At 44.3% G+C, this 70,309-nt stretch overlaps 4 protein-coding genes across 5 annotated transcripts in view; all 4 read right to left on the bottom strand.

Annotated features, from left to right (window-relative positions):
* Positions 1 to 2,959: 2,959 nt before the first annotated feature.
* LOC121723806 (cholesteryl ester transfer protein, plasma) lies at positions 2,960 to 9,026 on the bottom strand. The gene is made up of 16 exons (XM_042109927.1): positions 8,709 to 9,026; positions 8,241 to 8,355; positions 7,947 to 8,078; positions 7,535 to 7,605; positions 6,983 to 7,070; positions 6,607 to 6,676; positions 6,219 to 6,279; positions 6,016 to 6,107; positions 5,597 to 5,776; positions 5,160 to 5,210; positions 4,616 to 4,771; positions 4,243 to 4,310; positions 3,567 to 3,609; positions 3,402 to 3,471; positions 3,231 to 3,316; positions 2,960 to 3,123 (listed from the first exon to the last, which is right to left on the bottom strand). The coding sequence occupies exons 1-16, from the start codon at positions 8,830 to 8,832 to the stop codon at positions 3,046 to 3,048; spliced, it is 1,485 nt and encodes a 494-aa protein (XP_041965861.1). The 5' UTR covers positions 8,833 to 9,026; the 3' UTR covers positions 2,960 to 3,045.
* Positions 9,027 to 10,578: 1,552 nt separating this feature from the next.
* On the bottom strand, positions 10,579 to 20,685 carry herpud1 (homocysteine-inducible, endoplasmic reticulum stress-inducible, ubiquitin-like domain member 1). Its single transcript, XM_042109933.1, has 8 exons — positions 20,237 to 20,685; positions 19,689 to 19,766; positions 18,967 to 19,044; positions 17,307 to 17,455; positions 16,649 to 16,759; positions 14,968 to 15,330; positions 12,528 to 12,648; positions 10,579 to 11,895 (listed from the first exon to the last, which is right to left on the bottom strand). The coding sequence occupies exons 1-8, from the start codon at positions 20,399 to 20,401 to the stop codon at positions 11,698 to 11,700; spliced, it is 1,263 nt and encodes a 420-aa protein (XP_041965867.1). The 5' UTR covers positions 20,402 to 20,685; the 3' UTR covers positions 10,579 to 11,697.
* A 189-nt stretch (positions 20,686 to 20,874) lies between these two features.
* Positions 20,875 to 34,584, bottom strand: slc12a3 (solute carrier family 12 member 3). Its single transcript, XM_042109920.1, has 26 exons — positions 34,274 to 34,584; positions 33,677 to 33,811; positions 32,097 to 32,172; positions 30,955 to 31,050; positions 30,169 to 30,308; positions 29,425 to 29,535; positions 29,180 to 29,291; positions 28,685 to 28,815; positions 28,178 to 28,262; positions 27,744 to 27,904; positions 27,248 to 27,355; positions 26,654 to 26,777; positions 26,202 to 26,303; positions 25,604 to 25,759; positions 25,250 to 25,349; positions 24,872 to 24,983; positions 24,194 to 24,331; positions 23,824 to 23,930; positions 23,618 to 23,700; positions 23,264 to 23,332; positions 23,030 to 23,134; positions 22,691 to 22,802; positions 22,147 to 22,233; positions 21,914 to 22,046; positions 21,594 to 21,661; positions 20,875 to 21,277 (listed from the first exon to the last, which is right to left on the bottom strand). The coding sequence occupies exons 1-26, from the start codon at positions 34,559 to 34,561 to the stop codon at positions 21,136 to 21,138; spliced, it is 3,081 nt and encodes a 1,026-aa protein (XP_041965854.1). The 5' UTR covers positions 34,562 to 34,584; the 3' UTR covers positions 20,875 to 21,135.
* A 4,072-nt stretch (positions 34,585 to 38,656) lies between these two features.
* nup93 (nucleoporin 93) overlaps positions 38,657 to 70,309 on the bottom strand; it is a 32,894-nt gene continuing 1,241 nt past the window's right edge. The window contains exons 3-22 of one of the 2 annotated variants that reach the window (XM_042109921.1): positions 68,454 to 68,571; positions 54,092 to 54,154; positions 51,151 to 51,279; positions 49,220 to 49,294; positions 48,144 to 48,236; positions 47,676 to 47,815; positions 47,013 to 47,145; positions 46,689 to 46,846; positions 46,099 to 46,264; positions 45,543 to 45,636; positions 43,632 to 43,823; positions 43,252 to 43,378; positions 42,366 to 42,438; positions 42,185 to 42,229; positions 41,757 to 41,873; positions 40,801 to 40,919; positions 40,251 to 40,368; positions 40,003 to 40,086; positions 39,590 to 39,718; positions 38,657 to 39,059 (exon numbers count right to left, since the gene is read on the bottom strand). In XM_042109921.1, coding sequence (XP_041965855.1) covers positions 38,949 to 39,059; positions 39,590 to 39,718; positions 40,003 to 40,086; positions 40,251 to 40,368; positions 40,801 to 40,919; positions 41,757 to 41,873; positions 42,185 to 42,229; positions 42,366 to 42,438; positions 43,252 to 43,378; positions 43,632 to 43,823; positions 45,543 to 45,636; positions 46,099 to 46,264; positions 46,689 to 46,846; positions 47,013 to 47,145; positions 47,676 to 47,815; positions 48,144 to 48,236; positions 49,220 to 49,294; positions 51,151 to 51,279; positions 54,092 to 54,154; positions 68,454 to 68,571 — 2,284 coding nt within the window. In that variant the 3' untranslated portion in view covers positions 38,657 to 38,948. Of the gene's footprint in view, positions 39,060 to 39,589; positions 39,719 to 40,002; positions 40,087 to 40,250; positions 40,369 to 40,800; positions 40,920 to 41,756; positions 41,874 to 42,184; positions 42,230 to 42,365; positions 42,439 to 43,251; positions 43,379 to 43,631; positions 43,824 to 45,542; positions 45,637 to 46,098; positions 46,265 to 46,688; positions 46,847 to 47,012; positions 47,146 to 47,675; positions 47,816 to 48,143; positions 48,237 to 49,219; positions 49,295 to 51,150; positions 51,280 to 54,091; positions 54,155 to 58,618; positions 58,883 to 68,453; positions 68,572 to 70,309 lie in introns of those variants that run through there. The other variant, XM_042109922.1, reaches the window with a different exon arrangement.

Genomic DNA, 70,309 nt, shown 5'->3' on the forward strand with positions numbered 1-70,309 from the left:
CCCCCACTTATTAAAAAATGTTTAAAATGTTTAATTTGTTTGATGTGATTTCCTGTATTCTGGTGCATTTTGGGGATGGCCAATACTAAATTCAATCAGATTCATAGCCTACATCCGTATTTGTTGATATTGAGGCAATAATTCCATGCAAAGGTTTGGGCTTCAGGGCCCCCTGACCCCTTGGGCCCCTGGGCCTGGGCCCGGTAGGCCCGTGCAGTAATCCATCCCTGACCATACATCCAGATTTAGGCCGGACAGTTCGGAATTTAAACGACCTGTCCGGCGTCTGGCGCAGCAACTGGAATTCATGGATTCCAGTTGCTGCTACTGGAAGAAACTGGAATCCATGCATTTCCACTGAATTATTTTTGGAATCTGATCCCTTATCATACCAGTTCATTCTTACTCGTTGCTCGACTTATCGTGACTAAATTCAAGATGGCTGCAAACGCTAAACTTCGTGAAGATACTGTCTGTATAAATCGTCTTGTAAGTAAACTACCAGTGCTTTTTCAAAGTTCTCAATGTCTCGTTTTAAATGTCAGGGCCCTCGGAAGTCTACCAATGAAGTGTGGAGATACATTGAGCCTCGTAAATGGGTGTAAAACAGTGATTTATTTGCATGGCTAGCCCAATGCCAAAGCACCACTATTGAAAAAGCTGTTGGTAGCATCGGCTAACTAGCGCCAGACTTTGGAGTGCAGGGGACAAGCCGAGATGGGCTATGAGACATACGTTCACACTCGGTATCATGTTTGAATACACTTTAGGTCAATATCACACCGGAATTCTCCTTTAAATGAGCGGTCAGGTGATGTGATGTGATGTAGAATATTGAACTATTCCGTTTTTTGAATGTCGGCGACTGGTAATGAAACCATGCAGTTTTCCCAGCAGAAACATGCGAGGATCTGTCTCTTAATTAATGAGACATGATGAGAGATTTCACTCTTCCCATAGGCTACATTTCTTTTTAAAACATTTACATTTCAGTCAAGCTTTTGTTGGTTTAGAACAACTGAATGTATGACAAATGTAAAGCCTAATGGATTAACTTTGCTATGCTGCATATGGGACAAAATGCACATAAGGCCACTAAATTAAAGTAGGCCTATCAATTTTTTTTGTCATGTCTGCACCTAGATACAAGAACAGTCAGCTTCAGCCAGTAGCACAACCAGATAGCCTACAGCCAGCAGCCCAGACCCTAAAATTGGGCATTTATAGCTAGATGATTCACACAATTATTTTTCTTTCCATAAAAAGATAAATTTGGTAACTCCTACAGACATTCAAAATGGGGTGGGATGATTGTATTGGAAGCACTGTGGGACTGTAAAAATGTTACATTTTGTCTCACAGAGTTCAGGTAGGAGGGCCCCTTATAGCAGAGTTTTGCTTAGGGCCCCATGGTGGTCTGAACAGGCACTGGTTGTAACAAAGCTCCGCTTTAACCTGCGAGCTGACCCTAGAGGTGTTGTCCTCTGAGCTGCTGCAGAGGGTGAAGGTGGAGTTTGCTGAGACTAAATTAAAGAAGAGATGAGGACAGGATTAAAAATGCTGCACACACACAGACACCAAGATGAAGACACTGCAGACAAGTCCCCAATAGACTGAATCATAAATCACCGTATATTTGAGCAGTTGAATGTTAATGCATGGTGTTTTTTCACACTCTCTTTTGTTGTTTACATAAAACAAGTTATTTATGCTTGTTAAGAACTGAAATGTGTATTTTTGTCATTTACTTGTTTATTTATTTTTATGTGAATTTACTTATGGGCAGCCGTGGCCCACTGGTTAGCACTCTGGACTTGTAACCGTCGGGTTGCCGGTTCAAGCCCCGACCAGTGGGCCGCGGCTGAAGTGCCCTTGAGCAAGGCACCTAATCCCTCACTGCTCCCCGAGCGCCGCTGTTGTAGCAGGCAGCTCACTGCGCTGGGATTAGTGTGTGCTTCACCTCACTGTGTACACTGTGTGCTGTTTGTGTTTCACTAATTCACAGATTGGGTTAAATGCAGGGACCAAATTTCCCTCACGGGATCAAAAAAGTATATATACTTATACTTTGCACATTTTCAGTCCAGAAATTTAAGGCAAGGCAGGTTCAATGCATGGTGTTTTTTCACACTCTCTTTTGTTGTTTACATAAAACAAGTTATTTATGCTTGTTAAGAACTGAAATGTGTATTTTTGGCAGTCATTTACTTGTTTATTTATTTTTATGTGAATTTACTTTGCACATTTTCAGTCCAGAAATTTAAGGCAAGGCAGGTTCATCTGGTCAGTTTTTTTAAACAGACACCCCAATGTATTGCATAAATATAAATACTGTGAACAAACACTTTTAGCCTCTCCAGGAATATTTTTCCTCTTCTGTTACACATACATCATGATATATCGTATCAAATTGTCTTACAATGAAGTATGTCAGAATCACTGTATCATGATTGGTCTGACGGCCAATTTTCAAAACCCAATGTGGCTCTTGAGCCAAAAGGTTTGCCTGCCCCTGTCCTAAGGAGACTTGCGCAAATAAAAACTTAAAGTTTAGTTTAGTTTCATTTGCTCACACGAAACTTTTATGTGCTCACGCGAAACTTTTATGTGCTCACGCGAAACGGTCATGTGCTCACGCGAAACGGTCATGTGCTCACACGAAACTTTTATGTGCTCACGCGAAACGGTCATGTGCTCACACGTGCGTACGATACTTTGCATACTTGTTGACTGCACTTTTAAGTCATGACGTTGGAAAAATGTCCAATATTGACCATATATAAATAGACAAGACACTAATATTTCTGTTAACAATATATACAACTTTAATTATAACTTAAGAATACATGATTTATAAATGGGATGGTACACATGCTTTGTGTGTGTGTGTGTGTGTGTGTGTGTGTGTGCTAAGTAAACAGCTTTGCAAAAGAAGATAATAAGCAACACTTCTCAGAGGTAAAACAAAGGTCAAATTATTTTAGTTAATTCAAAAATATGACAAAATACCTCCCAAAAAAGTCAATTCACAGTTACACAGTCATGTTACACTAGTGTTTTCTTTAGAAACTCAACAAGTAGATGATGAGGAAATCCAAATCCCATCCGGACGACCACATACCCCTGCAACAACAGAGTAAAAATATTAGGCCTACATATGATTAGTTTATTTACATTTCTTTGATTGAGGTCGAGCTAGCTAGAGAGAACGAGAAAGAGAGAGCTCTTACATTTTGTGTCACCACCTCAGGATTGATGATGTCAAACAAATTCAGTCCCTGCATGTCCATCAAAGCTGTCAAGCCTGGCTCTAGGTCTGAAATGAGATAGAATGGTAAAATGTACACCAGAGATACAACACACACACACACACACACACAAACACACACACAAAGACTTACATGATGTGACTTTGGGTATCCCAATCCTTTCTACAGCTTCAGTTAAGTAATTCACCAGGGCATCTTCCAGCTTGTAAATTTGCAGATAAAAAACTTTCAGATAAGACAGCACAATATCACTGCATGAATATGTTTGCAAGGTATACATTGTCCGGTTTTACCTACCGCAATGGTATCTTGGTTTTGAAGAATCTTATCTATGGAAATTCTTAAAGAGAAATGAAAGAATTAATCAGAGGCTGCTAAACCTATTTCAACATGTGTTACCCATGCCAATGCCAACAACAAAAGGCTTTAAATGTTTTACTGCTTTGACTTAAAGTGTAACCTGCTGTATCATCTGGTTTGGCAATGCCACAGAAAGACAGCCACCCCTGCCAGTAATCTACTTGGCATCACACTAACTACATAGAAATCATTTACAAAGATAGACTGATGAAAAAGGCAAAGAACATTGTATGTGACTACACACCCTCTTGCCTCACCATTTAAATTGTTGTCATCAGGCAATGTGTTTGACTCCCTCTTCTGGCCAAAGTTTCATTTGTTCTACAAGCTATAAAGACTAGTGAAAATAAGTCAATTGTCCAGCTGGCCTGGTCATGCCCATGGTGCATGGTGTGGGTATATGTGGGTGGAAAGAATGTCATCTGGTATGAGTATGACTCTGGTGTGATTACAGTACATGTTTGATGTCTGTGTCTCTGCGATGAAGTGCCTTGTGATGAAAACCCAATTTCCCCATGTGGACAATAAAGTCTATGTCATGATATTCAGTCATCAAGTCAGGTGCACTGACACAACACGCAACACATTCTAACACAAAACACACTTCACTTACTTAACAGGCGCAGCCTTCAGAATGAGTTTCTTGTCTGCGTAAGATGTCTGCACACTAACCTCCACCTCCTGAAACAAGAGTTCACATTATATTTGTTTCACATTGTGGTTAAAAGCAAAACCTTAAACAAGAATAAAAGCAGAGGTGATTAGCAGCATGTTAGCATTAGCATTCCATATACTGTTCCCTCATACTGCAGCTGTGCTGTGCTGTGCTGTGTTGTGTTGTGATGCACTGGGATGTGATGTGTGGTGCTGGTCATGCAGTGTGGTCATACAGCGTATCTAAGTAACCAATTAGGTCCATGCAGCTACAGGGAGCGTTGTTATAGGTAGGCTGATAAGATGAAGTGACAAAGCTTGGTTTTGCTGACCGTCTCAAAGTATAGTGAGGGGATGTCGGCGCTGGGGACGCCAGGGGACAGCTCTACAGCAGCGACCGCCTTCACGTGCGTTCCGTCGGGAACGTTCCACAGCTGAGGCACGCTTACACTCCAGGCGGTCAACACAGCAGCCTCCGAGGCAAGGATCTGACAAACAAAGACGCCATTTCAGGGCCACAGTGGGACAGCTAGCCTGAGCCTGACAGAAATTGTGTGTGTTTGGGGGGGAGGGGCAGAGACACACCCATTCATAAAAATCTGTTATTTTAGGGCCTCTGGGCCTTTTGTTGAAGAGTAAACCAAACTACAGTGTTTACTAGAGTTTACATATGAAGACACACAGACTAGGGTGTAAATATGCAGACACACAGACTAGGGTGTAAACATGCAGACACACAGACTAGGGTGTAAACATGCAGACACACAGACTAGGGTGTAAACATGAAGACACACAGACTAGGGTGTACATATGAAGACACTGAATAGGGAATGTGGAAACATAGACACGTGTTCAGTGCTGCAGATACTATCATACCTGCTTGATGGAGGCTGGCATTTCTGTAGATAGGTCTGTCTTGAAGAGGTTCTGCAATGAATCAGAGATGTTTTCCTCACTTGTAGTCACAAAGTACTGTGCATTGTACAGTCCTCATTTCCATCTCACTTCTTTATCTGTCCTACACTGCTCCCTACTAGCTAACAAAAATATGACAAGCAAGGCTATTAGTAGGCCTACAACCTGAGTTCATTTACAAAAAAACTTGAAGTTCCCCTTGCATGATCAATACTTTACAAAGCATACATTGGGAAGCACATTAAAAGAATAATGGATTGTTATTTATTTAGTCTTAAAAGGTGTGTTATGTACATTATGTAGGGCCACTACCACACCTTTCTCATAATGTAGTCGGCTTAGCCTTGATAAACAGTAAACTAATCTCTTGTTGATCCATCTAACCCGAAGGTGCGCACCATGAGTTCAGCTCCACTGATGTTCCTGATGAAGCGTCCGTCGTGGTGAGCAGCAGCTATTAGTGGGTTAAAGACGCCATCAGATAACCAGAAGTACAGCATGTGGTCCTCGGTCAGCTGAGACGGGTGGAAGACCGAGCCATTGATGACAGCTTTCGTGCCATTATAGATGGTCAGACCCTGATTGAAAATACAAGCACCAACAAATAAGCTCAAGTCTGAAAGGAAAGCACATATTTATTTATTCATTCATTCATGCATGCATTTAGTTGACATTTTTATCCAAAGCGATTTACAAAGACAAATTCCAGGGACAGTTCCCCAGACATTTATTCAGGCCTATATTATGTTCTTATAATCTTGAACTGAAATGCAAGCCTTCACAAAATAAAACTTAATTTCCATCTTGTGTCCACCACCTTGTGATAAGACTCCACGTAGTTGGAGGTGATGACTGGCGCTGAGGTCACTCCGATGTCGATTGTGATGTTGCCATCACTGAGAAACTGTTCTGTGGATAACCATATGCAAACATCATTAAAAAAACAATATAGATGAGACCAAGCAAAGCACCCTGTACACATTTTCATGCATGAGTCAGTTTAACTCATACAGCCAGTACCTGCTTGGTTCTGTATGAAGTCTGCCAGAATGTTTGCTACATTGTTGATCTCCTTGCAAATCTGTAGTTAAGCAAAGAAACTAAATTAATATTAATGATTTACTGTTTGAGTGAAGCACTTATAGATTTGGCTTCTTTGATGTGGCTATATTACTGACACTTCATAATTTATCATTTATTTCATGTTATTCTTTAGGATATTTACTGCCATAATGTATGATACATTTAATAACTAACAACTCGGTGAAAAATACATACTTCACACTGTTACAGGCATTTCTTACTACTCTCCACATGTTATTTTTAAGATAAACAACAGGGGGCAGAGATGAGCAATTAATGCTTCTGAGGAAGACATCTTTGAGTACAGGTCTGCCTCTGCACCTACCTGGCCTTTAATGACAAGTTTCACTGTGAAGGTGACGAAATCTGTGAAGACTCGTTTCAACCAGCCAGGTCTACAGTAACGACATCAATCAAGCACAAGCAAGCACAAGTCAAGGATAGTTACAATCAACTTCACTTTGTGGGCTTATATACAGTACATTTATTGTGTAAACATACCCAGCTGTTTGTATGTAATAACATATATTAACATATATGCATAAGAGATATTTAAGACTAAGATATTGATTTCACTATGCCACATTACAATACACTCTTCACTATACAGCATTGCCTCTGTATCACTGTCATGGCGTGGTGATATGTAAAACATGCACCCCACCCCGTGGTTTTCATGCTGCCAGCAAAGCAAAGCTTACTCTCTATCTCCCTGCAGAATCAGCTTGAGTTTGTGGAATGTGAGGAAGCAGTCAGAGGTGTCTGCAGCCACCTTCCCAGCTCCGCAGTCTGACAGGAGAGAGAGAGAGAGGAGAGGTGTTACAGCATTTACTGTCATTGCACACCAAGGAAATGCATTGCAATTGTAGAAAACAACTGAACATTTTAAACTATTCTCAGAAATACAAAACAATTCACAAGTCACACTGAGAATGTGTAAAACCTCACACAGGAACAAAGAAGCATTGTAGGATAGCAGAATATATCAAACCATACTCAGATAAACAAGGGTATTGTAGAATAATCAACTGTATAAAACCATACACAGACATAAAACAAAATGGTGGAATGGTAGAATGTATTTCTATAGATTCAGATGTTGATAATCTTTCTTATGTTTCAAAGGGATCTTATACACTAATCAAACCAATATCTTACGCCTGCAGAAAGTCACTTTCCACGAAAGCATCTGATGAGTAAACTGAGGAAATGCAAATGTCAGGAAGTGAAGAAACAAAAGGAAGGCTACTCACAAAGCTTTGGGTTGACACCAAGGTCAATTTGAGATTCAATCTCAAAGTCAACAGTCTGTGACACCCTAATCCTGTAAAACATGAGAAGGGAGAAAACTAAATGACACATAAAACCTCAGATTATGACAAGTTACACACTGGTCCTGCTTTGCTCACAGGTCCTAAAATACACATATTTAAAATAGAAATAGGATTTGTGAGGTAAAATATCACAATGACTATATGTTCATGTACAGCATATAGTCAATGAGGCCTTAAGTTTTTAAGAGTGTATTGCCTCCTCCTTTTATAGGAATAATGGCATGGCATTCAGAGTAGGTCCCTTCTAGTCCTGTCTGTGCCAGAGAATGTAATCTCTAAAGGCTGCTCCTCATTTAGTCTCTGTGACCCAAATGCACAGTAGGCTACTCACAGCCAGCTCCCGTAGGCATATTTGAGAGTCCCCTTGAACACTGCAGACACGTTCGAGATGAGGAAGCCAATCCCTTCCCCAGCATGCAGTTCCACCTCACTGTGACCGATAGACAGGTTGTGGATCTCCAGACTACAGTGAAGGGGAGAGATTTTAAAAACAAGAAGGTCATAGTAAGGAGGAGATGGCATCAGCAGACATCAAGACAAATGCTCCAAGAGCATATGGAACCAAATAAAAGACACATTAGCAGAGCTACTGTGAACCACCACTGAACCACAGCACCACACTCACTTGTGAAGTCCGTAGGACACTTTCCCAAACACCATCATGCTTTTCTGCCCCTCTATGCTGGGGTATTTTGCATGCTGGAAAGCAGCCTCGATCACACGCGTGGTTTTCTCATTCACTATGGCCATTAAAGAAGATTCCATCCACTGATTAGTAGGCCATACACATTACCAGAAGTCAGTATTCATTATCAGTGAGAATCATGCAGTAGAGTATCCTACACAAAGTCAATGAAGGCTATCAACAGTCTATTTGAGACAGCAACATAATTCTAAAGAATCACATGTTATATTCTCATATATGTCTGAAATATGACTCATTTTACGTTTATCAGTTATAATTCACAGCCACAAACAGTATCAATAACACACACACATCACAATGAATGATAGCAGCAGAGTGGAAAGAGTAGTTTGCTGTTATCCTGTAAAGTATGTGCCTGCCTGCATGAGGGGAGAGGGTTTCACTCACAGACCAGTGCGGCGGGATAGGTGAGCCTGCAAACGGCTCCTGTGAACCTATACGCCTCCTCAGGATCCAGACACGCCTGACCCAGAGCCACCAGAGAGAGCAGTGGGAGCAGCGGCAGTGACATCACACCCAACTTCAGCACGACACCACAACAACTGCTACACTACACTACACTACACTACACTACACTACACTACACCAGAGCCAGTCTCTGTCTGTCTCTGTCTCTCTTTCTCTCTCTTTCCACAAACGCTTGGATGAGACAGAGGTTTGCTTTGCCTCCTCTCAGACTTCTAGCACTGACCACTGCATGGAGAGGGTAGAGAGAACCAGAGAGCAGAGAGGAGATGAGGGGGAGGGGGCTAGTGGGTCCCAGAGGGTTCCTTGCAGAAGGGTTTGGATTGGGCTGGGGAGGCTGGACATACCAGGAACTTCTAAAGTTTGAATCCATGCTGGGGGATTGTTTGCTTTTCTGTTGTTTTGGACCAGCTTGCCTATGGTACAGTATGTGCAGAGGTGGTGGGGTTACTTTGGGGCAATAAACTCTAGGACAGACCAATGGCCGTGTGCCTATATGGTGCAGGAGGTACGTCCTTATCCTCCCTCTGCTCACAAACATCTGAGGAACACTGGTGCTTTTATTTTCTGTATATCTCTTCATATTCTCTTGAAGTTCAACAGACTACTTGTGTGCACTTCCCACCTATTTTGATGCCAGGTGCAGGACAAAAAATGTCCACACACACTGGAATAGCTTGAAACTTTAGCTTTTTTTTTAGTCCAATAAAGTGATGGGAGCTACTCCAGTGTGCAGCAATCCATTCTTCTTTTCTTCACATTTTTTTGTCCATAATGATTGCTTTGTCTGTGACCCATCTTAATTAGTCCGTCTAAGGCATTAGCATTTCAATGTTGATTATCAACAGTATCACCAGCATATATAAGCAATTTGTGTTGATCTATGAAATCAAATAAATATAAAAAAAAAAAAAAAAAATATATATATATATATATATATATATAAAAACAGTACCACCACCAACAGGCCTTTCATCTTCAGCTCATGCATGTCTTTACACCTCCACTAGCAATGGCGCCTTCCCCCAGACAGACCCCTGGTGTTTTTTATTCCTCCAATTCATGACAACTTGCGTTTCAAGCCCCTGTCACTGTGCCAGCAAACTGTGTGTGACAGATCGAGTGTATATAAAAGAACTGAACCTGAACAACTCCACAATAACCTAAATTATAACTCTGCCCGTCCTCTTCCAACACATTGGCAAGCCTTGAGTCTTGCACCATGAACCATCTCAGTGGAAAACAAAAACTCTAGAAAAAAAACCTTTTGCTTTAGAGATAGACAGCTAAGTTGATTGGATACTAACCAGACAGTCACCTTAAGCGTTAAACTGGTGCCATGTTTGCCAACCTTTCGGACAGTTGAGCTTGTGAGTCCTTTGTCTTTGCTTCTTGTTTTCCTAACTTTAGGGAGTTGGTTGCAGTGTGGAGTTGGATGGGTCCTGAGGGAGATGTTTTGGCCGGCACGGGATGACTTTTGCCCTGCTGTAACCCATGCATTTCTAGCAGAGGTCAATGAACTCTTGACGAGGAGACTAGACTGATCTTGTGGAAGAATGCAGAGCTCATCCCTAGACACAGCACAGGAAATGTGCAATTGAATAACATGTTGTCTTTCCCAACGTCACAGAAACACAGGACACAAAAACAATTGAGGTGAATAGAACTAACCTAGAGAATCCAATGGAGGCTCTTCAAAATTATGTGATATGGTATCAATTTCAGTTTTGTGTATCAAATCAGACACTGGAATTTAAAATGAGCTACAGAGAGAGGGAGACTGAAGAACAAGTGTTTGTTAATTACTTTAATCCTGTACAGAAATAGATACACTTCCATTACATTCACAGCAAAACAGTTATTTTTCATTAACATAAAAAGGTTTCCATTATAAATACAGTGGCTGATAAAGACCTCCACTGAATGTCTGGAGTAGAGATCATGTCAAACATAGTTTCAGTCAAGCTTGTGTCTTCTGCATTCTCCCATGTTTACTTAGAAAAGAAAACAAAGTGCCATTGTGCCCTAACAAGAGAACAACAGACTGCTACAGTCCAAGTCCCTCCTAGTACAGGTATTAAACCCTCCTAGTACAGGTGTTTTGTATTGTATTGTTTGTATGCCCTTTTAACATGGTTTAACATGGTTTGATGTTTCCATTTTACAACAACTAAAAAACAAACATATGTTAAAATGTAAGTAAGCTGAACATTTCAAGCAGGATGCAAATACTGAGCTGCATCCTTCGGCTTTCCGAGAACCCAATCAATACACTCGCTTTGGACATTCCTAGAGATAGACAGAAAACTGAAGGGGGAGATTGAATTGATAGTAGTCATTCTGTCAATGTCCTTACAAGTTGTGAGGAATCTGAAGCAGGCGAGATCTGATCTGCACTTCAGTACAACCTTGGATAGCTACAGCTTAGAGGCCTCCCACAAAATGAAACTCCGTTGACAAGAGGCTTGCATAAGACGACTTCTAAATTCAATACCAGCTTAGCTCCACACATCCAAACTTTGGAGAGGTTCTAAAGTGCTGTGGCTACTCTATACAGACGTATTTACATGTTTACAGTTTATGTACAGTTTGGCAAAATGAGTAGGAAGAACTTGGAATATCTTTGAACCTCAGGTTTGTGGTCACGAAACCGAAACGAAAAGTCTTCAAAGTGCACCATCAGGAAAATACATCATCATCATCAATGAGCACAGAGAGAATATGAGGTCTTGTCTCAATCCCCCCCAAAAAACGCCCTCATATTCAGGAATGTGGTGAGAACCTGACACAAGCATCATGCGACATATCAAGCACCACCGACACCCCGATAGCGCTTTCTTCTGTGGCCCATCTTGAGTTGTCCGGTCCGTATGTCCGACAGGAGGGGGTGAGGGGAAAGGGCCTATTGCCCTCAGTTTGCCACCCCTTGGGGCACTTCTGGGATGAGTGAGGCAAAGAAAGCCTTGAAGAAGAGCCAGGCAGTCCAGACGACAGACACACGGTGTGGGGGCACCAGGACAGGGGTGAGGGGGTGAGGAGCTTCCCCCTCTGGGCCTACTGCTGCTGCTGCTGCCACCTCCGGACCCTCTCCTGCAGGTGGGGCTTCCGCCTGTGGGTAACATACAATGACACACATCAACAAACATGACTTAGCAGGATTGTAATCCTTTTTCAGTGCCAGCTGTGCTGTTGCACGGTTCTTGCATGCCTTGTCAGTGGTTAGACTGCTAGTTTACAACCAAAACTCTTACTGCTGTTTTAATGACCTAAAGACACATAAGGTCAAATGGGGCCAGCAAAGGTAATAGCATTTCCCACACCATGCCTTGCATAGGCTACAGATAACACACAGTACAAGTCTTGGGATCCAGAGCTGGAGCACATATCTTTTTGAAGTTTAGTATCACCTCTACTTTAAAACAAGTTCTACCTCTCTACCTTATTTAGCTACATGCAATGAATGGTCATCTTTAACTCCTCACAAACAATTGTACAGTAGATGCCATAGGCACCATCTTATTAGAGCCACCGAGTTTACTTTGAAACTGCATTTCCTGTTCGAGAGACAGATGGCTGAAAAGGCCAAAAAAAACCCACTTCCTGTCTGGGGATGGGGATGGGGATGGGGGTGGGGGAGAAAACAGGCCAAACTGCTCCTGATGCAAATAAACAAAACCTCAGAGTTCTTTATTTTGTGTTGCTGTTGTTGTTGTTGTTGTTGTTGTTGCTGCTGCTGCTTACCGGCTCATCGCGCTGATTCTGGTTGTTCAGGTTTTGCTGGTTTTGGATGACCTCTGGAGCGGGCTCATTCGGAGCCCTGACCACGGGCCTCCGGCGAAAGGGGAACCAGCCAGCAGTGTGTCTGAAAGCAGAAATGAAAGAATGATAAACATCAGCCACTTGCAGAGCAGAAAAGAGCAAATGCCGGCCTAGGAAAGCAGACAGCCTCCATTCCAACCAAGCAATCAAAATCATTCGCTCCATTACAATCTGAACACTTGGCTGCACACATTTTTTACAAGGTGATAAAACTAATGACTAAAATAATCTGCCCCAGTGGATCCATAGACACAAACCTGAAATTGTGAACGTTTCATTATAATATTCATCCATTTGTTCATATGCACTGAAAGCTTTTGTTACAATAGCAGTGTCAAAGGCTTACTTGACCCATCATAGATGACGGAAATGGAAAAAATGGGGGTAAGCAGAGTCCTATGTCAAAGACCAGAGAGGTATTTCATGAAAGCAGAATTAACAGAACCACACCTTTTGATATCTACCAATGAAGTAAAGTTTTTCTTTTTTGAATAGGGAAACGCAGATGTTTCTGTAAAACAGCAAGAGTAGGCGTGGTTGACCAACTGAATGCAAATTTATGTGTGCATGACTGCTTCCTTATATAGGCACAGGACTGTAGAAACACAGAGTATGACTGCGTATGACTTTATATTGTCTTTATAACCAAATGAATTGATAACCTTTGAAACATTGCCCTCCATTCCATCAACTACTGCAGTAGGCTATTCATGAAATGTCTTTTCAACAGAAGCAAGCAAGCAACTGTGTTGATATTTATAAAATAGCTAGGCTATCACAATAAAATGATGCAGACTATCTGTGGTGCTTTGCGAGCAAGTAAATTTAGCAAATAGTATACATACATGGAATAAGGTTATTTAAAACACATCAAGGTCTGTTCGGAGTGACAGCTGGCGGAACCAATAAGACAACATAATTAACATTATGGGCGGGACCAGGCTAGCTGCACAGAATAAATCCACATGGTAACGTATGTACCATCTCTTCTGTCAAACCATTTTGAGGCTAAATTCAGCCAGGATAAGCAAACAAGGCAGGACAGAGCTGGGAAACATGGAGGCTGTGCTACATGCAGGGGGGATATGATAACCTCACCAGGTCAACTCCAAATACTATCAAAGACTGGCAATAATCATCAGAGTGTGGAACTTGAAGCAAAGCCAGTGTGTTGCCAACCACTGAGAGTGTAAGCATGTGGGTTTTTAGGTGTGTGTGTGTGTGTGTGTGCACTGCCACGTCAGCACGGATTCATTTATCGTTAAACACTGAAGTCCTTGAGCTGACATCCAGGCCTAATCTTTGCTGTGCAGCTGTGGAGTTTGGAGAAGAGTCCCAGGCCACTCGCTCTCATCCACCGGGAGACGCTAAAGCTCCCGCATTCAAAAGCAGCCTCTCTGTGTGTGTGTGTGTGTGTGTGCGCATGAGAGAGTCTATGTGTGTGTACACGAGTGAATCTGTGTGTATGTGTGGCTACAGACACATTGGTGTGTGTGTGTGTGTGTGTGTGTGTGTGTGTGTGTATTCAAGCAAGTCTGTGTGTGTGAGTGCGTACCACAGTGACCGCAGTTCATGTCACGCTGTTTCTCTTTCACTAACCCATGCCCCTCGCCTCCCCTCATTTCCCTCTCTCCTCTCATCCCTCCTTCCCTCCATCCCCCATCATTTCTCTTATCCCCCCCTCCCTCCACCTCGTTTCCCCCTTCAGAGCGCTGAGGGCCAGAGAGCTGAGTCTAACGAAGTTGCGTAACTGTGAGAAGTTTGTGACTGCGCCAGACTGGACAGAGGACATGACCTGCGTGAGCCTCCTCACCTGGTTACTGCACACGGTAACAGTAACGGCAGAGATAAGGGGCCTTTGCACTGGAACAGCGCTGCAAGTGTTAGAGATGGCTCCAAAGTGATTACTCTCGTCCAGCAATGCAGCCACAGTAGCATTAGTGACATTAGTGGGTTGCGAGCTGTTGTATAGTACAATGTTGTATAATTAGTATAGCAATGGCCATTAAAACATGGTCTGAAATAGTAGAATTTCTGCAATAGGAGTAACAGGATTGGTGATAATGCCCCACGAGAAGCAGGCAGAGTAATGTTACTTCTTAGTGATATAGACACTTACAGGTACATTAGCAGGTACATAAATTCAACTATTTCCATCCATGTTTCTATAGCCATTGCTGTTAATGTTATATTACAGCTACCAACCAATTCATGTTAACAACGCTATAGTGATTGCATTGCCAGACAAAAAGAATGTTGTGGAAACTGTTGTTGATACCATTTCTCACACCCTTGTAGTGCTGTTAAAAGTAGCGCAATTGGAATAAGAGAAAGGTGACTGCTCAGTGCTGAAGATACTCACAGGTACATGAGGAGCAGGCTGCTCATGACGAGAATGAAGCGACTGAGGCTGGAGTAGAAGTAGACAATGCTGAGGAACACGCCGAGACGGGCGGCCGTGTACACCCAGTCCAGCCAATCACGTTCCATCTCTTCCTCGTCCTCCATCACGGGTCCACCCTGCGCGTTCATGCGCAGGTTCTGATTGGCTCCCTCCGGGTTGATGAATGCGGGATCTGCGGCGTTCTGATTGGCTGGTAAGTTGTCGATGGGTGCTTGATTGGGCAGCCCAGCGGCGACTGCGGCTTGGTGGGGTGCGACGGGCAGAGAGGTGGCCACGGTGGGGGCCAGGGGCGTAGTGGAGGCAGCGGCCAGGGCAGCTTGGCTGGACGACAGAAAACACCAAGGATTAGCAGAGCACAGACAGCACATGAAGTCTCATTTCAGTTGAATTCCGAATACTATTAATAGAACATCTAAAGCAATCCATTGGGTACAAGGGCTACATACTACAGCAGATGAACTCATAGCACATCTACATGGTATGTTTAGGCCTAATAAATCCAGGCAAGCTATATAACAAGCATTTTTGTAGAAACTACTGTGACTGTGAAGCATAGAACAGAGACTAATTACAGCCTGTAGTACTATCAGACATTGTGCATGCCAATCCTGACATTTACTGCAGTGCATGTAGAATAGTAAGTCCCAATACCTCATACTAGGCTGATGTTTGCTAGAACATGTAGTACTGTCATTCATCAATGTGTTAGCCTTAGCGATGACTAATACTAAACTGGTACTTACCAGTATATGTCGTACTGCTGCTATTAACTAATAGTAATCTCATAATTACAAGTGCATGTAGTACTGCTGATCTTAATGCATACTAAACTGGTACTAACTTGTGCATAGTACTTACCAGTGCATGTAGTACTGTTTATGCAATATCAAATCGTACTCACTAGTGCATGTAGTGCTGTTTATGCAATATCATATGATACTCACTAGTGCATGTACTGTAGTGCTGTTTATGCAATATCATATGATACTCACTAGTGCATGTACTGTAGTGCTGTTTATGCAATATCATATGGTACTCACTAGTGCATGTAGCGCTGTTTATGCAATATCATATGTTACTCACTAGTGCATGTAGTACTGTTTATGCAATATCATATGATACTCACTAGTGCATGTACTGTAGTACTGTTTATGCAATATCATATGATACTCACTAGTGTATGTACTGTAGTGCTGTTTATGCAATATCATATGATACTCACTAGTGCATGTACTGTAGTGCTGTTTATGCAATATCATATGTTACTCACTAGTGCATGTAGCGCTGTTTATGCAATATCATATGTTACTCACTAGTGCATGTACTGTAGTACTGTTTATGCAATATCATATGATACTCACTAGTGCATGTACTGTAGTGCTGTTTATGCAATATCATATGTTACTCACTAGTGCATGTAGTACTGTTTATGCAATATCATATGATACTCACTAGTGCATGTACTGTAGTGCTGTTTATGCAATATCATATGATACTCACTAGTGCATGTACTGTAGTGCTGTTTATGAAATATCATATGTTACTCACTAGTGCATGTACTGTAGTGCTGTTTATGCAATATCATATGATACTCACTAGTGCATGTAGTGCTGTTTATGAAATATCATATGTTACTCACTAGTGCATGTAGTACTGTCGGGCATACATGTGCTGCAGCCAGAGCAGCTGTTGGGGGCTGTAGAGTGAGTAGGTGGGGAAAGCGGGGTGCGCCATCGCTGCCGCACCAGCCCTGAGGAGACAAGAGACAGAGAACCTCGGTCACCATGACAACCTCGCTCCAGACACCAGACTGCCAGCCAGCTATACGACCGTGCGACACCGCCGCCTGATAATATTCACAGGGCTGGCTGAGAAACATGACCAGACAGTGTATGTTTCTGAGTGGCATCTATCTAAACATCTCTTTCTCTCTCTCGGCTTGCAGAAACCAGAGAGATATCATTAGCAAGTGATCTGCCCACGTATGACAGTATCTGATACAAACAGATGGCGGCGTAGGCTCACGTCAGCAAATCACGCATCAAAACTTGAAGACTGCTGGCTTCTTTGTTTGCAAAGTTGCACGTATGACACAAAGCAGACATTTAGCAGCATAAAACAAAGTTTTATAATAGAGGGAGCTCCAGAAGGGGCTCTCGGGTTGTAAGAAATATAATAAGCGCAGAGCCATAAAAGACAGCATGGCTCTGGCTATATGGGGCAGATAAGAACCACACGGGAGAGACAGAGACCAGGAAGTGATGTGCAGCCTGCGCCGGTGAACCCTGATGACTCACGTGGCTGTGGGTGGCGTCCAGGATGGCGCGGGGTGCCCGCGGTGTCTCAGGGCGCCAGGCGAGGGCATCTGCGGAGCGTGTGCAGACAGAGGAGGGGTCGAGGCTTCGCCTGCTGCAGATGAGGGTGGGGTTGATTCCTCTGTTCTGACCTGAAAGAAAAGAGACAGAAAGAGAGAGAGAGAGAGAAGAGAAAGAGGGAGAGAGAGAGAGAGAGAGAGAGAGAGAGAGAGAGAGAGAGAGAGAGAGAGAGAGAGAGAGAGAGAGAGAGAGAGAGAGAGAGAGAGAGTTATAAGAAGAAAAGGATAGTGGATGCTCTTAGGAAAAACAGATCACTTTTCTGGGCCATCAGCGCTTTATGCATGAAGGTGGCTTTGAATGTGATATCTTATCCTACACTCTACAAAAAAAAAAAGAGGCTGTGCTGAAAATGGTTCCGCCCGAACCCAGCAATTTGTGCTCTCAGGGATGAGACCCGAGACATGTGTTCGTTGTTGCGGACAAAGACAGTGTGGCACAGACTCTGACTGGCGCGCACGTTACAGCTGTGGAGTCATGCAGGCCTGTGAGATGCTGGACTCCTGGGGGAGTATAATGAGGGAAGGCACACAGCTGTGTCTCTGCCACCCACTGAGTTACACCGAGTTAGCTCGGTGATCTCCAGGGATGTGCGCGCACACACACACACACAAACACAACTGTGCACAATTTCTCACACACACACACACACACACAATTTCACAGATGGAAACTGCAAAAATATTTCTCATCCCAGAACTTGGGCTGAGGGCTAATAGGAAAACACCCAGAAGAAGGGGAGAAACTATGATGTCATAAGTGTGACTAAGGCCCAATCCTAATACCTCGTGGAATCATTACATGATTACGTTACATTTATTTTCATCAAACATCACTTCATATCTCATGGCTTTACCACTAGTGAAGACGAAATCACATTTATTTTCATCAAACATCACTTCATATCTCATGACTTTACCACTAGTGAAGACGAGCATAGCAGAAACCTTAGCAAACACTGCTGCATGTTACTATTATGCCATTCTACCACACCTGACGAAGACCTGAGTGGTTGAAACGTTGTGTATGACCTACCATTAAACTGGGATGCGGATATCTTTTCTTTTGTTTTACTCGGTATTTCTAGTATCCAGCACCTGTAGAATCGTTATAGATGTGCGTACACCTCTACACTCTATGATATACTACCTTTACATAAGTACAGACTTGTCTGCCATACTTACACAGCAAGAACACCCGCTATGCCTCAGCAGTCATGCTAGAACACATCCTCTTACTGAAGGCTTACTGTTGCATGTCTCCTGCTTTTGTCTTTCCAATCAACTGTATTCTCTACATCTCTGAGCAGTATACATCATGTATTACTAGGGCACAGAGCATACTATAAACAGATAACATATAAAGTACTGCTGTCTCATTCTGCTATTTTACATTTTAGCATTATTTCAACTGACTTGTAGAAAGCCTTGGCACTTTCAAAATGTAAGAAAATACCATTTTTCTTGCTTCATAAAGTGACTTTGGTTCTGAATTTGTTATGTTCTCCAGAAAGGAGGACAGCTTGACTGGAAAACTACAGTTCCCAGAGACTAGAACTGGGAGAAAAGGTTTAGGTGTGCTGTACCTTGGGCCTGGCTCCTTGCTCAACGTTGACCTGGGGTTTGAAAGCACACACCAGGTGGAGGATGGGTATGAGGTCTCCCTGAGAGTTAGACAAACAACAGGGTTACAACAAACAGAAGTCCATACACTGCACTTAGTAAAGGCTGTTCACGAACATCAGTATCTGTATATATTCTGTCACTTCACTTTTAGTTTTTTTACACATAGTAGATTAATCTGACTATGCAAGCCTACTAGTATTAGTAGCCAAAAGGTTGAGCTGAGGGTTTTAACACTGACTCATGTTACTCTGCGCCATGTTTCCACATGCTGATAAGAGACAGGCATACCTGTACTCTGGGCACAACGTCACAGCTGCTACTGAACTGGCAGTCATTTAGAAACATGCAACCAACCTTCCCTAGAACACATCACAATGGCTGTGAGAGAATGAGTTTCTGTGTTCTCTGAACACTGTAACAGCCTGACCTTGGCTCTGCTTACAAGGGCTTTGTGCACGTTGGTAATTGGAGCCTACACTCTGTCCTATGTTGCTACACCAAATGTGGACTATCCACCGTTTGTAAACAATGCTTGTTCAATATTCTTTGCGTTCAGTAATTGTTCAAGTGTACAGGAGACTAGGTTGTCTCAAAGATATTTGGAATGAAACAGACGTTTGGAGAGCTCGTGTGGTAAATGGCATGTTTTATATCTCCTAGTAGCTAGTGCATATATATATACCTGTCTGAAAGCGTCTCTGACGGGCAGGTTGTCTGGAAGCAGCTTGCCAGAGTAAATAAGTCGCTGGTCTTTCTCCGCCTGGACAAACGAAAAATATGAGATTACAAATTACACAGCTTGCGATCACACGCCTTACTCAAACATCCATTACGTTATACTTTATCCAAAGGACGACTCGCACTCATCATTGAGACATATTGTTAGGCTAACGTTAAGGTTTCATTGAAATATTCGTCCACAATTTCACATCCTAGGTTTAGCATTCTAGTCATAACAACTGCCACACTTCCACATTTCTACCAACAGTGTTCGACAAAGGGCAAGGGTCGATTGTTTTACATGCTGTTAATTTAGCTATCGCTAAGCACACTTAACGACCATAGCTTTATTGTTTTGACTATTTCCCAAGACAAACATATCAAGTTGAATGTCACTGCTGACGTTTTAAGTCAGTTCTACAGTTTAAGAGCCAACATTATTTAGCTAGCTTTAGCATTTAGCTGGCTAGTTGCTAGGACGAGACAAAACATTCCATCAGTGTCACTTACTGGACAGGAGGGGTAAACCTGTGACAAATGCCTCTTCAAATCCAACACCTTCCAGTTTAAATCCACTCCTTCGATTATTTGGTCTCCACACTCTTGCCTAGGAGTTTTAACAACCAACTTCATGGTGTCTGGGTCAGGCGAAGAACTTCTTTCGTTATCGCTCATGTCGTCTCTCTATATCAACAACGCTAAGCAGTGCTTTTTTGAGTTAGCTAACTGGCTAAAAACAAGTAGCTAACGTTACAACAAAGAATACAAAATTAGAGCGTTCCGTTGTATGATTAACCTATCATACCTGTCAAAAACACCGCTACGCTACTAACTCTTACTAAATAGGTAATAAAGACAGCAGAGAGAAGTTGAAGTTTCGAGCAGCGGATGATTGAGGAAATATAACTAGCAGGGTGTGTTGTTTCCAAACACGCGGTGGCCGATTGCGATTGGCTAAACGAATCTGGAGTTCAGACGTGGAGTCTGTCAGAGAACCATTGTGTTGCACGCATGCTCAGCACACGCTTTCCAGGCAAATCACCTTTGGGTTGCATCAGTCTTTCTCTTACAGTTATGCAACTGTACAGTAAATACCCTAATTACTCGGATATTAGATGCCTTTTGCTTTCCAGTGCAACCCAAGACTGTTTATATTAACTCACAGTAATTTATTTAATTAGATACATTGTGAATTACAGCCTACATGTGACACAAACACAGAAAAGTGAGAAAAGAATATGTTCCAGAAAAGTTTACACCACATCTTGACATCAGTAATAACTTACAATACTAGACCTAACTAAACAACCACTAGCCAACTTGCAATTTACAGACATAAATTAAATTGAAATGGCTAGTTTAAGTTCTCATCAAATGACTGATTGTGGTACTGTTGGGTTGAGCTGGGATCACTGACAGTAGAAGGTGAGAACATTCTGTTGATTTCCCCTGATGAGCAGGACTGGAGGTCGAAGGTTACGTGACAGTGTCTCCAGCCAGGCCATGTAGAGTGCACTCGGACACATCCCTCTCCTGCCAACAGGCAGGGTCCTAAAGATCGCAGCAGAAAGAGGGTGAGGCGTCTGATTCTGATGGACACAGGTCTTTGAAAGTGTACAGATTTCAATTTCCCTCAGGATGAATAAAGTCGGTCTGCCTGCCTGAATGAATGTCTGTCAGTCTGTCTGTCTGTATGGTTAAAGTTAAAGACCACACAAAGTTTTAATCTTAAACTGTCTAAATCATGGCCAAAACTGCACAACATGTACTTCCTATATGAGGTCCATCTTTTGAAGCGTGTCCATTTATTTTTCTAATGAATACAGTTCTGTGTTGAAATCATTTGTATGTATGATGTTTTACTTACACAACAACGAGGGCAGCCTCTCGTGAGTAATCACACAAAATCTCATTAAGACGTATCTGTCGGTGAGACTGCAATACCACACAAATATAGACACAAAATAAATATGAAAGACATGAATGACATTATGCTAGAATACAGGAATCCATCTCAATTAGAGAAACAGACAAAGTTTATGCAAACATAGAAACATCATTATGCATAAGAATCAATTTAATCACAGAGACATTGAAATACATAGGAGAGTTTAGCGTGAAACCAGCTGATGAAGCCTACTGTATATCTCAGGTGGTTTATTTAAGTGAACTAAAGTCTAGGCTCACCTTGGCTTTATATCTCTCCATCTCCTCAGTGGACACCTCCCAGGGATAGTCCTTCAACCCTGCCTCTGAGTCTGCACTCTTAGTGACTGTGTCCACTCTGTAGGGTGCGATCAGGTCCTCAAACTTCTTGACACTGCCAGGACAGAAAGTGTTTGTTTTTTTACTGACTCCATTTGACTGTGATTACTGCATGGTCATCCAAGTGGAAGATAGGGTGTGTGTGTGAACCGTACTTTTCAGGCTGAGGCCTCTCGTTGATATCAGGCAGAACCAGGACCTCCTGGAACCCTAATCGGAATTTAGTGATGAGACTCATCACCCTGGAAGAGAACACAGAGTACCCTCTCATTAATCTGGGTAGCCAGAAGCTCGCATCATGCTGAATGAACCCTCTCATTGGTCAAGAGCTTTACTGCTTCACTGTAAATTGGTGAAAGATGAACTGGAATGGATCGCACTGGCAGAGATTTTTGTCTTAAGGCTGACATAACACTGTATATTTTGGCCCAAGACCTTTTTTCCCTTATCTATTTTCAACAAGGACTACAACTCATTCTACACCTTTCTTTTGGTAGGTACTTATTATTTGCCCCTCGTACATTATACAACACTAATCCAGGGTATTTAGAATATTTTATGGTTTTCATTTGGCTAGATTATGGAATACAGTAGCAGAATACAGAAACAGTAGTCTTCATCATCATCATCATCATCATCATCATCATCATCATCTGTTACTCCCACGCACGTAGTGTGAACTGTTAGTGGTTTACTCACTCTTTCTTGCGCTCCTCCATGCGCTGGATATCTCCCCCCACGAACACACGCACCTTACACTTTGCCCAGCGCTTCTTACGGGTGAGGAGGTAGGGGATGAGAAGTGTCAGGCCTACCGACAGCACAGAGAAAATCATATCTTACCAGAGGCTTGGGCTCATGTGGACATCACACAGCAGTGGCACAGTTTTCGCTGTGAGAACATCTTAACCAATCAAATCAACGAATCAACTAATATCATCACTGAATCTCTGAGTGCTCTTACACACAGTCTGTGTCTATGCTCTATACAAAACACTTTTACACATAACGGGTATTTTCTTTTTCATTGTTGTTCACCTCCATCATCAGAAAGCCAGTACACATCAATAGTCTTCTTCTCCTGCTTTTTCTGGAACACAGTTGAGGCCTGAGGGGGAATGACTGAAGCCTCAGGGCCTGAAACTAAACAACACCACAAGACAGCTCACTGGCCAGGCCTAAACCTATAGGGTGTTGCTATAACAACACAAACAACTATAACCAACCTCCCTAAAGCATCATTGACTCAACAGTGGATAATTCTGTACGTACATGAGATGCATGAGGGAGATTCGGGGGGAGATCCTGTTTGCTCTGGATGGGCCTCATATGCAGGGTTAGCTGATAAATAGAGCATGTGTTTGAGATTACTTAAATACCATATATAAAAATGAAACATACTATAGCATACTTTTAATCACATCAACATTTCAAATCCAAAGAAATGCTGCAGTCTGTGGCATTTGTGATGCATATTTATGATCAATTTGCTATGTTGATTAATTGCTCTTCTTGCATTTTGAAATATGGCATAATGCATTTCATTTTATGCAACGGATTAGAACCTAGTCATAGGGAGAAAGGGGAAAATGTAAAATAGTCCTCATTTCCTCTTGTTATGCTTACCGTGAGCTTGCATCTTCCAAGACATGTCCAGGCCTTCTTTCATTCGAAGCACACACACACCATAGTGAAGGTCAAAGGCATCACTGCAACACAGATATATTAGCATACCAAACCTCCTGGATGCACCATGGGCCTTGCATAACCCTAACTGACAATGTTTTGAAATTACCATGTTTTGTAAGTTTGACTGTGTCTTACGAACTTACTGTAAGATGCCTATGTAACTGTCCATGCTACTTGCTTTGTCTTTCCGCCAGTTCTTTTTATAACCCATCACCAACATGTTTGGGCGCATTCGTCCCAATCCCGCTCCCTAATAGACAACAGAAAGTGAGGGTCATTTCATTTCAGCTCCAAGTTTCATTTTGTAATAAAAAAAAAGATTATTTATTTATTGTTATTTTATCAGTTGTTTATTAACACATATTCCATCAAATATCCAATTCAATTCAAATAACTTTATTTGTTTCCATTAGGAACTTGTGAACACGTGTGAAAAGCATCAGTGTGTGTCTGATATCCTTGGATGAACATAATAGAAGTTGTAGCAAGAGGGGACATAAGGCAAGTATTGACCTGCAGCAGCATCTGGACGCCAGAGCGTAGGTTATCTGCTACCACTCCATGGTAAAAGGATTTAATCTGTCGTTGGTTCAGCCAGGCTACGTGAGAGCTGTGGCTGGCAGAATCTACAGCATCGGGAGAAGGACTTTCCTGAGGCAGGGCAAAGAAAAATGTTTTTCCAGGTGAAGATGAAAAAGACTTCAAGAACCTTGCCTAACCTTAGGGGCTGAACTTGGGTTACATCCAACATCATCAAAGCTTGCTCTGGATGAAACATTTACCTATGCCTCAAAGTATTTTTGCTTGTCATAAAGGCTTGTAGAGCAACTACAATGGTGATGTAATTCTTGGGGAGAAATGAAAAGATGTTTTCCAATATCCCTGCATATTACATGCACCTACGTTTTCAGTTTGAGGAAATAAAGAGTAAGAAACATGACCAAAAATCATAGACTGCACCATAAATATTACGCATGACATCTTTTTGTCACATCTGTAGAATCTGTATGATTGTTATAAGTCTACACACATTTTTATAGCCTGGCTAACACCAGACAAATGATCAATGAGGAATCAGATTTGTCTGGTTCCCAGGCTAATATATTTTATAGTCTGACTCTGACATGGAAAAAACTACTAACAGTACCATTTATACAGTGAGAGATCATCTATTCTAGCTTTTAAACTTACAACGACAACATTCGCACACATCATCAGACTCAGGTTCTTGGTGAAGGTCCCAACAAAGTCCACCAGGGCAGGCCGGACAGCAGGAGGGCCAGTGAGGAGAAGACACTGAGGTCTGGGAAGATAGCCAGAGACAGACAGGGGTGGGTCAGGGACAGAGATGGAGAGGAAAGACTAGTGTGATTTGGTGTTTGGTGATATGACAAGGGGAGGTGGCGATGTACCTCTCATAAAAAAAATAATTAAAAAAAACATGAAGATGAGGGAATGAATGAGAAGCAAAGTGAAGATAAAGTATATCACACACACACACACACACACACACACACTTGTGTTCTGAGATTATGGTGGGGAGTAGTGGGGCGTGAGAGTGGTGTGTACCTGTAATTTTTTATATGGTCGTCCACCTGGTTGAGACCCATACAGTGAGAGAGAGCCATGTTATAGGAGCTAGCTTGGACTGAGGAGCCCCAGTTCACAGCTGTTTAAGCAAATAAGACATTAATCACACTAATACATCAAACTCTGCAATATATCATACAGTACACATTTTGCCCATGAACATATATATGAGATGAGTGTGTTTGGTGAACAGTAGGGTCTCAAATGAAAACTCAAGCCAAGGATAATCAGTAGCCTGAGCTATCACATAGGGACAGGAAAAGACATGATCCTGGCAGCAGGAACTGAGAGATGTGGTTTTGCGTGGGTATGCATGAGTGTTTGTCGTCTCACAGGGTCTCTTGTAGAGCACGTAGCCCAGCAGGAAGAGCACGACTCCGATAGCGATGAGTGCCGCCCACCAGGTCAGCAGGAACATAATGACAACCGCCACCATGGCGCACAGCAGCGACGCCCACTTATTAAAGTAACGGAAAGACGGGCGCCAACCTGACACACACACATACACACACACACACACACACACACACACACACACACACACATGAGAGAGAGCAGCATCAGTGAATCATATCACACACAGACTGAGACCATAACCCAGAAGAGAGGCTACAGTGTGACAGAAGATAAATGTGTGTGTGTATGGGATTAGTTGTAGTATAGTTACATATTATGTGATCATATCTTGATGCCTGGTGAGAAATGTCTCTTAATAATAATAATAATAATAATAATAATAATAATAATAATAATAATAATACATATATATATATATACATATATATATATATATATATATATATATATATATATATATATATATATTATTATTATTATTATTATTATTATTAAGAGAAATTTCTATATATTAACTATACGTCTTTATGGGAGTTATAACAATGATAGATAACTAAATACATGAATTGCCCACCTGGAGAGTTAGTGATGGAGGCGTGAAAGCAGCTGAAGTTGATGAGGGCGTAAGAACACAGGAAGAAGTTGGAGATGATAGGAGCGATGGTGTTCAGCTCAGCTGGGAATTCAAACAGAGAAAGATGTGAGCACCTCTTCCTTAAGGTGTAGGTTTTTGAACATTCTAAGTTCCGCAACAATTGAAGGTTCTAAAATTCTATGTTGAATTCAATGAACCCAGATATTCTTTAGAATGTTAATTTCCCAACATTCCCGTCACTCCTTTAAGGGTTTAAGGATTTGCTTAAACGTGATGCTCCATTAATGTTCCAATCACAAAGGGATTGATAGACAGGAAGGGTGACACACTGAGTGAAAGATTGCGAGACAGACAGGTTTAGACATACAGCACATAGACTGGCAATCAGGTTTAAATGTAATTAAGAATTTGAGGTGATACTGCCATCTCACCAATGATAACAAAGCAGACGGCGATGATGTAGGTCAACAGGTAGGCTCTGTAGGGCTCGTCATTCTTCCCATAGCCTTTCCCAAAGAAGCCAATGAGCGGGTACAGGTTATCCTTACACAGACACTGCAGGTGAGGAGAAACAAAAACACTCTTGATTTTAGTCTGTCTCCAGACAGACAGACTGCACTTGACTGTGGAACTAGAGCTGTGACATATGAAGGCTACATTTGTTCCAGAATCAAATATTACCTATTGTAGAGAGGTTACACATTCTAGGAATCTAAAAAAAAAACATAAGTGTAAAATGCTCTCATTTTAACATATTTCTACCAAAAACTGTGAAAAAAATATGTTGCAATTAGTTTTGGATCAGACCTTATTTTGCCTGATTTAAACTGGCTTGTCCAATATGGCTACCATGACTCCCATTTTAACTGATTATCTGGCATTCAACTGAACTGGTGTCGACTGCCATGCTGTCTTCAATTATTACTTTAATCAGTTATTCCCAGGGGTTTTGTGTACTATTTAATGATTGTTATGAACTGTACATGATTGACATTAGGTCTGAATACACATTGTAGAGTCATTACCTGGAAAACCTTGGGTGCTGAGACCAGGCAGGCCAAAGCTGAGGAGAGTGTGGCCCCAAATATCCCTGCTGTGATCAGGGGTCCGAATGCAGACACCAAACTCATACTCTGAGGAGTTAATACAGGACAGGTAACATCTATTGGCCTCTATTTAACATTTATATGTCCTGCACTCCTCTCTCCTCTATGTTAGGATAACATGATGCAGGTACCATTTATCAAACTGCATTTGAATATGACATTTATGTCTCCTGCTCTCCACTCTACTCTATCTAAGGATAACATGAGATGGGTACCATTTATCACCCTGTATTTACATGTATTTCAGTCTACCTCTGCTGTTCTCCATTCCAACCTATCTAAAGTTATTTTTCTGTATATGTAATGTACCCATTGGGATCAAATGAAAATAATTAAAGCAGCGCTATGTCTTCTTATGTAGACACCACGTGTTGCCTATACAGTATACCTTGTGGATGGCAGTGATAAGTGGTACCTGGTAGTAGTTGCTGATGCCATAGGCACAGGTTTTGTTGGAGATGCATTCACTGAAGTTCCAGCCGTAGTGGCAGCCCATGCCTAAGCAGTCTTCTTTATTATAAGGCTCAGCCAGTGTGTCATTGATGTAGCCAGATGCATCTCGCACCACACATGACCCTATTTTACACACAGGATTACTGCCAGCTGGTATTACACTGGAGGGAGTATTAGATTGTTTTATGAATTAAAAGTGAATTAAATGCATGTGATGGGATTGCAGAGTAATTGGATAGTTAAGATAGTAGAACTCACTTCCATTATCTAAACTTTCTCTCTCTCTCACACACACACCACACACACACACACACACACACACACACACACACACACACGCACACACACACATGATGACCTTTTTTGATTAAAATGAAATGGAAACAGTTGACTAACCTATTGTGACTGATATGAGCAGATAGGATACTGTAGTCCAGAAAATGGCAGACAGCGTCCCTTTGGGTATAGCAATGTTGGGATCCTAGGGTGCAGGCGGGGATTATGTGGATTACTGGGCATTTAGGCAGGGACACTCAGTACTGGCGTCAAATAGCCAAATCAATATTCTGTTTCCTAACTGTGTATCTGAACAGACCAGCAATACCCTGGTTTCTGCAGTCTCTATTTGATATTTGTGTCAATGCTGTGTTTAAACTTCCATGGCTCTCAAGAGTGTGTGAGTGTTTCAACCTTCTGAACTCTAAAAACCTTTTGCAGCATTTATGATATACAAAACGGTCATTTAAAAAAAAAAATCTATCACACTTTAATTTTCCATTGGTCTCAGTATTCTCCTTGACCGAAAAGAAAAATAAGTATGTAAGAAAGAAAGTATGAAAAACATTTGTGTGTAAGGAAAAGATGTGATTGAAAAATTGTGGATTGAGTAGAGTGATCCCTTGCCTTTAGGTCTCCAGAGATGTTAGCTCCAGCCAGGATCCCAGTGGCTGATGGAAAGAAAATGGAGAACATCCCAAAGAAACTGCCATCTGGACCACGCCAGCGCGGCACAAAGTTTTCAGCAAAGATGTCCGCTGTTGAACACAACCACATATGCTTTTGGATATAACTCATCAATATACACTGTATGCTAGTGTTACTTAGACAACTGCTAACACTTCCATTCATTTTTGTATAAGGCATATGTTGTCATGTATAACATCATGTACAAGTTCTCAAAATATTAAATGAGTATTAGTGTTTGCTTTAATAGACTTTGCATATTCTGTGATTAGATTACATTAGAAATTCTATGATTAGAATACATTAAATTTAGATATATGATTGTGTCAAGAAGTTTAAGATCTTATCTAGTACTTGTAAATGTGTGTAAAGCAGAGTATCCAGCCCACTGGGTCAAGCTGTCAACTCTAAAGGTCTACACTGTTTAAATCTAACCTCTGTAGCTGTAGAAGCCTTTGGCCTGCTTCTCAGGGGTGGCGGGAATCACCGTGCCAACAAAGTAGCTGGCGAAGGAGACCATGATGACAAAGAAGAAGAGAATCTGGGCCTGAGAATATGGTAGACCTGACTTTAAAACCCAATCTACACCCCACACAGACACACATTCGACCTTTCACATGCATATAACATAGATATATAACTGACTCCCATCCCATCCCAAGATGGTCTTCCAGACAGACCTTTGATTCCCACTCCATTCCTGCCATGGAGATGGCTAGTAAACAGGTGACAGTGATGACGCCAATGATCCGGATGTCATTAATAGGATCTACTATGCCAGTCTCATGTTCCTGAAATGACACAGTGAATGAAATATACTTCAGTGGTACTGCTAACCAGGAGAATCTGTACAGTATTTATGCAAAAATGATCCTTTGGTAATAGTATATTTCACTACATTAATGTGATTTAAAAGCGCAGTCCATGATCCTGCACATTTCCTGTCAAATTCAGTGAATTAATCTTAATGGCCTAATAGCTGTCTATTTAGTGTTTGAGCAAAAAAAACTGTTCGTATGCTCTGTAAATGGGGTGCGATTAGATTGGTTGTTGGGCTCATATACTAACAAAAAACGAATCACAGACGCCATTTTTAATTACATCAGAATAGTATTTATTATGGAGTCATTTATATGCTTACACACTAGGAGGTATAGACTAAATCCTGCCTGTTTGCACCTGTATTAGATACAGTAAATGCACAGAAAGCAGGCAAAGGCTTAAATAAATCCCCAAATAAATAAATAAATAAATAAATAACATTTACAGTACATTTCATATCTTCAAATGCTCATATCTTCAAATGCTGTTTTTTCCATACTTTGTATTCACTAAGCCTTTATTTTGTACACTAAAGCATGATTTATTTTTTTATTTTATTTTTTTAATTTATTTTAAGGATGGCGTGATTCAACTGTACTCACCTGCATCAAGTCCTGCACGGTCTCGGCGAAGCCAACAGTGTGCATGGCAACGGCCACAGCGTTGGCGAAGGCAAAGATGAGGCCAATGGAGCCGCCCAACTCTGGCCCCAGGCTGCGGGAGATCAGGAAGTAGGTCCCACCTGCACCACACCGCACACACAGAGAGGGCTCACTGCAGGACCACTTCATTTGGACATATTTAAAATGTCCTGATATCTGAAGTGGGGTGCCAGATAGTATTTATTCAGTTATTTATTAGGCTGATGATACACAAGGCAACGTTCTCAGCCATGTTGCTGCCGTAATATGTTGTTCAAGCATGTTTGCATTGATATTGGGTAACACTTTTCTTTTTCTGGAGAACTTTAATTATCAGTAGGCAAATGTTCATGATCTCTCAGTCAGAACACATGGAACTGGCTATGTGGTTGCCCAGCAACATTGCTAAAGAAATGTCCTGTGCGTCATCAACACCGACCTCAATAGACCTTTTCAACTGCATAAACAAACATGTGGGTTCCTAAGGCATTTCCAGTGGCACAGAAAACAATATTGCGCTAATAGTAACTTGGGAACAAACAAAATAAAATAAAAGAGTTGATATTTTGTGGATTGTGTTAAAGTCTGATTAATTTTCATTTCAAAGTATTTGCATTGGTTTTGAACGTTTCATCCTCTAGGAACATTTTGAAAGGGTCTATAGAATCTATCTATGTGCAATGTTTTAGATATTCAGGTTTTAGATATGGGTTTGTGGTAGTGTGCACTGCACAGACGACTACCTACCGCCCTTGACTTTGCCATTGGTGGCTATGGCCGAGACTGAGAGGCCGGTCACTCCTGTGATGAGGGAGGAGAGGAGGATGATGATCCAGGTGAGGCCTGTGGAGAGGAGCAGAAGAGGAGGGGAGGAGCGGAGGAGAGGAGGTGAGGAGGTGAGATGAGAAGGGGAGAAGATAAGGGGAGGAGGGAAGGAGAGGAGGTGAGGAGAGGAGGAGAGGAGGTGAGGAGAGGAGGAGAGGAGGAGAGGAGGTGAAGAGGTGAGATGAGAAGGGGAGAAGATAAGGGGAGGAGGGAAGGAAAGGAGGAGAGGAGGAGAGGAGGGGAGGAGAGGAGGGGAGGAGAGGAGGTGAGATGAGAAGGGGAGAAGATAAGGGGAGGAGGGAAGGAGAGGAGGAGAGGAGGTGAGGAGAGGAGGAGAGGAGAGGAGGAGAGGAGGTGAAGAGGTGAGATGAGAAGGGGAGAAGATAAGGGGAGGAGGGAAGGAGAGGAGGAGAGGAGGTGAGGAGAGGAGGAGAGGAGAGGAGGAGAGGAGGTGAAGAGGTGAGATGAGAAGGGGAGAAGATAAGGGGAGGAGGGAAGGAGAGGAGGAGAGGAGGAGAGGAGGTGAGATGAGAAGGGGAGAAGATAAGGGGAGGAGGGAAGGAGAGGAGGAGAGGAGGTGAGGAGAGGAGGAGAGGAGGTGAGATGAGAAGGGGAGAAGATAAGGGGAGGAGGGAAGGAGAGGAGGAGAGGAGAGGAGGAGAGGAGGTGAGATGAGAAGGGGAGAAGATAAGGGGAGGAGGGAACGAGAGGAGGTGGGGAGGTGGGAAGGGGGAACATGTAATCAGAGCAGTGCGTTATCCTAGACTAGCTGCCAGATGCTGGACTTCAGGTGACTGTGGCACTAAATCTGCCCCTAGCCTGGTGAGATTAAGTGTTTCTGATCAGGTTTTAAAGGTGGATGGGTTCATACAGTATCAATGTTTTTCATGAAAAAAGAGAAAGAGACAGATGGAGAGAGAAAAAGAGATGGTGAAAGAGTGTGTGCCTCTACTGTGTCTCCTGTGTGTGTGTGTGTGTGTGTGTGTGTGTGTGTGTGTGTGTGTGTGTGTGTGTGTGTGTGTGTGTGTGTGAGATAGAGAGAGAGAATAAACGGATGAACACACCAATCCCTGCCTGTGCGGTGATCCAAGGTAGCCGGAGATAGAGAATCACACCCCAGATGTTTAGCATGCACCGGATCTGAAGACAAAATACAAACTCATCCAGACAAGCGTAGGGAAGAGATCAGTTTCATAAGCTCCATACTCGCTGCTATAGGCCGATAAATGTGAGGCAGGTTCTGCGTTGTGTGTCTTTTTAGGTGAAAGACTTTTAAGAACAAATACAACATCAAACATTTCTTCCTCAATAATGGGCCAGTAGCATCATCATTATCAAATGCATAACACATAATATAGATTTAATGTCATAATGGCATTAAAACTTTATTATAGGCGTGATGGAGTGCCATCACTATGGTTGAGTATGCACTCTGACTGCCATACGCGTTACAGTCAAGCTGAAGTTTTGGGACCACGGAGACCCAGGTTCATGGGTGGATGGGGTGACTACTCTCTCCTTTGGTAACATATGGTGTCAAAAGTGGGGTTGCTTGCCGTGAGGCCATCAGAGGTGAACCGTATGAGGGGACCCCCAGGATAGATTGACCCCTGTGTGAGGGACCCCAGAGATGCGTGTAGCATTAGTGTACGGGACAACCTGCTATGGGAGAAGTACGGCTGGTGGCTGTGTGAGGGACACCAGTATGCGTGAAGCACATGGGCATGCTTCCTGTAGGGGAAGGTAATGTGATGGAGTGCTGTCACTACGGTAGAGTATGCACTCTGCCATATCAAAGAGCCTGGCTTTTTGGTGTTGCGGTCAAGCTGCAGGTTTGGAGACCCAGGTTCAAGGCTGGGTGGGGTCACTACTCTCTCCCTATCAAGGCAATAAATAAACCACCATTCCAGCTTAGTAATAAAAAAAAAATATATATATATTTTTTTTTTATCAGGCTATGGGATAACTGTTCACCTACACTGAACAATAAATAACAATTGTATGGAAGCATGTTTTATGGAGCGCGGGAGGTGTCATTACAAGATTTATTTTGTATAGAACATGTGCACCTGTTCACTAGCCCACAATTTGGTGAAACGATCCTCACATATATAAGTATATATACTCTTTTGATCCCGTGAGGGAAATTTGGTCTCTGCATTTATCCCAATCCGTGAATTAGTGAAACACACTCAGCACACAATGAGGTGAAGCACACACTAATCCCGATGCAGTGAGCTGTCTGCTACAGCGGCTTGGGGAGCAGTGAGGGGTTAGGTCCTTGCTCAAGGGCACTTCAGCCGTTCCTACTGGCTGGGGTTCGAACCGGTAACCCTCCGGTTACAAGTCCAAAGCGCTAACCAGTAGGCCACGGCTACCCCTATCCAGTAGGCCACATATCACCCTCACATATCAGATAAAAAAAAATGAATGAACACAAAGACATTTTACACCACTACATGCTGTTACAAGATGTATTTTAAGGGTTATACTTTTACCATTTAGGGACTATAAACATTATAATATTCTAACATTATACTAATTATTATAAACATTCAGTTCTCTCTAAAGAGGTGCATGATACTTTAGGCTACGTTACTTAAAATCAGTGGACGTTAATAGTGGAAACCCAAATATGTCCTACCATAACACCTTGCACCCATCCAAAGCGTGTTGGTTCTGGCGCTAGCTTGTCAGCCTTCTCATCCTCTAGAATATTTTCTCTGTCTGTCTCTTCTGGTCCATGGGTCTCATACAGAGGAGGAGGACAGCAATTATCCTGCCACACACAACATATACTATACAGTATATCAGTCTATTCTATAATATGTTATTTAACACGTTCAGTATGTATCTTGCCACATACAAGACAGTTGTGTATTTCAGCCTGTTATATTATACTACATTATTTAAACATATTCAGCTTGTATATCCTGTCACAGTATCAATGTTTATATTCCATACACTGCCCCTTAATCATTCAGTGTACACTTTTTAAATATCCTTTTGTGATACCTCTGTCAAGTTAAAACATTATTTTGCATACAAGTGCATTTTTTTTAGATTACCGCACAATTCTGCTGTAGGCAGTACCACACAATCAAGACAGGCCTACTGACTGTCACAGAAAGTTATGAGGCTAAAAGATAGTTCCTCCCGATGATGATCTTTTATGAACATGAATTATAACAAGAATTAGGTTGGTAGTCAGAGGATGTTATGAGTCTAAACAGAGTCTGACCTCCTGGTGGGAGTGCAGCTGGAACAGGGAGGGTCTGAAGCGACGTCTCCCGGCGACTTCGGTGTTGGAGTAGAACTCGTACCGCGGTGGCGCGTCTAGAGTGTCAAATCCAGACATGCCACGGGAGTCGCGGGACGCCACGCTGCTAGCGCTGTAGCTGATATTGTCTCCATCACTGACCACGCTAAAGCGAGCCTCCTGCTCCACTCCGTCAGCAGACGAGATGGAGTACTTGCCCTTCATCGGACCGAGGCTGTACACATTGGTTCCTGGCTGGGGCTTCTCCATAGCCTGAGTAAGGACGGTGACTCTTGCGGAAACAGATGCATTGGAGTCTTATATATACACGTGCCTGTGGTTAAAACAGCCAATTAGGCTTTGTAATGAGACTGGAGGAACAAGCTCATTGGAGCCACTATAGAGTTTTTATGAGTGATGGGTAACTCCTCATTATTGCCCCCTGGGGCCTTCTGTGTGTGACTAGAACTTGTACACAGCATCAGAACAATGAGTAATCAAGAGCTAAAGGTAGATGACCTTCAGTGTTGCTCTCAAGGTGAAGGCCTAGGAAGGCTTGGCTCTGCGTGACTGACTTTCTGTGTTTGTTTGTCACAGCTCAAATCAAACATAACCTTCACTGTCAGCACTTGAGTGGGGACCAGAGCAGTTTGTTGGGATTGATGAGGTCCTGAAGAATGCATACAGTTCATCATTCTCCGAAGGACTAAACGAAGGCCCCTCAAATAGTGCTTTGCTGCTGTATTCGGCAAATGGCCAGTGTCCAGCAGACTGTGGAGAGCCAGTATGTTGTCATTAGTTGGACTTCTCGGCTGAAACCAGTCGTGGGGCCAGCATGCTGAGAGATTAAGGAGACTTCAGGAGAGTTCTGAGACTTCTTCGCCAACCCGGTGACATTGAGGAAAAAAATACACACACACACAGACATTTTTACTTGGCAAGGGAATCTACACAAGGAAAATCAGCATGAATAAGTCACCATGAAAAAACAATAACACAAACATAATGGACATGGCGGTTGTGATTACACCACACAATGCATGAGGAGGTGACCTTCACCTCGGCTTGTTGTAATATTGTGTGTTAAACAGCCCCATAAACGGCTCCAGTTTCATCTGAGAGACTTCAAAGCCTGCAGCGATAAAGGAACACTTTTCTAGTTCCTCATTAACTTCTGCCCACAAAGCCAGATGATGCCTGTTGAAATAATTATTTACCACAAATTCCCTCCCAACTTTGTCTGCACGATTCTTTGTATTAGGGAGCATCTTTTTTCTTTGTATTTAATTACTCTTGTACTAGTCTATCAGATATGCCAAGATACAGTTAAGAACAAAATTATTCATACCCCTGGCAAATATTTGTTTTAATGTTGATTTTCTCTTGACCAATATGTTTGTTCTGGCTGGTAATGGTAAATGGTAATACTAAAACAAGGGGCTAAATTAAGATTCTGGAGGAAAAGATCAGGCAGTGTGCCGAGAGACCTACCCCAATAGGCAGCATTGGACCATTGGACCACTGGTTAACAGAGAACAATATCAACATTTTAGAGTGGCCCAGCCAGGCTCCAGATCTCAATCTCTCAAAAAAGTGAGCACAAGGCCAGTGATGGCAAAGAATCATTCTTGCCTCAAAACCTGGATAGATGCGGTCTACAATCATTGAGACATGGAGAGGCTTGGTAGGTATTATAAGAACCATTTTGAGACCTGTGGTGGCAAATAAAGATGTTTCCACTGATTATTTAAAAAGGGTATGAATCATTTTAGACATGTCATTTTTCATAAAAATGTTAAAAAAGATGAAAATGCTTCTTTTTCTGATTCCATGTTTCTACCACATTGTCGTACAACCTTTTGGCATGTGGTAGTGTCATTTTCAGAACAAATATTGATAAAGAGAAAATTAACGTTAAATCAATATTTGCCAGGGGTATAAATAATTTTGTCCTTGACTGTAGCTCAAATGTTTTGTATCCCCTTCCAGAGCACTACGGTCAGCAGACCAAGTGTGGCTGGAAGAACCCAGGGCCAGGCTGAAAACGGGGACAGAGCCTTTTCAGTGGCAGCCCCTAGACTCTGGAACTGCCTCCCCCTCCACATCCGTTCAGCTCAGTCTCTGAATGTTTTTAAGTCCCTTTTAAAGACCCACCTCTTTTCACTTGCCTTTGGCTAGTGTCTCCCTTTATGCCCCAGTGTTTAGTTTTAAATGTTCTTTTTTCTGCATTTCTTAATTTATTTTAACTGTAGCCCTTTTTGTTTTTGTGCCTTCCTGTATTTATTTATTGCACTTTACTGTGAAGCACTTTGGTGCGGCTAAGCCGTCTGTAAATGCGCTATATAAATAAAATTGACATTAACATTATCCCATTCATGTTTTGTGTTCATGAATCACACCATAACCAGTCATGTACTATACGTATATGATGTGTAACTGTTTTATATTACTGAGGTTTTTTCTGATATTTTTTTATTTGTACAAATAAGCAAGAATACAGCACACACAGCCTACTTCAAAAAATTGTGTTTATTAAAACTCACAAACATTATTCATCAACATCATCTAAACTGACACTGGATCCTGACCCTGGCGATGAGACAGGATGTTGCGGAGGCCGTCTTCACACAGGCAGGCGCCTTGCGGTCAGTGGAGTGGTGCCACCCTGGTGTTGTGAAATAGCCGGGTTATAGCGGATGTGTGGCATCGGCCTGATTCACAACACCAGCTGCGGCACACACACCTGGCTCAGTTCGTCTTGGCTTCACCCACCCACACGTCGGCGTGTGTGGTGGCGACAAACACGACCCAGCAGGAGCACCTCCAGGTCCAGGCTTTCTTGACAGGCTAACTGAGCTCGGCTCCCTCTGTAGGAGTGGCCAAAGACAGAAAATGAAACCATACACGCACTGTCCCAGAACATGAGACACACACAACAGACCACATCCTCACTCAGACTGATGGAGGTGCCAGAGACTCACAGACTCAAAGCCACTGCACCTACTCCAAGTGCCAGAGAGCAGGGCTTGTGAGGAGCACTCTGGGAATGATACTGGCAGACAGAGCTCAGCTCCCATTGTAGGGTTACAAATAGGATAGAAAATAAGATCATACAGAAAATGAGATACGTTTACAGACTACATCCTCAGACTGATGCAGCTGCCAGGGAGTCATAGCCACTGCACCTACAGAGAGAGAAAGAGGGTGCTGGGCTGGGGAGAGGCACCTTAGTGGTAATACCTGTCCTTTAGCACCAGCTGCTCTCTGTCAGAAATGCAAAACCAGCCAGGATTAGTGTGTTTGTGTTTGGGAGAGGGCGCAACAAGGGGTGGGAGAGGGGGTGCAAGGGTGGGGGAGGAGGAGGAGGGAGGGTGCGGGAGAGGACGCGGGCACCGCAGCAAGGCGAAGTGGCAGTGCCAATGCCTCCATCTGTGTGCTCGGCGGGCATCTTCCTCCCATCGCACCATCTGCCGGGGGGAGCTCCGTCACACTGAGACACACAGCACACACCTCCCCACTGAGGCTCCATCCAAAGAACTTCATTAAGCGTAAGGGACCGGGGGGGAAAGAAAACAGAAAAATAAACTTCTGCTGACTGCTGGCAATTTAACAGTAGAAGTGTATTAAACTGTTTCTTAAGTGGTCCATTAAGTTCCATTAATGGTGAAATGTAGTGGTAAAAAGCCAATGCTGGCAATGAGATTTAGGTCGTTTTTGCAATGCCAGATATCTAGGTTAGCCCTTAATGTACAGATAACAGACATGCAAAACAAAGTCAGAAACGGTCAATGGACTGCATAGCTCTGTGCGCTGAAGAACACCTTTTTAAAATCACTTCGCCCAATTAGATATGAATTCACATTCTGTACTGCATTTGGATTGCCAAAGCAAACTTGGAGGCTCTGAGATTCTCACGAATCTTGCTCTGGTGGCTGTACTGTAAGCTGCCAAAAAAAGCTCAATCCAAATGAGCAAGTCATCGTCACCTCTACAGGGACTGTCAGACCCCCGTAGTGATTGGGACGCCAACATAACTCAGGGCGGAACATTGGAAGGAACATTGTTGAACTCTCTCCACCCCTGCCATGTGAAACTATGGCTAACACAAAACAGCTGGAGAACATAAATAACCAATAACTTAAAAACATCACTGCAGTAAAAAAGGTTCATTTTCTGTAACAGTGGGAAAGGCAGAGTCTGTTTTCAGCTTGAACGCTCAATTACTGGACACAAGATGTTTCACTAAGTCTGCTTCCTTGTCTGAGGATGGGTCCAAAAGACATCCTAATCATTACGGGAACAGACAGAACCAAAAAGGGGTGATCCAATAAATGGTTTTAAGATGAAAATGAACAGAAACAGAACCAAACTGAAAGTTGATCTTTATTTATTCAAATTATGAAAAAGAATACAAACAAACATAACAAAACACAATGAAGGGAAAAGGTACCAGAGGGAATATGAACAAACCCAACCACATAGACAGGCTGGGGGAGGGGTGGGTGGGGGGGGTGCTCATGATGGATGTGTGGAGGGATAATGGAAAACTCTGAGAGCAAGACATCACAGAGCAAAAAACTAAACTGCTGCAGTGTGTGTGTGTGTGTGTATATATGTGTGTGTGTATATGTGTGCGTTCTGGAGTGGGAGGGGTTCATCAGTTCATCAGAACCTCCATCTGGACCAGTCGGGCATTGGTGTCTCCCGCCATGCGGTATGGGATCATCCCGGCGAATGTGATCAGTGCCCTGGCCTGACTGCGCAGCTGCTGCACATACAAGAGCACCAACAACAGAGACAACAGTTACAACTCGCTCACAACACATGGAATTTAGCATGGAGCTTGTTATGAAGCATGAAGCAAGTTGTGCATGCTATTTATTTTCATCACTTAGCACTGGCAGGATGACTTCACTGTGATTACTGGGTAGACACATGACATAGTTATACTCACTACTCAAACAAACAAGACACTACTCAATTGATTTTTTTTCTTCTTTTTAATCTATTGGGTACATGTCATACTGCTAGTTAATAGGATTATTACTGCCTTGTGTGTCATTATACATTGTGGCTGATGGGTGAGGTTTATAATTCTATAATTCCATGGATTTTATTTAGAAATTCTGATTGCAATTATTACTGTAATTCTTTCTTGTCCCTGTTGTCATGGCAAACAGATTTTGTTAAGACAATTTTATCCTTTTTTAACAGCCAAGCCGTGACGGCCAAGTAGATGGCTAAAATGCATAAAAAAGCTGGGTGGGTTGTCAATCAACTCCTGCCCCTCTTGCTTACCGAGTCTCTGTCCTCTAGGGGACGCTGTGGTCTTCCAGGGGTGCCTGCTGCTGCCCCCTTCAGGCGCTTGTACTGCGTGTAAAGGATGTTCATGGTGGCCAGAAGAACCTCGGACAAATTGTGCCGCACCTGCAAGCAGAGAGGAATGACAATGAAGAGCAATAATTATGTGTTGGAGTCGAATGCCTTATAAGGACTGATTGTTATCCATGGGAAGTTCAGAGAACAAAAGCAGGTTTCGATGCAATGACAGATGGCAGTGGCAAACACTGATGGTAAAGCAAGCCAAGTCCCGCATGGCGTATCCTGCGGTAAAAGCCCAAAACCATAAGATATTTAAAGAACTCCCTACATTCTAAGTCACTTTAGACTGAACTAATTTGGCAAAGGAAGGTAAAGGTAGTGAATCTAACCTCATCGCTGAAGTTGCGAAAGGCTGCTATCCTCTCCTCCACACTGTCCTGACTGAGGGGCACCAACTTTAGCCTCTCGATGATCTGAGAGAGAAAGAAAGAGAGAAAGAGAGAGAGAGAGAGAGAGAGAGAGAGAGAGAGAGAGAGAGAGAGAGAGAGAAAAGGAGAGCGATGGAGGGATAAGCATCACCACATTCTGAGCAGACAAGACTCATTCATGTTGGCTAGGATGGTGCCTGTGGTCTTACGTCGTAGGCCTGGTCAATATGACCAGCGTGGTACTCGTCAAAGAAGGTGGTGAGGTCCAGCAGCAGGTAGAAGGTGCTGTCCACAGACTTCTCCCCGGCCACGCCACTGGTCCGATACCTGAGCCATCGCGCACACACACACACAAAACTCTCAGCTGAACTAGCACAGTCTTTCATTTATACATAAACCACCTGGAAGGGTTTGACTGAGTCCCAATGCTGCCTGGCTGAACCCATGAGGATTCATTTCAAATGCTTTTATTGAAATTAAGCAAAACGATTGATGATTATATTACATTACATGTGCATAGTGTTGTGCATGTAACTGGCTCTAACTAATATTAACTTGCAACAACATAGATTTGATAGAAGAACCAAATTAAATTAGCTAATTAAGTATTAAGTACTAGTGAAATGACTATTAAGTGACTAGTATAATGACTAATGACTAATTAAGTACTAGTGAAATGACTATTAAGTGACTAGTATAATGACTAATTAAGTATTAAGTGCTAGTGTAATGACTTCAGGTGTGGGAGGGGTCACTGACCGCTCTGCGATGGCGACGGCCATGTTCCTCAGCCGCTCCTTATTGGACTGCGGGGCGCTGATCTGGGCCACAACGGGACTCAGGAGCCGGTTCATCAGCTCCAGAACCTTATCTGGGTTCTGCGCAAAAAAAGGAAAGAGAAAAGGTTTGAGGATTGCTCAGGCACACAACTCAGAGAGAGGCCAATTATGGGAGAACGCTGTGTGATGGCACGGCAGAATATCACCCTCTCTATTGAGATGTACCAGCTGAATTATTTCCCTACATAGAGAAATTTCACAGAGAAGTGAATGCATGAAACCTGTATTTGTTTGGTTTTATCTTGAAACTTAACTTGCCTATGACTGTTTTTATTGAAAATGTACAATTAACAATTTAATATATTTGAACTTAGAAACATTTACATTCATTCTCATCTTGAATGATGTGTCATAAATATGCTTCAAAATTATTCTAAATCACGACACTTGACATAATCTGTGAAAACGAGGGCAGGACCTTTCTGCTCAGGTAAGATGTTTCCCTATTCTCATAAAAAATCATTAGAAGAGGAAACCAAAAGGCAAGCTATTTAAAAGACATTTAAGCATTAAGAGTAGCAGTAACATAAAACACATTCGTCGATTTCGCATCTGATTTGTCCTTCTCGGTTTCTCCCTCTCTCTGTGTCCTGTTTCATCTGATTAAGTGGACCGCAGAGTGGTGCCAGCGTGCGTATGCTGCGCTGCACTGCGGAGCCCGCGGTCGATCCTGGCACTTCCTCCATGGTCGTGACAACCACACCCATCACCAGCCTACGGTTCCATCCTCCTTCCCCTGCCTCGCCCTCCACAGACATGCGGTTCTTGCTCCTCTCTTCAGCAATGTACACAATGTTTCGCCATTTATTTTGCCTGCAGTCGCTGAATGACATTAACAGTCTCTTGCAGTCGGAATGGGGCCTAGGAGTGCATTACCTTTGCCAGCTCGTAGAGCTTGACTGCCTCCTCAAACAGGCCCTTGTTCTCTGCCTCTGATGCCACCTTGGTGATGATGGCCCGCGTGTCGCCGGCAAACTTGTCAATCACCCCGGGCTGTGGAACAGAAAGAGGCACAAACAGCTGTTAGAGGGTGCAGAATACAAATGGGCATTCTGACGTTCCGAGGTGATGGGGAACAATGGAACACTGTGTGCCTTAGAACTCTCCCAGACAAAAGCATCTCTCTGCTTTGTTTTTTCTCCTCTTTTCTCCGCTGCGACAATGAATGAACACAATAATGAGTACAATGGGAGAAGAAAGGGGAAAAAAGTTGTGGGGAGCTTTCTGTTTGATGAAGCGGAAAAATCGCAGAAAACATTGTGCCGTTGGCCAGATAATGCTGACAAGGAGCATAAAAGACCCACCTTTCGGCTTCCGTCTTTTTCAAGTCTTCCCAGAAGCATATCAAACTGTTGATAAATGAGAGGGACGCACACAGTTAGGAGGGTATGCTAATCTAATTCACACAAAAAGACTAATGTGAACAAGCCATTACACACACTAACACACAAAAGCATGAGCACACAATCACACACACACACACACCTCTCGACTTTCGATGACCAGCTCACTGACACAGCGCATGAACATGTTCTCTCCTTGACTGTCCTTCTCCTCCCTGTGAGAAAATTAGACACAGACACGCATGAGTTACTTCTCAGAAAATAACTTCCCTGACACACACGCATACATACACAGGCACACACAGAGAGACACACAGACACACACACACTCCAAAAAACCACGCCCATCATCACTCCTGAAGCCCAAGCCACCCACAGCCCAGAGCCACAGGAACCATCGGAAACGGCTTTTCCGACGAATAGAGACATATACACACACACACACACACATTTCTGTGAAAGCTGCTTGCATTATTCATATGACATTTCCCGGCTCTCCTAAGTAATTCACGAAGCCCCCCCATCCCCTCGACTGCCTGACACCGTTTTATCCCCGCAAGACTTTCCATTTAAGCCTCCGAGCGTCTCTTAAGAAACAGGCCTTTCAGATCCAACACCCTCCTGTGCCGGATAACACACTCACGAGCAGAGAGCACTCTTTATGGATTTTGTGTGTACGTGTTCGTGTGCGTGCGTGCGTGTGAGTCTCATGTGTGCGCGTACCACTATAGAGTTAAGGGCTTATGTGTGCATGTATGAGTGTGCATACCTGTGTGTGCATCATTGCTTTTCTGTATCACTACTGAAAGTATTCATGAATCTGCCACACTACAGGTGCCAATGAGGGGTTATGAATGTGTGCCTATACATACGACAAGTAAAGACTACGATACAGTCTTATGCTACACATGTGAGACTAGGTGAGTGAGTATGAGTGAGTGTGAGAGTGTGTAAATGATGTGTGTGTGTGTGTGTGTGCGTGTGTGTGTGTGTGTGTGTGTGTGTGTGTGAGAATATGTGTGTAGCACCTTAAAAAGTAGAAGTACTGCAGGGCCTCTCTGGGGTCAGTGGACTCAAACTTGCGTGTGTAGAGCATGAGCAGCCTGATGAAGTTGAGTCGCCGCACCATGGGAGGGTCTCCAGGCTCCTGGCTCACTGAAGCACACACACACACACACACAAACACACTTCACTACACTGCACTGCACAAAGTGTCTGCTTTAAAGCCAGCATGGTTAAAGAGCGGGTAGCATCCTTCAGCGCAAATGGACGCTCTTTCCAGATGACTTGAGCGGGAGATTGAGGTCATAGAGCACCAGGCAAGCACGTGCAAAATTACAACCTTCATCATTCTCAATCTCATCCTCACCCCCCCCCCCCCCTCTCCCCCGATCCCCGGTGTACTCACACAGCTGGGCGCTCTGTCCGGACGACTTGAGCAGGAGCTTGAGCTCGTAGAGCACCAGGGCCACGTGCACGGCGTGGCTCCTCAGCCGCTCCACGCGGAACAGGAAGGCCACGGCCGCCTCGAACTGCGCCGTCAGGAACAGCACCTGGAAGTACAGGAACGGCTGCTGGCTCGCCGAGAAGTGGGACTCGCCTTGGGGAGAAAGAGAGAGAGAAGACACTTCAAGTTTAATACCACTTTAATGGACCCACAATGGCTGCACTACTCCACTTGCACTACTCCACTTGAACACTTGCACACTTTGCAACTTGTTGTTGTTGTCCTGTTGTCCTGAAAACACAACACACTTCTGCTGCTCTTACATAACTTGCACCACTATGCCACTTGCTTACTTAGATCAAACAGAACTACCTCAGCCATTTATTGGCCTGACTTTTGCACTATTATACGCAATTGTGCACAATTTCAACCCAATTTTGCTGCTCTTATTTCTTCATTGTATGTGCCTTCTTATTTACTTTTTATTGTTTACTGAATGTTATGTTTGTCTGTGGACTTAATTGGTAAAATATGTCTTGTCTCCACCGTGGGATCGTGGGAAACGTAATTTCGATCTCTTAGTATGTCTTGGCATGTGAAGAAATTGACAATAAAGCAGACTTTGACTTTGACTTTAATTGAGCCATCACATGCATCAAGGATTGAGATATGGACCTGGCACCAGACAAATGCTTGTTAAATATGAAAGTGGCTGGTAGATTTAATGATGACAGAAATTATTTACTAGCTGGTAAATGTTCATATTATAAAAGCTTAATTTTCAACCCTGATTCAAGGACTCCCACTCCCACACAGACAGACACACACACACACACACACCTTAGGAAGGAGGCTCCAAGAGAGGAGGAAAACAGTCAGGGTTCTGCAAGGGTGAGCACAGAGAGCAAGAGCGCAGGAAAAGAAGCAGGAAAAAAAAAAAACGAGTTGAGATTGTTGCTAATGAGCACACTAAGCACTGAGCATGCGTTTCCTTGGAGGGGAGCTCGAAAAACGAAACTCTACGACACACTCCAGCTGAGTGCTGCGACTGCAGATGTTTAAGGTCATGTAAGGTCAGAGAGGGTAGAAAGGGAATCAGGGAAAAAAGAGTTCAGACGGCTGGAAATGAGCCTATTAAAAGCACTGAACGCGGAGAGAGAGCTGGAGCTCAGTGCAGCAAATGGATTCCTCCGACAAGGAGGTGATTAAGCAGGGCCATTTGAAATAATCCGCTCCCCTCCCCTCCACTCTTTAAGGTGGGGGGGTTTAAAATAGCTTGACTGGGGAAGCGAGGAGAAAAAAGCCCTGCGACTTTGCATAAAAGTTAATGGCTCAGCTACTCTTCTGAAAGGTTCTGCTTTTCCTCTCTTCTTTTCCCTCCCTCGCTCCTCCTTTCTCTTTATCGGCGAGCGCACGCGGAGCGTCTTGTAATGTTAAAAGCAGAGGCACCGATAAGAGTATGACTCACCACGCAGGTGAGAAAGGAGGGAGCCTCATTCCCGTTTTCTCTCTCTCTCTCTCTCCTCTTTTTTTTTTCTTCCTTTACGTCCCTCTCTTTCTCCTTTTTTTCCCCTTAAAACAAGCGGTGGGACTTAAGCAGTGAGTGAGTGCACGCTGGTATTCAGACTTATCTGTGACTGGCAGATTTGAAGAGGGACACAGCAGGGCTCTTTCCGCCTGCTCATGCTGCCCCCCCCCCCCGCCCCCCCTTTCGGGGGCTGGTGGCAGCGGATGACTGTTAAGCCTCACTGTCAAGCCAGCGTTAATTCCTTCACTGGTGCATTTGGGCTCCCCTTAGTCTCCCTCATACAACCACACACACACACACACACACACACACACACACACACACACACACAGAAGGCAGCTCACCATAGTCCTCCAGCAGCTGCTTCTGAAGCTGGGCCAGGGTCAGACGGTCCTGTGGGGAGCTGCTGCCGTCGTCGTCAAAGCACACCTGGTTCAGCTGGAGGACGGAGGGGACAGGTGAGCAGAGGGGGACACAGGTGAGCAGAGGGGGACACAGGTGAGCAGAGGGGGACACAGGCACAACACCACCTCGGGGCACAATGCCACCTCGGGGCACACCTGTTCACTTCAACCACATTCAGCTTAAGAGGATATGTCTCCCGAGTGCGTGTGCTCTCACACACACACACACACACACACACGGTAATCCTAGTTCCATTTGAGGTGGATTGGGAGTGTCAAGGGGAACAGGAACGTCACCTCAGGTTAAACCCATCCCCTTCACCCCTGCACCTGTCTGGGCCTCAAATGACTGATTCCCATCTCACACACATTTCATTCCCTCTGAATTCAGATGATGGGACCTCCTTCCATAGCCTATTACAGACACAGCAGAGGCTCTGGGAGTTGAAGTTTACACAGACTGTGTGTGTGTGTGTGTCTCAGCGGCTTGGCTCACCTTGAGCCACAGGTAGTCTTCCGTCTTGTCTGCCACCTCTCCGTGGTTGTCGGCGATGTCGCACTTGCCGATGAGGCAGTAGACGGCGCGCTTGTAGGGGTCAGCGCTGTTCCGCAGCACGCGACGGTAATGCAGTCGCAGCTTGTTCTCCGTGGCTGGAGCCAGACTGGAGAGAGAGAAGAAAGGGATGAGGAGAGAGAGAGAGAGAGAGAGAGAGAGAGAGAGGTTGAGGAGAGAGAGAGGGGGGATGAGGAGAGAGAGAGTGAGGTTGAGGAGAGAGGTTGAGGAGAAAGAGAGAGAGAGAGAAGGGGGGGGTGAGGAGAGAGAGAGAGAGAGGTTGAGGAGAGCGAGAGGTTGAGGAGAAAAAGAGAGAGAGAGAGAGAGAGAGAGAGAGAGAGAGAGAGAGAGAGCGAGGGGGGATGAGGAGAGAGAGTGAGAGAGAGAGAGTGAGAGAGAGGTTGAAGAGAGAGAGAGGGGGGGGGTGAGGAGAGAGACAGAGAGATAGAGACAGACAGAGAGAGAGGGAACAATGGACATCCTGGGACTCTGGTGCTGCAGCTGAGCATGTGACTGTGAGGGTCCAGGCTTACCGGCGGTCTGGGCTGTTCATGTACTCCTGGAACCAGGTCTTGAAGTCCCCGAGCTGGTGTTGGGCTCTGTTCACCACCTGCATGGCTGCGTGCAGGTCTCCGCACCGCAGGCAGTAATAGATCAGCGCCCACACCGGATGGCCCTCCACCTCATCGTCCTGCAGGTGGACACACACACACACGCACACACACACACACACACACACACACACACACACACCGTTAGCACATGACACAAGCAGGAACATAGTGTATATCACAAATAGCCTCAGAATAACAGACAGTTTGTGTCAGCGTCTGTGTGTGTGTGTGAGCATTACATACCTGCATGCCTGGCATAGGGCCGGGGAGTTTGATGTTGAGGAAGCTCCGCACCAGCTGGTAGGTGCCAGGTACACCGCCAAGCTGAGCCTGGTGCAGGTTCCCAAACACCGTCACCATGGTGTAGTTCTTATAGCTGATGGAGAGAGAGGAGAGAGGGGGAGAGAGAGGAGGAAAGAAGGGATAGAGAATGAAAATGAGCTGCAGATCTAACAAGATCCTGCGGATTTCAACACATTACAATGTGCACATGTCCACACATGGGATTGTTTTTAGTGTGAAGAGACTTACCTAGCACTCTCTCAAAAGATCATTTGGACTTAATTTAGGAAGACTTTGACTTATTTTAAGGATTTACTAAAATGTACTAATTTGGCAGTGGCAATGGCAGACAAATTTGCTCGTTTTCAGGATGAAACGTCTTAAAAGGAGTCAAACTCTTTTTAAATGAAGTCAAATGATTTTGAAGAAAGAGCTAGGTAAGTCTCTTTATACTGAAAATAATATTAACTAGATTTTTTGATCTTAATATAAGATTAATAACTTGGTTAGATTTTATTAGATAAGCAGTTTTTGCAGTGTAGATATGAGATATAAGGCGATAATAAAGCATCTTTTGTTCACAGAAAAAAATGCAACAGCATTACAATGAGACAGTCCAGTCACCTGTTCTCCAAGAACTGTAGCGCCTGCCGGACGAAGGCCATCTGCATGTCCACTGCTGTGCGACTCTTGAGCGTGTCCTTGGCTGGCACGAGGAGCACGTCCGTCATCTGCTTCACCATCAGCCACATGTCCGACACGTTCTGGATGCACAGACACAGGAACACAACATTAGCAAAGTACACACGTATGGCGCTCTCACACACACTTAATTATTCCAGTTAATAACACTTTTCTATATAACAATTAATTTCTGGGATATCTCTGAGTAGTGATGCATATGGAATGTTAAAAGGCTATAATAACATTACATATTACAAAAGAAACAACAATCAACAATCATACATTTTTTTTTTTCTGTTTGGCCATCTTTCTGCTTTCATCAGCTTTTAAACTAGACTGCGTAGACCGTGTTAAGTTTCCGAGCCTCCACTGTCCTGCACTGCTGAGATGCTGAGAGGTCTCTCTCACCTTGTCGTCCAGGTTGTCGGCCACAGAAGAGCACAGGTCTCCAAGGCTGGGCTGCACATGGCCATTGATGACCTTCTCGTTAAAAACGTAGATCTGAGGGTGACACAAGGGCATCGGGGTGAGCGGTGGGTACAGGGAGAGGGGGCAGGGATACATGGGGATAGTGGAGGAGCGGAGGGGGGGGGGGGGGGGGGGGGGGGCAGATTGATCGGCAGCTGCTGAGCCCCAGGGACAGAAGGGGAAAGGGCAACGAGGATCACCCCAATCGCCCCCCTGCCCCTGCCCCCCTCCGCTCCGCTGGGGCTACGAGGACGACGAGGTGAAGTAATGGAAGATCAAAAACAACGCCACAACGATGAGTAAGTTAAAGAGGTCGTCGAAGAGGATCATGAAGATCAGGAAGACGACGCCGCACGCGATGTGTCTGCACATGGCCACAGGAGCAACTAAGAGGTCAAATAATAGAACAAAAGACGAGAAGGTCCAAATGAAACAGATAACGGATAACGAGAGAACTGGAGGACGAGGCGAAGCGGGAGACAAGCTACTGCTCTTGGTGAAGCGGAAATGTCCCAGCATGCTTTCTGCCAGCTAATCAATCGCTTTGATCAATATGCATGCGCCTGACATCGGCCGAACCAATTACTCCACCCACTGGTCAACAGCTATCAGGGCATGGCGGGGTTTGTAGGGTCTTATTGCACTTGGTTAGCTATCTGAAAGACTAGCAAATAAACATAACTGTGTATAGTGTTATACAACCCAAAAGGATCTTCGCATATTCAGGATTTTTATGTTTATATATATTTATATGTATATTTTACACATTTTATAGTAGATTTTAATGTAGATGTTTTTGCGCTTTTTGCCTTTAATTGGAGGGGACAGTAGAGAGTGACCGGAAACGAGAGGAAGTAGGAGAGATGCAGTGGGACCAGGAAATGACCTCGGGTCGGATTCAATCCCATCAACAATATGCTTTAAGGACAGAAATCATTCATACAAGTCACAAAGTAATGCATTTCCTGATATTAAGGTTTATGGGATATGTAGTTTTCTAACATTGGAAAACTCACCTGTCTGGCATAGGACACTTCCACACTGTCCAGTGCACTGCGTCCAGGAGCCCCCACATCGCTGACAAAGCTGGGCTACAAACAGAGGCAGACGCAGAGGTAAACATGGCTTCACTACCTCAACTGCACACATCCACTTGCACCTCACCTCACAAAGGATAACAGAACACCACACACAGGCATATTTGTATTTATGAGTGTGTGTAATTTAATGTATTTGCAGCTATATGTGTGTGTGAGAGACAGGGAAGCAAAGAGAATGACACACACACAGTCTTTATCTGTTTAATCCACGCTGCTAGAGCAATTCAAATGTGATGGCCAATGTAGCATAAAATCTACAGTGAAGAATGGGGACTGTGCATGAGTGCACCCAGTCTAATAGCGCACACACACACACACACACGACCCCGGGCCAAATGAGCATTGAGCACATTCAGAGGAAACACAGACAGAACCATTCAATGGGTTTAACTGAAGGGCGGGACTGGCTTAGGGGGCAGCAACCTGTATTTGCAAAGCCACACAAAGTGACACAATACACTCTCAATACACAGAGCAAACCAAAAGCCTCTCAAGCGCGCGCACGCGCACACACACACGGGCACACAGAGAAATGTGCCACATCTCACACATTAGAAAGTAGAATAATTTCTACATTTATTTGAAAGCAAAAAATAGGTGGATGGACTGTTACTCGTCTTTTCTTTTTTTCAAAGCTGGAGAAAGGCAGATTAGAAATCGAGGAGAGTGTGTGTGTGTGTGTGTGTGTGTGTGTGTGTGTGTGTGCGCGTGCGCTTTGTTGCTCTTGGCTTGTGCACGGAACAGCAGGTCACACATGGAAAATTTAACTGCTGCTTAATAATTAAAACACCAGGAGAACAGAAAAAAAACCTTAAACAGCTCAGAAAAAGCCTTCCTTCCCTCTCACTCTTAAACAGCTCAGAAAAAGCCTTCTCTCTCCCTCTGAAGAGTGTGTGTGGTGTGTGTGTGAGTCTTTATACTATTCCTTCACTCCTATGGAGGGATGACTGTTTAATTCTCTCCCAATCAACACTGAGGGCCAATGGGCTGCTCAGAGGCCCATAAGCCATGCTAAGCCGCAGGGTGTGTGGAGGGAGGTGACCGGCAGAGCCCAGGGACAGCGAGGGGGGGGGGGGGGGGGGGGGGTATAGTTTGTGGATGTATTATTAAAATGCCACTTGTGCACCAGTGCTAAAATGGCCCCACATCATCACATACCCTTCACCATACTGTACCTAGAGATTGGCACGGTTTTATTTCTGTAGGCCTAATAGCTGGTTTGATTTGCATTGAGAGATGATCTCATGGAAAGTACCCCATGCCAATTGTGAGATATGGTGAAGGATATGTGATGATGTGGGGCTATTTTAATTCCAAAGGCCAAGGGAACTTTATCAGGATGCAGAGTATCCTGGATCCAAGAAATAACTGGCCTTTAATAAAAATAAAAATCGGCCTCTATGGGAATTTAACATAGGGGTATATATACTTATGGCCCCTGTATTTTAAGAAAGAACATGTATTTATATATTTTTTATTATTTATTTATTTCCAATACATTATTCATTCACAAAGAAAGTCAAGTCTTTTAAGTCAACTTTAGCATGTGTATGTACAGGGTATGTAAACTTATGAGCACAACTGTATGTGCATATGAGTGATGTTTGGTGCAATACACACCATGATGCACGTTTGTGAATTCATACATGTCTGTGTGTGTGTATGTGTGTGTGTGCATATATAGTGTTTGACTTCCAGTGTAGTGTATGCGTGTATGGATGTGTGCGCAGGCATGTGAGTGTATAATTTGTGTATGATGCATATTTGAGAAATTGTGTGTATGTATGTATGTATGTATGTGTGTGTGTGTATGTGTGTGTATGTGTGTGTGTGTGTGTGTGTCAGACCTCCACGTCCTGGCTGAAGTCCAGCGCATCCTCCTCAGCCCCCAGCAGTGTGTGCAGCACCCTCTGCTTCACCTGCTCCCACTGCACCAGCATCGACTCCCTGTGGTACTCCTCCGCCAACAGGAACGTCTGACATAGAGACCGAGACATGGAGGGATGGAGAGAGAGAACAAGAATCAGAAGCAGAAAGGGAGATAGAGTTAGAAAGAGTTGGAGAGTGAGAAAGAGAGAGGAGGGAGAGAGAGAGAGGAAGGAGAGAGAGAGAGAGTGAAAAATAATCAGAATCAGAAAGGGGGATAGAGTTAGAGAGAGTTGGAGAGTGAGATAGAGGAGAGAGAGAGGAGGGAGAGAGAGAGAGAGAGAGAGAGGAAGGAGAGAGAGAGAGAGGAGGAAGAGAGAGAGAGAAGAGGGAGAGAGGAGGGAGAGAGAGGAAGGAGAGAGAGAGAGAGAGAAAAATAATCAGAAAGGGGGATAGAGTTAGAGAGAGTTGGAGAGAGAGAGAGAGGAGAGAGAGAGGAGAGAGAGAGAGAGAGGAGAGAGAGAGGAGGGAGAGAGAGAGGAGGGAGAGAGAGAGAGAGAGAGAGAGAGAGAGAGAGAGAGAGAGAGAGAGAGAGAGAGAGGAGGAAGAGAGAGAGAAGAGGGAGAAGAGGGAGAGAGGAGGGAGAGAGAGGAGGAGGAAGAGAGGGAAGATGGCAAGATAGAGTGGGCAATAAAGCGATAGTGGGAGTGAGAGTGGGTGGAGGAGGAGACAGAGAGAGAAAGGGAGCAGGGAAAAGGGAGATGACAGAGATGGACCAAGGGAGGGGAGAGAAAACGGACCCAACGGAGGAGAAGAAAAGACAAAGGACAGAAAGAGAGAGAGAGAGAATGAGACCAAGAAAAAGAGATGGTGAGAACAGAGCAGGAGGGACTTCAAACCCCCCACTGAATAAATAGGGTACAGAACATGTGACACATTAAAAATAGCAAAACGTGGTGGTGTGAGTGCTGCCAGTGTGTGGATCTAAGAGCTGAAGACACACACACACACACACGCACGCACACACGCGCACACACACACACCACCCGAGCTGCATATGTGCAGAGCAACTTCATGGCTATTCAAGCCCTTAAAGTGGGTCTGGCTTTGTGAAGTTAGAGTGCTTGTGTGTGTGTGTGTGTGTGTGTGTGTGTGTGTGTGTGTGTGTGTGTGTGTGTGTGTGTGTGCCTAAAGGTGGGTAAGGAGTGTGGCATGTAACACTATGTGGGTCTGTAGCCACGGCTGCTGCAGATTTAGCCCACAACCTGATTAAATCCGTAGACCTCTGTCTATTTTGCGTCGTCCCTGCGGATTGCCTGGTGATAATTGCTCGCTTTCCTAATTAAACAGGCTCCCAACTCCACCAGGGCAGGAGGAGAGAGGAGGAAGTGATTTGGGCAGGAGGAGAGAGGAGGAAGAGCAAATGATTTGGGCAGGGCAGGGCAGGGGGCTAATATTAGCTCAAGGTGAGCCAGCGGGGGCAAATGTTGGTTGTGTGAAGAAGTGCACTGAAGTGCTGCCATGCCAGTGTGGTCCTCCGCGTACCTGCCTGAGACACAATTACAGCCTCCCACGCCGCTCTTTTGTCATGCTAAACGCACCCTCCTCTTATCAGGGGACTGGGTTTGCTCATTCCGCATTCATTTAGTGTGTGTGCGTGCGTGTGCGTGTGTGTGTGTGCGTGTGTGTTGGGGGACGACTTGCATTTCTTGTTTTTACACCCTCCACCCCCTCCCCAATTTATTTCCCCGGAGCAATTTTCCAGGGTGCAGTTATCACGGCTGGACCAGGAAGAGTGTATTATCCTGTTTTATAGTATGTCCTATTGTTCGCTTTCCCTGGGTGGGGTGCAGCGCATCAGCAGTGCAGTGCAGTGGCTCCATGTGCAGGAATGGTGCGCGCGCGTGTGTGTGAGTGTGTGTGTGTGTGTGTGTGTGTGTGTGTGTGTGTGTGTGTGTGTGTGTGTGCAGGAATGGTGTAGCAGTGCAGTGCCTGTACACACTAACAATATGTTTAATGGAGAAAATGGTTTATGTATGAATTTATGTATGAACAGCATGAGTTTCTCTCTCTCTGAGTGTTCGTTCGCGCATGTGATATTGCATGAGAACAGTGTGTGTGTGTGTGTGTGTGTGTGTGTGTGTGGTGTATGATAATGTATGTGAGCAGCATAAGTGTATGAATGTGTGCGTGTGTGTGTGGCAAGGTCAGGAGACAGCGTTGAGTGTCGAAGGACATTAGCTGGGGTTGTGTGGGCAGTAATGAGGGCTCTAAGAGGGGAGAGGAGAGTTGTGGAAAGGGATGAGAGAGGTATTGACCTCGCTCAGGCCACTGAGAACAGGTGAGTGCTTTCTATTTTGGCACCCCTGATGAGGGGAATAAACCCATAATGGCTATTGACCCAGGAGGTCGGGTGGGAGGGGGTGTCTGACAATGCCATCAGCTCCTTTATCTTTTCTCTGTCTATTTGTTATAAACTAAGGAAGACAGGCATTTACAATTTACCGTGTGTTTGTGTGTGTGTGTGTGTATGTGTGTGTCTGTGTGTGTGTGTGTGTGAGAGAGAGAGAGGATAGGCAATGGCTCACTGGAGGGAAATGAAGAGGTCATGTGTAGAACAGGGTGGGGCACAGGGACTTGGAAGTGATGGATGGAGAGAAAAAAAGAAAAAGGAAAGGAAATGAGGGAGGGAGGGATGGATGGATGGATGGAAGGGCAGGTGGAGAAAAAAGATGAGAAAGGGAATGGATAAATGGATGGAGGTATGGACAGAGGAGAGAGGAAGAATAAAGGAACAATGGATGAATAGACAGGATGAGAGAAAGAAAGAATAAAGGGAGAAAGGGATGGACAGGAGAAAGAGAGCATGAAGGGAAGGATGGATGGATGGATGGATGGATGGAGAGATGGAGTGCAACTCACCCTGCGTCGGGACTCTTCGATGGCGGAGAGCAGTGCATTGTCCCTCTCGTTCTTCAGGAAGCCCTGTAAGGAGAAACATGGCCGGGGGGTTAAGACTCGCCGCAGCCTACTTTCCACTCCAGAGCCCGCAGAGCCTTCCCTCTCTCTTTCCCTCCCCCTCACTCTTGCTCTCTTTCTCTCTCTCTCTACCTCGGAGTGCCACAATTTCTCTCCATCATTCTCTCCATTTCTCTTTCAATTTCTTACTTTTCTACTCTCTTTCCCTGCCTGCCTCCCCTTCTCTCTCTCTCTCTCTCTCTCTCGCCCTCTCTCCCATCCCTCTCTCTCTCTTTCTCTCGCACTCTCTCTCTCTGGCTGTTAGCTCCACAGGCAATCAGTACAGAATCACTATCATTATCACCAGCGCAGCTAAAAATGTACGTGGAACGCTATTCCTCCCAGGCATCTAATGCGGAGCAGAAATGGGCGCAGCTATGCGCAACGGTCCAATCTGCCTCCTATGTGCAGTCTCCACGCATGTTCTGGAATGTTCCCCAGATCAAATAAATAAACACAATGAACACCAAATAAACAAATAATATCACCAGGCAACTAAATAATCTACTGATTCCAAGCGGATTCTTTGTAATCGTGTGGAGAATGGGGAAGAGGAGGGATGTCGGAGCCGGAGCCGACACCAGGCCCCTTTTGCAACGGTGCAAAGCCGCACGCCTCCCAGGCGCCTGATGGACACACCCTATCTGCCGCTTTTTCTGTTCGCCGTTCACCGCTCGCCTTCCCCCGTCTTGCATTCGCTCCGCCGCCACGGGGGCAAGCGGCTCGGGAGTCTGTGCTTTTCCTGCGCCCTCCTCGGCGTGCAGATTGAAATCAGCTGGATATGCGGGGCGTCGACAGCCAACGGCCTCGTCGTAGCACGAACAAAGACACAGCGGGCGCAAGACTCCGCTTCTGCGCGTTTAAAAGAGGGCAGAAAATGGCTCATGGTGAGGCTATCATGCAAGGACCCACAGATGACTTTCTACATCTCTGCAGCATTGAGAGGTCATCTGGGTTCACGCCTCTTCTGCAATTTAATTGTGATGGGACCAAATAAATTGCTGTGTCACCGAACAGTGGCGTAGACACATGCACATGTTTGTGTGCAAACTATAGTACATTTGCGCAGACACACATGTACATCACTTCCCTGCATATAGGCAGTAAGCTTGTTTCTCTGCGAAAAAAGCTACATACTGATACAAGCAGCCAGCCTTGACAAGTGGGGCCGTGGACAGCGTAGTCACTCACACACACACACACACACACACACACACACTCTTGCGTAATCTAGCACTCAAACACATGTATGCAAACACGCTTTGACGCACACATCCATACACGGACATACACATACACGCACACGCACACCGAACTCGTGCACACACACACACACTCACAAACTGTCTGGGGGTTGGGAGAGGCACTGGCAGCCGTATCAGAGTGGGGGTGGGGGACGCCTTGGCGAGCGAGTGGCAAAGACGGAGAGGAGAGCGAGGCGAAAGATCGAAATGGAACACTAGAGAACGAGAGAAAGAAAGCGAAGGAATAAATGAGCCAGAGGGAGAATACAGAGAGGCAGAAAAAGAAAACTCAACCAAAAAAAAATGACTGAATGGTGAAAGCAAGAGAGAATGTAAGAGGATGATGGGAGAGAAAGTGAGAGATGGCAAGATGCAGAGAAAGTGAAAGAGAGAGTAAGAAAGGTATCAGAGAAAGAAAGCGAAAAGACGCACAATTCGCTTTGGGTGGGGCTGAGGACGATGACAATGCAAATCATTATGTACGATACAAAACGCTCAAAATATGTTTTTTTATTTATTAAAAAAGCCAAAGTGGTTGAATGACCCAGTGAACCAGAGTGGCATACAGAGAGAAAAAATCTCAGAAACAGATGTCAGTCAACTCATGCCTTGGCCTCTACTGCCTGTCACTCCCTTTACATCCCCTGTGTGCGTATGTGTGTGTGTGTGTGTGTGTGTGTGTGTGTGTGTGTGTGTGTGTGTGTGTGTGTGTGTGTGTGTGTGTGTGTCACTACTGTCTTTGCACCACACCCTTGTCTTCTCAGCCGTCATGGTGGGCTGGACTGATGGAACGTGATGAAGCCGATGCTCTTTCCCCAAATCCCCCCACCAACCCGCTCTTTCTCCAAATACCACCCCCCCCCCCAACCTTCATGCCCTCACTGTTCCTCCCCCCAAGTGACCGTCATCTCCAGGTCAGTGGAGAGAACATGTCAACCACCCTTCCCCCTACACACCCCTCCCCCCCCCCCCCCCCCCGCCTGAAACCATTGCCACATCTGCCGATTCCTCTCCCTCTGTCTAACCCACACACACATACCCATCAAATTTTGATTGACAGCTGCAAACGAGGATGGATTTATTACTTCCGTGGGAGCTCAGGCGCCTAGATGACAAGTGTGAACAAAACCGTGGCCTGTGGACCAAACCAAGGCTGGGGATAGAGTGTGTGTGTGTGTGTGTGTGTGTGTGTGTGTGTGTGTGTGTGTGTGTGTGTGTGTGTATGTGCTCATGTGGGCCTGAGGAGTGGCGAGGGCTGCTTTTCTATATGCAAAACGACAGCGATTTCTTTTATTTCAGACAAAGGAATACATTCTTCAAAGCAAATGAGAATTAACATGATCCATTTATCTTCCCTATTTCAATCTCTTATCTCCTTTTTTTGTTTCCTTGCTCAGTCACTGCACCCTTTCTTTTCCTTAACGTGTAAGAGAGAGAGAGAGAGAGCGAGAAGAGAGACAACGACTGAGAAAGAGAAGGAAACTAGGGAAGAGGGGGAGTGAAGGAGAAAGAGGGAAAGAGAGAGAGAGAGAGAGAGAGAGAGAGAGAAAGCGTGACAGAGAAAAATGAGAGAAAGGAGCGCCCCCCTCAGGTCGATCAGGGGTCCACCTCCCATCCTCCCATCCTCGTCCTCACTGGAACAGGTTCAACCCAGTTTACACCCCGGGAGCGTACAACGAAGCTATTTTTAACCGCCGGAGCTCAGGTCAGATCTCTGCAGAGAGGTGCTTCATGTGTGCCTGAGGAGAAAGGCACCATGGAGGATCTGGAGGAGAAGGAGGAGATGAAGAAGTGCTCTCCTGGATACCTGCATCTCCTCCAGACCGTGGTCCCCCTTGAAATTCTGTCGAGTCAAGCCAGGGCACGAATGGGGCGAGTGACGCATTCCGCCCTGTTCTCAACGAAAAAGGGATGGTCGCAAAACCGCCATTGTTTGCCAATCGACGAAAATGTTATCAATTAAATACAACGAACGGACGAAACCTGAATATAGACGTTCCATAATCTAAGCGAATGAACAGAAATGAATTCTTCAAACCTCTACACAGGTGAGAGGAAAATGACAGTAACCCATATGGCACCCCCTTTTTTTCTAGAATGTTCAGCCACCATTCTTATCCTCGTATTCTCCATAGTAAAATCTATACGGCAGAATTTATAGTTCTATTAAAGAGGGCATTGAGGGGGTTCCCCTCCTCAACTACAGCTTGTGTGCTGAACCCCAGAGGGGGTGAGTGAGCACGCATGCATCTCCGCACACGCCTGTTCCACATACTGCTCAACATACATGTTTCATGCAGGAGCTGGTTACACACATGCAGTCAATTCCACGCAAGAGAAACCTCTGTTAACGCTGTTATTATTAACCGCGAATATCGATTAAAATCACACCTACTTTACAATCAAATTACCTCCTGTGAAATTCACAGATAGATGTCGCGCACTGCAGTCGCACTTAACAACAAAAGAAATCCCATTCCAGGTTACATATATACATGCATACATACACAGATACACAATTCAGTTTAAAACAGCTCGTATACATACATATGAACATATAGATTTGTAGCCATACAATGCATTCGTATGTAAGACACAGTCAAATGCCCCCCCCCCCCCCCCCCCCCACCCCACCCCAGTTGGGCGGTCATGCAGGCAGGCGGCGTTCCTGCAGGCATCTCGCCCTGGATTTACCTTCGCCTGAGATGCTCCCTGCTCCAGTTAAAATAAGCCAAGGCTGACCTCTGCCGAGACCACAGCCTCTTGCATTCATTCTTCCTCTCTCCCACGCTCTTTCTCTCTTTTTACTCTCCAACTCTAGTCTTTTTTTCTCTCCCTCCTCTGTCCATTTCACTTCAAACAATGAAGCTGAGGAAGAGGAGGAGGAAGAAGAAGAAGACGACCCCACCCTAACCCCCTTCACTTCCTGTGTGTGTGTGTGTGTGTGAAACAGTCATACATGACCATCTACTCACGCCCCTGCCCCCCACCCCCCTCCACAAACCCACTCCTTCACACACACACACACACACACACACATTAAACGGAAGGCGCTCCAATGCCTTACAAAAGCCGTCTATGATCCGTATCAGCATGCACGTCTATGTGTGTGTGTGTGCCTGTGTGAGGGGCACACATATAGATAGACAGTCAGGCATGCATCCATGTATGTGACAGCGATACTCACTGGTGCTGTGGCTCAACCTGGCACAGGGAGGAGAGGAGTGAGAGGGGGTGGCGGTGGGGGTGGCGGAACGCAGGTAGACCGGTAGTCAGAGCTGCCACCGCCACTGCTGCCATCGTGTCTGCCGCTGCCGCCCGCACCCCACCGTGCCACCCTCGGCTCAGGCACTGGGGGTCCGCAGGGCTGGGTTGGCACCATGCTGGGGCACTGTCTGACCCGCAGTGCTAGCCGGTGTGGGCCCTGCCCTGGCAGTGCTACCGACCCGATGCCTGTGCCTGCTCCTGCTGCCACCCCAGAGGCGGTAGAGTGGTCTGAACCCAGAATATGTGCCACAAGGAGGCTGACTGGGAGCTGCTTTTATTGTGGGAGCCGGAACGTACCAACTCGGCTCTGAGACGGGGGGAGGGGAGATGGAGAGAAGGGGGGGGGTGGGGGGGGGGGGAGAGGAGGCGGCGATTATTCAACCTCCGCTGTCTGCCACTCTCACTCGCTCTCTCCATCAGCCACCCCCCTCCCCTCTCTACCCCTCCCTGCAATTCTACTCTTTCAGTCCCACTCGTTTTCTCTCTTTTTATACATCTTCCTGCATCCTTCCTTCCCTCCATCCCTCGCTCTCTCTCTCTCTCTCCCTTAGCGCAATGCAATTATGGTAATGGATTTTTTTCCCCCTCGCCCCCCCCCCCACTCTTGATGGCTTCCGACATCCTGTCCAGAAAGTGGGCTAATAATCCTCTTAAGGATCATGTTTAGTTAATAAGAGGCGCACGCTGTCTGCCTACACAGCATCAGCGCACACACACACACACACACACAGTCAGCTGAGCGAGGGGCAGGGTTACCCGTGTGCAGTTATTCCCCCCCCCCCCACATCCCCCCTTCTTTCGCTCTTCCTTTCTTTCTTTCTCTCTCTCTTTCTCTCTCTCTCTCTCGGCTGCATTCATCCCAGTGCCCAGACCAGAGGGATGCCTCCAGGGTGGAGGAGGAGGAGGAAGGAGGATGGGGGTGGGGGACTGGGGCTGGGAGCAAGGAAAGATGGAGGATGGAGAGACTGAGGGAGAAAGAGGGACAGTTTACACACTGAGAGAGAGAGAGAGAGGAAAGAGAGAGAGAGAATGGGTGAGATACAGAGCGGGAAAAAGTGAAAGACAGAGAGACAGTGAGAATGAGAGGGGAAGAAAGCGTGAGAGACAGAGTATGAGAAAAAAGAGAGAGACAGGAAGCATTGCCTTGTTCGCCGCCATTTTAGTCCTAGCTCCATGCATCCTGTAGTGGTTTCTCTCCCCTCTCCCTCACTCTCACCCTGTCTACATGGTTCATATTTCTCTTTCTCATCCTTTCAATTCTCTGACACTCTTCACTATTCCTGTCTACTAGTCCATGCACATGTCTCCATCAATCCATTTCCCCTCCTCAGTTCTTTTCCTCTCCTATCCCTCCCCACCCATCTCTCTCTCTCTCTCTCTCCATTTCTCTCTCTGTCTGTCCGTCTCTCCCTCTCTCTCCATCTCGCTTTGTAAACCTGTAATGGCCGCGACGTGAGGCGTGTTCATTTCATCTGAAGCCGCAGTAAAATAGACTATGCTTGTGATCGCCCAATCGCGGACAGACCTTGCGGCGCATGGCGCAGAGGTCACACAAAGCAATCATATCCTACATACAGAAATTGCATATGGTAAAACGGTCCACGGTCAAACAGAGCATATGTGAGAGTCCTCGCCCACTCACGTATGTGCACTCTCTCTCTTTCTCTCTCTCTCACACACACACACACACACACACAAACCCATTCTCTCACACATACACAAAGACACACACAAACCCATTCTGTCTCACACACTCTTAGCACATACACAAAGACACACACAAACAAATTCTGTCTCACATACTCTCAACACATAACAAAGACACACACAAACAAATTCTGTCTCACATACTCTCAACACATAACAAAGACACACACACATACATAAACACACACCCACAAAGTCATCGTATTCCATTCCCTTAAGGGAGTGACAGGAGTGTCTGGCTACTGTGTGCCTTAATGTCAGTGACAGTGATTCTCATTGTCCTGAGGCAGGTCTTAGAACATACAGTGTGGCGGTGTCGGTAGCCCCAACCGCAACATAGCAAAGAACAGACCGTTCCGCCATTCAGTGCCAATCAGGCACTCCACACCCACTCCAAGCCCACGGATCTTACATAACAGTGATCTATAGCGCACCAACTCTATACGTCTCTTGTAACATCCTAAAGACATGCATCCACAGATGCACACACCATGTGGACACAAGACTGTGTGGGAGGGGACCAGGGGAATAAGCGAAGGAAACTGAGGCTCTGAGGAGCCCTCATGGTCGTCCATTGCGGCTCTACGTACATGGGTGTGGGAATAGGATCTGACCACTGGGGAGCTGGGAGCTAAGTGTGAGCACTCAGAGTAAGCCAGGGAAGAGGCCGAGTCTGCCAGATGCTAAGTGCACTTCCAGTAAGACAGGGGAAGAGGCAGGGTCTGGCAGGCTGGGCTGGGCTGGGGGGTGGGGGATTTCGGCTAGCAGAGAGGCGGACGAGGGAGGAGAGGAAGAGGCAGCATCAGGCTATTAGAATACGAGAAACAGGGTGGGGGTGGGGGTGGCGAGGAGGAGGCTGGACAAGGGTGGGGTGATCAATAATGCATTCTGATGAGTCAACAGAGGATGCCACTTGCCTGTCTCTCACTGGCTCAACAACATGGTAGCCTGACAAACAACGTAAATTGTGTGTTTGTGTGTGTGTATGTACTAGGAAGCCTTGTGATTCATATCACCAATGCCATTTGATTAACAAAAGAGTGTGCAATGCAATGTAATGTAACATACAAGGGCTACTCTAGTGTCTATTTGCCTTATTTTCTAAGGTTACTCTTATCTGCTTTTTCAACTTCAAACGATGTACTCCAACATTGTGTATAAAAGCTACACTGACATCTTTGCTGGGCAATTGTAAAGGTTTGCTTAAGGTCCTCACTGTATTCATATGATGTAGTAAGTCTTTATTATGGCCTTCTTCCTTCCCCACTGAATATATGTGAAGTTTACTATAAAGCCCTCCTAGCCCCTACCATATAGCTGCCACAATGCTTTAAAAGTTCAGCTTGTGAAACTGAAACGCCCATCACCACGACAATAGAAAAGGGCAGAACCTCTGTTTGTCTTGCTAGTCAAACTGCATAGGATGCAATGGGAAACTGAAGAGTGATCTTCCTGCTCCATTGCCTCAGCATAATCTGATGTCTAATGCTGCCTTGTCACAACAATTCTGATCTATGAGATGATAATGCCTATAGAAGTCTAATGCACAGAGGGAGAGACAAGAGAGCTGGGGCATCAGAGGGGCATTTCGGGGCATTTCAGTGGCATAGCCCAGAAGGGCAGGAGTCAGAATCTGTTGTCCTCACTATTATAATACATATCTACTATGAATCATTGGGTGGGTTTACATGGACATTTTTAATCTGATTGGAACCAGAATAATGGCTCAATGAAAGACAAAAAAAAAAAAAAAAGTCCACGTAAACGTGGCTATTGACTGTGTATACCATTATTATTCAGGGTCCCTACTCCTTCTTAAGCATCAAATTCAAGATGATCTAGTTACAGCCCAAAATCACTTTAAAAGGCTTAAAATGCACATTGATAAGTACATATTCCATGAACACTAACCTTGGGTCACTTCGGAGTGTGCTGAAACAATCAAATTATCATTCTGTGTTTGTTCCGTTTCAATACCACCTCACGGTTGGAACGGTTTCAAAATAAAAGCCCCCCGAAACAGAAAGGCAAAAAAAAAGGCAAAAAAACTAAATAACATATAAGGAATGCATAAATAGTAATATTTTTTAAAAATTGTGTCTTTAATCGTGACTTTAAAATTGAAAATTAGATCGAATCGAGGATTTGGAGAATCATGATACCCCTAGTCACAGTGGTGGTACACAATGTGATCTCTTGCCCTTTCTAACAAATATTTTCAAGCGCTTTCAAAAACCCATTTCTATTTAGGTGCATTTTCAAATCTTTTCAAATCCCTGAAAAAAACCCTGTTTTCACTTTGTGTTCAGATAATCAATTGAATTTTATCGTAGTCACCTTCCAAAAGCTGCATTGACCATTAAAAAACATATCTACCATCTGCCATCATTGTCTGATAAAAAACAAAATGTTTTCACTCCGTATTCAGGTAAAACTCTTAATAGCTGTGCATTCCTCAGAGCAATCAGTTGAATTTCTTATCCTTGTCACTTTCCAAAAGCTATATTAAAGCACATTCCCAAGAATAATGACCAAATCAAACGCGATGAGAAACCTGACAATTATGATACCTCACTAATTCTACCCCTCACCCTCTGACAGTGCGCCTGTTGTCCTTGGCTGGGTAGTCACAGATACAGCAGGCAGTGTTTCACAGGCAGAAAGCCAGATGGGGGGTGTGTCCTGTGTTCTGGTTGCTGCCACGGCCTCCTCACCTCACAGTGGCCAGACCTGGGGCCTCATTACAGAAACGTCCTAACTCCTATCTTATCTCAGTTTAGGATGGCATTTAGGATTTTTAGTATTACAGAAGAAGCATGTTTTCTAATTATCATTTAGGAAAAAAAAATCAAAAAATTAACTTAAGATAGGAATTTGCCTATTAAAGAACAATCCTAACTTAGAAATTTCCTAATTTAGCAATCCTAAATTAGGAGAGTACAGATCCTGTCCTTAATTCAAAATAACTGCCAAAATTACTTGACTGCAACAGTCTTGTTAGGTTGTTGCATAGCCTATGACAAGATGAGGAACATGACTGTTAGGGACACCATAAAGCATATTTCACTAAATAGGTTAAGTGAACTAAACAAAACACTTGGGCAAAAAATATAAAATGTAGTCTATAAGCTATGTGTTCTATGTGTAAATCCTAGAAAGCGGATTAAGATGAGATTTTTGGTTAACCCGGCTGAATCTAGCACATAAATTACCATTTATTGTATGCAGCTAGTCTGGTCCTGACCAGGCTCACAGTCAGGCTTAGTTAATGGCCTTTTATGAAATGGCCCTCTGGATGGAAGACTTCCGAGGAAAACAAACAAAGGAGGCTATTGAAAGGGTTGTTGTAGGTGAGTAGGATGCCTCCTACATAATGTAATTTGAAGTGAGCTACCGTTTTGAACAGAGCCATCACGTTCACCCTCTGGCATGGTAATCTTTATTAACATCCTGTAGTGTGTGATGCCCCATTGTTTTCAAATCTTAGTGTGTGCGTGTTTCCGATCAAAGAGAAGATTGTCGGCTGAGATTGTCTTTATGTGTGTGATACCATCCGATTTTTAAAAAACGTAAAAGATTTTAAAATCCTGTAGTGTGAGATTACCGGGTTACTCAAAACCGGGATAAGGGCTTATCCGGGGTTCTGAAAATAAGGATATGTTGTTTACATGCACAAATACAAAACAGGGATACTTCAAAATCCCAATCATAACCAGGATCCTGAAGTGCATGTAAACACAGTCAGTGTCAAGATAATCTGCTGAAGTTCAAACTGAGAGTCAGAACAGGGAAGAAAGACGATTTAAGTAACTTTGAACATGGCATGGTTGTTGGTGCTAGACGGGCTGGTCTGAGTATTTCTCAAACTGCTGATCTACTGGGATTTTCACACACAACTAGGGTCTCAAGGATTTACAGAGAATGGTCCGAAAAAGAGAAAATATCCAATGAGCGGCAGTTCTGTGGGTGGAAATGCCTTGTTGGTGCCAGAGGTCAGAGGAGAATGGCCAGACTGGTTTAAGCTGATAGAAAGGCAACAATAACTCAAATGACCACTTGTTACCACCAAAGAATGCAGAAGAGTATCTCTGAATGCACAACACAAAGAACCTTGGAGCAGATGGGCGACAGCAGCAGAAGGCCACTCCTGTCAGCTAAGAACAGGACACTGTCACTACAATTCACACAGACTCACAAAAATTAGACAGTAGAAGATTGGAAAAATGTTGCCTGGTCTGATGAGTCTCGTTTTTTTGCTGTGACATTGGGATGGTAGGGTCAGAATTGGGTGTAAACAACACGAAAGCATTGATCCATCCTACCTTGCATCAACTACTCAGGCTGCTGGTGGTATTGTTTTGGCAAACTTTGGGCCTCTTAGTACAAACTAAGCATTGTTTAAATGCCACAGTCTACCTGAGTATGACCATGTAAATTCCTTTATGACCACAGTGAACCCATCTTCTGATGGCTACTTTCAGTAGGATAATGCACACCATGTCAAGAACCTCGAAACATCTCAAACTGATTTCTTAAACATAAACTATGAGTTCACTGTATTCAAATGGCTTCCACAGTCACTAGAGCTCAATCCAAGGCTGTAGTGGAATGGGAGATTCGCATCATGGATGTGTAGCTGACAAATATGCAGCAACTGTGTGATGCCATCATGTCAATATGGACCAAAATCTCTGAGGACTGTTTCCAGCACCTTGTTGACTATATGGCATCAATAATTAAGAGAGTTCTGAAGGCAAAAAAGGGTCTAACCCGGTACTAACAAGGTGTACCTAATCAAGGGCCACTGAGCGCATCTTCCTATAGAAAATTACTTGACCCATTACAAACCTATGGCCTACCCAGTGTGGGAATCACATTATAGGCCACTCAGCATCGAGCACAGTTTGGGGGAAATAGCAGACAAACCGCCCAGCCCAGATGCACAACAACCCTTGCTACGTACTTAAGGGATACACCAGCAGACACATGTAAGCCCACACCAGCACACAGAGGCAGTGTGCGCTAATCCACAGAGCCGCATCACTGAGCGCTGATCTGAGGAGGTCTGGAGTACATTTAAACAGTTCAATCACAGCTCTATCTCTGGCTTCTTTAGGCCTCCCAAGGTCGGGCACAAGGGCAATCAGAGACAGAGAGAGAGAGAGAGAGAGGAAGAGAGAGACAGATAGAGAGAGAAAGAGAGAGAGAGAGAGATACCATCCACCCTCCCTCTCCACTCTCCCTGCCCAGCATTCATTCCTCCACCACCTTTACATCTCTGAGCAGGCAGGGCTCCTGTGCTGAACTCAATGCCCTTACAAACATATGTGCGTATGTACGCACACACACACACATACACACAGAGGAAAAGAGATAGAGAGGAAGAAAGAAAGAGAAAGAACGAGAGCAAGAGAGTACAGTATGCTGTCAAGGGCTATATTAGCATATTCATATCCACAATATGCACCCTGAATATGAGATGCAGGATGGGGGGGGTTTGAGTGGGCGCTAACCATCAGATGACGCCTGAGCGTCCCTGCAATGACAACATCACAAACCTGATGGCCTGGGAAGCATGAGTGTGAGTGTCCCATGAGTAAGGGATAAGCCATGACACAGAGCTCCGGTAGCAGGAATAATGGAAGCTACGGTGGTAATGCGACGTCAACACCATGCACCCATTTGGGCTGGTGTCCACCAATCGCGTTTTTTGCGGTGACAGTGCCCTCAAGCTCATTTTCAGAGCGCTTCGGTCAAGTGTTTATTGTTGCTATGTTACCAAAACCGTCTGCCAGCACGTCTTTTTCGCTTATACAAGACTTACATGCCAACTTGCTGATATAATAGACATATTTTCATCCCTAAAATGGACTTATATGTACGACAATTGGGAATTCGACCCATCCATCTTTATAATGTGATGTAACACAGCTGTGAAATGCTTACTGAGTGAGCGGAGAATGGACCTCACATGAACCCTGAGAGCTGTTCGCCTGTGATCCTCCGCCCCTCAGTGAGAGAAAGTGTAATGACTGCACCATCACGGGACAGTCGATTTCAAAAGGCCTAGTTGAGAAGCACGTAATAGACTGGGACGTGCTAAGGACCTGGCTAGTACACAGAGGAGACTGAAGAGGTATTTTTCAAAAGCCTTGCCAAGTTCCACTTAAACATAGGCTATTACCGATATAAATCTCTTCATATATACAAAAGCGACTGAAAAATGAATGACACAGTTGTTTAAGACAGAAATCTAGGGCATAGCCTTAATTTCACTTGGCACAAAATGTCCTCAGCCAAAAATGAAGGCCAAAAGCAGTTTGATGGAAACATGAATAATTGGATTGAGAGGTCAATCGGCTTTATCTTTAAGGACAGTAATTACACTGAGGCTTCAGCCATAACGTAATATCATAGCAAAGAAAATGATAAATTCAGAGCATCTCATCAGACCATTCCTTCATTCCCTGCCTCCCTCCCTCCGCAAAGGAGAGATATGAGCCTTACACTGTACGTTCTCCTCTTCTCATAATCCTTGGCATTAACCTTTACCGATTATGATGCGATTTCCACACTCCAACGTCTAAATTTAAGGACATCACCCTTTGAACAGTGTATGATTATCTGACAGCTCGTCCCCAGGCTATAGTCATGCACATGCGTCAACTGATTGGCTCTGGTAGTGCTTGTACTGCCATCTTGAGTACAAACATGTTATTGCAAGTATATGAAATTAGATAATGATGCTGATATTTCTGAACATTTTCTCAACATTAATAATTCACATTTCACAAATTCCTTCTCAGGAAAGTCTTTTTCTACTAAACGCCGGAGAACACAGCCAGATGCAAGGCAATTGAACTCAATTCCATGGAGAGAGGTACATTTGAGCAAGGGATGCTGCTGAACAGCAATTGCAAAACTCCCCTTGTTACACAAATAATATAAGAACAATAGATTCATAGGTACCGTAAATTGTCTCTAACAAATGCTGGGCAGACATACTGCATGTTTCTGTAGTAAACAGCATATTTTTGTACACAAAACCTCTGAGTCCAAGCTGGGTTCTGCAAAGTGCCGAGACATATTCATAAACTGAATTTAATTGGATAAAACCTTTCCTTTCTAGCAGGTTCTACAGCTGTGGGTTACAGTTCAGCTCTGGGTGGCAATTTACCAGTGCGTGCACATTTGCAATATGGGTTTATACCACAGAAGAAGAAAACAGTAGAATGACAATCATATTCAAATCAATGTTCCGTGTTAAACATAGAAGGAACAGTAAATCATCCCACAGGAGCCATGACAACAGGTTCATATATGAAACATATTTGATTCCCCATGGTCGTTAAGGATACCTCAAGGAATAGGATACATTCACAGGTTGACCAGAACACTGAACACTGATATCCACAGCGATAAATGTGATATGATATCTCTGAAGAGCAGGAAGTTAATTATGAGTGCTGTCTATATTAGTATTTCTTACACTCCAAGTAAGGGGCAGAGGGTACTGCAATTGGGTCTGTATGTTTGACCATCCATCTGTCAGTGTGTATGTGTTTACATAATTGAAAAAAAAAATGGTCTGATTTATGGTGATTTTGGTCCGAATTATGACATAAGGGTGAGAGTCACGTTACATGTTGTATCTGGGGTTTATCTATGGTTCCCAACTCAATTTTTGCAAGGATTATAGTGTGAAAGTGAATGCATGCATGGACATGGCTGTGCAAGCCATGTCCACAGCCTTTCTCTGTACTTCACTGAGGATGTGTTGGCACATATGAAGGGCTGTCGATTTGTAACTGTAGCCAGGTGGTATGTAGCTGTGTAGCATATATGTTGTGTAAACCACCCTCTCAACGCCTTAAGAGTCGTATTAGTGACAAAGCTGGCAGCCTGGGTTGTTAGCTCAATTGCTAGCACGCAACTCCCGATCCGAGGTGCTGCAGTTTGCGGGTTCGAGTCTGGGCTAGTGCAGGGCTGAGCCGCGCGGTAAACACAAGTCAGGTTACAGATGTGGAGCCGAAGCGGCACTGCCTCACCTGTATGTCAGTGTCCTTCACAGGCTCGAGGGGCTCAAAGGTGGTGGCTGCGCTGAGACTCTCCAGTCGCTGGGAGATGTGGAAGATGTCCAGGCCCCGGGAGCCCAACAGGATAGACCTGAGGAAAGAAAATACAAGGGTGAAATGTTAAGCACTGATCTAGTTACACACAGACAAAAAGGATGTGAAAATAAGTGGTTAGTTACAACAATGAATAATTTTTGCGACATTAGTTTTCCATCTAAACAGCTTAAAAGTAGCCTAGAGGACCAGACCCAATCTGTATAAGGGTCTGGCCACGAATAACGTAATGGCCCAACTCAAGGGGCGGCACCAAGCACGCATTTGAAAATCTCATCCAAAAAGGTCCGAGGTTCTACCGAGCATGTCAGTTTTGCCCCCAAAGCAAGTAATCCTCCTACTTCATCATAGGAACAGTTTACAACTGACAGACACTGACAGAGCAAGGCTATATAGCAATAAATTGAATGTGGGAGCACTAAACATTCAGGGACGCAAATAGGTATAGTCAGGAAGAGGGACAACTTCTCATGGACATGCTGTGGTGCAATGGCACCAAATTCTTTTTGGGAATTCATTGGGTCCTAACTACACAGGGGCATTTGTCAAAAAATGTACATTTTGTAAATGTAAAAAGGCTGCTTAATGTACAGATCTGTACTGTGTCCATGCAGTTATCCTGGAGCAGGGTCTTACAGTGGGCAGAGCACACTGATGTGGTGAAATTAGGGCTGGGCGATATGGACCAAAAGTCATATCCCGATATATTTAGGTTGAATATCGATATACGATCTATATCCCGATATTTTTTCCGCAAAGTTAGAGCTGTAAAATTAAATGTTCAGTCAAATATGAGTAGTTTTATTGAAAACTCACTACTCAAATAACAATAAAATGTACACATAAACTGGAGTGCCTTTTTTTAAATCAAAGCTCCGTAAGGTGCACATTTAAATAAAAAAAATATCTTAAATAAAAAAAGCCTATAAAATAAAATAGGCCAATCTTTTTCTGAAATAAATACATTTATATGAGAAAAGTAGCGTGCAGTTTCGCAGCAGTGCAGAGAGCTCCGGTCAGCAGCTTGCGTGGAGCAAGGATCACGGCGCAAATTTGAACTATATCGATATACGCGATATGGTCTAATTCCATATCGCATTTTAAAATATATCGATATATCGCCCAGCCCTAGGTGAAATCACCCCATTCTTTGACACAAACATCTGCGCTTCAGTGGGCAGTAACAGGTACGCCATGCTGTTGGAGGTGCAATTAAAAGGTGCATCACCATTGTGATAATATAGATAGGAGCTGGCTCAAAGAATAAAAAAGTATTTTTTTAGTTTTCGTAATTATCTATGTCTTCTGACACCGTTGCTACCATATGGTAACTATAACTAGCTATTTAATGTCTTTAGATTTCTTTATATCAGAGGTGCCCAATGTTGAGTTCCTCCGGTCAAGATTGTTTAAAGTTAATCACTCCTCTGAAATATTGCGATATCTTAAATATCGAAAGTAAAGTGCCTGTTTCAAAGTCAATGTCAGTGCATCTCAGTGCAGGTTTTGTTAAAAATGTTTGTTTCTTAATGAGATTTTCCTTTCCTCAAAATAAATTTGCTTCCCTTCAAGGTTGGATTTTTCCTATTTTTTTCATTGTGAGATTACAATAAATCACCAACAGATTATTTTTTATACCGTTTTTTAGTCAACTTTAGCAGAGGTGCCAATAATTCTGGAGGGTACTGTATAATATGACAATCAACTGTGCTGGACATAAAGTGACTAAAACAATACAATTTTGCATTCATTTCTTACGCATAAAGCTTTCACTG

The sequence above is a fragment of the Alosa sapidissima genome, chromosome 11 (assembly GCF_018492685.1).
Source record: "Alosa sapidissima isolate fAloSap1 chromosome 11, fAloSap1.pri, whole genome shotgun sequence".
NCBI lineage: Eukaryota > Metazoa > Chordata > Actinopteri > Clupeiformes > Clupeidae > Alosa > Alosa sapidissima.

What these genes read in the sequence shown, in the direction of transcription:
- LOC121723806 (XM_042109927.1), bottom strand. Translation starts at nt 8,832, where the DNA reads ATGTCACTGCCGCTGCTCCCACTGCTCTCTCTGGTGGCTCTGGGTCAG. An exon ending in CTATCCCGCCGCACTGGTCT is followed by an intron (nt 8,356 to 8,708) that starts GTGAGTGAAACC and finishes TAATGGCCATAG; the next exon opens with TGAATGAGAAAACCACGCGT. An exon ending in AACTTGTCATTAAAGGCCAG is followed by an intron (nt 6,280 to 6,606) that starts GTAGGTGCAGAG and finishes GCTTAACTACAG; the next exon opens with ATTTGCAAGGAGATCAACAA.
- herpud1 (XM_042109933.1), bottom strand. Translation starts at nt 20,401, where the DNA reads ATGAGCGATAACGAAAGAAGTTCTTCGCCTGACCCAGACACCATGAAG. An exon ending in AGGTTTACCCCTCCTGTCCA is followed by an intron (nt 19,767 to 20,236) that starts GTAAGTGACACT and finishes TCGTTTGTCCAG; the next exon opens with GCGGAGAAAGACCAGCGACT. An exon ending in AGCCTGCTCCTCATGTACCT is followed by an intron (nt 12,649 to 14,967) that starts GTGAGTATCTTC and finishes TTCTGCTTTCAG; the next exon opens with ACACACTGCTGGCTGGTTCC.
- slc12a3 (XM_042109920.1), bottom strand. Translation starts at nt 34,561, where the DNA reads ATGGAGAAGCCCCAGCCAGGAACCAATGTGTACAGCCTCGGTCCGATG. An exon ending in GATGGGTGCAAGGTGTTATG is followed by an intron (nt 32,173 to 33,676) that starts GTAGGACATATT and finishes TTTTGTCTTCAG; the next exon opens with ATCCGGTGCATGCTAAACAT. An exon ending in CTGGCTTTCTGATGATGGAG is followed by an intron (nt 22,803 to 23,029) that starts GTGAACAACAAT and finishes TGCTGTCGGTAG; the next exon opens with GCCTGACACTTCTCATCCCC.